This window comes from Triticum aestivum, chromosome 1D (genome assembly GCF_018294505.1).
Source record: "Triticum aestivum cultivar Chinese Spring chromosome 1D, IWGSC CS RefSeq v2.1, whole genome shotgun sequence".
NCBI classification, from domain to species: Eukaryota; Viridiplantae; Streptophyta; class Magnoliopsida; order Poales; family Poaceae; genus Triticum; species Triticum aestivum.
Genome location: NC_057796.1, coordinates 348,685,967 through 348,758,055, shown reverse-complemented (window position 1 = coordinate 348,758,055; position 72,089 = coordinate 348,685,967). Strand labels below are relative to the sequence as shown.

General features: G+C 44.3%; 1 protein-coding gene across 1 annotated transcript; it reads left to right on the top strand.

The window, feature by feature from the left end:
* Positions 1–50,448: 50,448 nt before the first annotated feature.
* Positions 50,449–58,621, top strand: LOC123181986 (LEC14B protein). Its single transcript, XM_044594411.1, has 10 exons — positions 50,449–50,657; positions 51,757–52,198; positions 52,309–52,428; positions 53,803–53,880; positions 54,191–54,367; positions 55,587–55,664; positions 56,637–56,809; positions 56,915–57,070; positions 57,169–57,229; positions 58,027–58,621. The coding sequence occupies exons 2-10, from the start codon at positions 51,830–51,832 to the stop codon at positions 58,189–58,191; spliced, it is 1,377 nt and encodes a 458-aa protein (XP_044450346.1). The 5' UTR covers positions 50,449–50,657; positions 51,757–51,829; the 3' UTR covers positions 58,192–58,621.
* Positions 58,622–72,089: the final 13,468 nt, after the last annotated feature.

The window sequence follows — 72,089 nt, the reverse complement described above, 5'->3', positions numbered from 1 at the left end:
TGGGCGAGGTCTGTGTGACCTTAGCTCAAGGAGAATACGGTGAGGACTGTGTGTCCGGGACTGTGTGTCCTCAGGTTTAATTACCTAGCCGCTCCAACCAGATGTACAACTGAGACAGCAGTTGGAACTGGTCTACCAAATCATTGTCTGCACCGAGCTTACTGGTTCTATTTCCTCAACTCTTTCATTTCCTCTTAACTGTGTTGCTCACTTGTTCATATTTGTTTGAAGACCTTGACTGAAGACTTTCTAAATTTCCTCAGTTCAATTTCTTCAGTCTGTATGTCTTCATCCTGTGTTATCCTATGATTACGCTTTCTGTACTCTGTGCTTGTCTTCATTTCATCATGATGACCATGCTTGTGTTCTGTTATGTTTACTTTTGAGTACTTATTCCGCTGCTAGTAGTTCTTCGCTAAGGAATTTCCTCACCCGCAAATTCCTCAGTGAAGAATTCATAAAAATCGCCTATTCACCCCCCCTCTAGTTGATATAACGCACTTTCAATTGGTATCAGAGCAAGGTACTCCCTTGTTCTGTGTGATTTTGGTTTAACCGCCTGGAGTTTTAGTTATGTCGACCGCAGGTATGATCAAGGTCTCTGCTGGGTGTCCTACCTTCGATGGGATGGACTACCCCTACTGGAAGAATAAGATGCGAATGCATCTTGAGGCAATTGATAACGATCTCTGGTATGTTGTGGAAAATGGTGTTCCCTCAGTCACACCTTCACTGAATGCTGCTGATGTAAAGAGATTCAAGCAACTCGATTCTCAAGCGAAGAATATCATATGTGGCCATCTGAGCAAAGGACAGTATGGAAGAGTGAGTGCTTTGGAAACTGCTAAGCTTATCTGGGATAGGCTGTCCAAAGTAAATGAAGGAGTCTCAACTCAACGTGACTCTCGTGTTGACGTTCTTCGCAATCTCTTCAACCGCTTCAAGAGACTCGACAATGAAAATGTTCAACAAACCTTCGATCGCCTCACTGACATCTCAAATGAGCTTCAAGCACTTGCTGCCACTGACATCACCGACCATGAGGTGGTGAAGAAATTGCTGAGATCGCTTGATTCCTCATTTGATACTCTGGCACTGATGATACAAGAGCGTGCTGACTACAAGTCACTTGATCCTGCTGATATCCTCGAGAGGCTAAATACTCATGAGTTCCATCTTGCTGAAAAGAGATATCTCTATGGTTCGAGCTATGGCAGATCACGTGCACTAAAGGCCAAGGCAGTTTCTGAGTCTGAAGATGAAGATTCTGGTAGCAGCCTTGGTGATCCTGAAGAACTGAGCCATGAGCTAGCACTGCTCGTGAAGAAATTCCAGAAGTTCTCAAGACGTGGTCGCTTTGGAAAACCCTCAAGGAGCAATGATTCCTCATCCAGTGACTACAAGAAGAGGCTTTGCCACAAATGCAAGAAACTTGGTCACTACATTCAAGATTGTCCTCAATGGGAAAAGGAATCAAAGAAGAAGAAATACAAGGATTACAGTTCTGATGATGCGAAGAAGAAGAAGAAATCTTCAAAGTCTTCATCATCAAAATCCTCAAAATCTTCATCCCACAAGAAGAGCAGCTCCAAGAAGGCTCGAGCATTCATTGGCAAGGAAATGGACTCTGAGGCTGAATCTGAGGAACATGAGGAAGAGGAGGCATCTGAGGAGTCCGAGTCTGGTGTGGCGAGCCTAGCCCTTTCTACTGCATTCATCAGCAAGTCTATCTTCAACTCTGAAGAAAATGACCTCACCAACAAGGCTAATGAAGGCAATGATGACTACGCTCCCACCTATTGCTTCATGGCAAAGGGTGCCAAGGTACTCGAATATACCTCCTCTGAATCAAGTGAGAATGAATCTGATGAAAACCTCAAGCCCAGCTACTCTAAACTTGCTAAGATTGCTGTGAAACAACAAAAGGCTTTTGAAAAGGTTCAAAATATGCTAGACAAAAGTGATGATATGTTTGGTGAAGAAATGGATCGCACTAAAACTTTGACTGAAAATCTTCAGAGACTTCAGTCTAGGTTTGACAACCTTCAAGGTCATCATAACACTCTCTTATCTGATCATGAGAAGCTTTCTTATGAATTTCTTCAAAGAAAGCAAGATCTTGAAAAGCTAAGAGTGAGTTATGAAGATCTTCAGAAGGAGCACGATTCATTACTTGCTCAACAAATCAGCGCTGCCCAGGAAGAATTTGTTCCTCCATGTTTGAAATACATTGAACATGAATCTGCTAATTCATCACCTGAATGTTCAAATGCTTCTAATGTTACAAATTCTTCACCTACCTCTGCTATCACTAATTCCTCATCTGAGGACATTGCTAGCATCACTGATAATGCAGGGCTGAAGGAATTGTATATGACAGGCATGTACAAAAGCCTCAAAGGGCATCAGACTCTTTGAGATGTGCTTAAAAAGCAGATCCTCAACAGGAACCCTAGGAAAGAGGGTATTGCCTTTGAGAGGAAACTCAATGCTGACGGTACATATTGGAAACCTGAGCAGTACCCCAAAACCTCATGGGTTGCTGCAAAGGGACCTCCAGTTGATCCATCCAATTTATCTGGCTTTACATGTGAATCTCCTCATTCTTCTGATGAGTCAATTGACTCCAACTATAAACTGTTCAAAAATCAGAATGGTGAAGTATTTGCTAGATATATTGGCACTAACTGCAGGAACGGTTCCCCTATGAAGAAAATCTGGGTTCCCAAAAGGTGCCTTGAAAGTCTTCAAGTGAATGTCCTCATGACACCACCCGTGAATAGGAACCCCAGATCAAATTCTTCATATGGATCCAAGTCCTCATACGGACCAAATTACTCACGTGGATCAAATTCCTCAAAAGGACCAAAGTCCTCATATTATCATTGAGGGAGTCCTAGATTAGGGGGTCCTCGGACAGCCGGACTATATCCTTTGGCCGGACTGTTGGACTATGAAGATACAAGATTGAAGACTTCGTCCTGTGTCCGGATGGGACTCTCCTTGGCATGGAAGGCAAGCTTGGCAATACGGATATGTAGATCTCCTCCCTTGTAACCAACTCTGTGTAACCCTAGCCCCCTCCGGTGTCTATATAAACCGAAGGGTTTAGTCCGTAGGACAAGAACAATCAGACCATAGGCTAGCTTCTAGGGTTTAGCCTCTACGATCTCGTGGTAGATAAACTCTTGTAATACTCATATCATCAAGATCAATCAAGCAGGAAGTAGGGTATTACCTCCATCGAGAGGGCCCGAACCTGGGTAAACATCGTGTCCCCTGCCTCCTGTTACCATCCGCCTTAGACGCACAGTTCGGGACCCCCTACCCGAGATCCACCGGTTTTGACACCGACATTGGTGCTTTCATTGAGAGTTCCACTGTGCCATCACCGTAAGGCTAGATGGCTCCTTCGATCATCGGCAAGGATGCGATCCAGGGTGAGGTTTTCCTCCCCGGACAGATCTTCGTATTCGGCGGCTTCGTACCGCGGGCCAACTCGCTTGGCCATCTGGAGCAGATCAAGAGCTACGCCCCTGGCCATCAGGTCAGGTTTGGAAACTTGAACTATATTGCCGACATCCGCGGAGACTTGATCTTCGACGGATTCGAGCCCATGTCAAGTGCGCCGCACAATCACGATGAGCATGACTTAGCTCTGCCGCCGGACAGTGTTCGGGAGATCACACCTGCATCTACTCCAGCCCTCAATCCGGAACAAATTGCACCGTCCGAGGACAGGTGGATGGACCCCGCCTCGGAGGCCACACACTCAGTGGCGATAGAGCCGAATACTAACTTCACCTCCTACGAGACCTGTGTCGTCGGATCCTCGGATTCATCCCCGGCCACAGGCCCTGAACCGCCTACGTCCATGCTTATCGAATCTGATTGGGCGCCGATCATGGAGTTTACCTCCGCGGATATATTTCAACACTCGCCTTTTGGCGATGTGCTAAATTCGTTAAGGTCTCTCTCCTTGTCGGGAGAACCTTGGCCGAACTATGTCCGGCCAGAATGGGATGCGGACGACGAAGAAATTCTCTCCCCACCCACCACCCACTTAGTAGCCACTATCGACGATTTAACCGACATGCTCGATTTCGACTCCGAAGACATCGACAGTATGGATGACGATGCAGGAGACGAACAGGAACCACCGCCCACAGGGCGCTGGACAGCCACTTCATCACACGATATATATATATATGGTGGATACACCCAAAGAAAACAATGACGAGGAATGGAAGGATGCAGCGAAGGATAGCTCCCTCGAGAAGCAATCAAAACGACGGCGTAGGCGCCGCTCCAAATCCCGCCTCGGCAAAAACAGCGATAACAGCGCAAGAAAAAGTAACACCCCGGTCGACTCCAGAGGAAACGACGACCACATTGACCCAGCGATAGAGCAGGATGAACCAGCGAACGGCAAACATAGTACGGAGTCGCTATCCGATCACGTCGACGCCGAGGATAAAGCTCATCAACCTCTCTCCAGAGAGGAAAACAGTCCGCACGATGATGCACACATTATCTCGGAAAGGCACTTGGAACAAGAGAACCTCCGTAGAAGGCTTATTGCCACCGCGAGGAGTCTGAAGAAGCAGAAGCAAAGGCTTAAGGCCGCGCATAATACGCTCAACAGTAGATGGAACAAAGTGCTCGACACTGAAGAAAAGTATGGTGGTAGTTGCCACACAAAGAGCTATCCAAAGCGCAAGTTGTTGCCTGAATTTGATGATGAGGCCTTAGAGCCCACACAGCCGAAAAATAAAACGGCCGACCCGTCGGATCGACCACCTCGTGGCCGCGATAGGGCAGCTAACGAGGCCGCACATAAGTCAGCACATGATCCACGCGAGGACTTGCATCAAAAGGCCGGCGTGACCAGATCCATCTACGGATCTAGGAAGCGCGCTCCAGCGCATAATCAAAACCGAACACTACAACCGTCAGAACGCCATGACACATCCAAATACAGGTGTGCCGCGCACCCCCTATGTTTCACCGATGAGGTGCTGGATCATGAATTTCCAGAGGGATTCAAACCCGTGAACATAGAGGCGTACGACGGAACGACGGACCCTGGGGTCTGGATTGAGGACTTCATCCTCCACATCCATATGGCTCGCGGAGACGATCTCCATGCCATCAAGTACTTGCCCCTCAAGCTGAAAGGACCAGCTCGGTACTGGCTGAAGAGCCTCCCCGAAAATTCAAGGGATAATTAGATTTATGCCCCTAGTTGTGTCCCACTCGGCTGTTTTACCCCTAATTTCAAAAAGTCACCGCTTATGTGCAAGTCACTTTGCTCCTCTTATGCTTTTGCCCTTTGACCGTTTGACCGTCAGTTTAAAAACTTCATAACTAATTCATACTAAATCAGAAAAATGCAAATAAGATACCAAAATGTTCAGAAAAACATCACCTATATGTCAGTGTCATTTGCATTCATGAAAAAAAGTGTTTGAAAGTGCCCATCCGAGTTTTAGCTCTTATGCTACCACCATCAATAGTAAAATCTAGAAAATTCAAAAAATTCAAAAACAAATTTGGTGGCAAAGAATGACAAATGTTTGAAGTGCTTGCCAAGTTTCATGAGGGAATGAGCTTTGTGGGTGCCTCAGCAAAAAAACAATCAGCACTCCAAAATAGATTATTTTTTTGCCACGACTTCCACGAATGTCGTTCCCTGATGAAACTTGACAAGCACTTAGAACATTTGTCATTCTTTGCCACCATATTTTTTTTGATTTTTTTGATTTTTTTTAGATTTTACTATTCATGGTGGTGTCAAAAGAGCTAAAACTTGGATGTGCACTTTCCAACACTTTTTCATGAATGCAAATGACACTGACATATAGGTGATGTTTTTCTGAACATTTTGGTATCTTATTTGCATTTTTCTGATTTAGTATGAATTACTTATGAAGTTTTCAAACTGATGGTCAAACGGTCAAAGGGCAAAAGCGTAAGAGGAGCAAAGTGACTTGGACAGAACCGGTGACTTTTGGAAATTAGGGGTAAAACAGACGAGTGGGACACAACTAGGGGCATAAATCTAATTATCCCAAGATTCAATTGGAAGTTGGGAGGAGCTTGAGGATGCTTTTAGGGCCAACTTTCAAGGGACCTATGTCCGACCTCCGGATGCAGACGATTTAAGTCATATAATTCAACAGCCCGGAGAGTCAGCCCGAAAGCTTTGGAACAGATTTCTCACTAAGAAGAACCAAACCGTCGACTGCCCGGACGCCGAAGCCTTAGCAGCTTTCAAACACAGCGTCCGAGACGAATGGCTCGCCAGACACCTCGGCCAAGAAAAACCAAGGACAATGGCAGCCCTAACAAGCCTTATGACCCGCTTTTGCGCGGGCGAAGATAGCTGGCTGGCCCGTAGTAGCACCAGCGACCCAGGCACATCTGAAGTCAGGGATGGTAATGGAAAACCACGACGCAGTAAAAGCAAGCGTCGAAATAACAAAGACAGCCCAGACAACATAGCGGTAAACGCCGGATTTAGGGGCTCTCGACCCGGTCAACGGAAAAAAGCCTTTCAAAGGCAACAGAGACGGACCGTCCAGCCTGAACAAGATTCTAGACAAATTATGTCAGATTCACGGCACCTCCGATAAACCTGCAAATCACACCCACAGAGAATGTTGGGTCTTCAAGCAGGCCGGCAAGCTAAATGCCGAACACAAGGGGAGGGAGACACCAAGTGAAGAGGAGGATGAGCCTCGTGAGCAAAACACTGGGGGACAGAAAAAGTTCCCACCAGAGGTCAAAACAGTGAACATGATTCACGTGACGAAGAGGAGGAGCAAACATGCACTCCGAGACGAACGCGCCTTAGAGCCCGTCACCCCCAAGTTCAACCCTTGGTCGACCCGCCCGATCACCTTTGATCGCAGGGATGGCCCGACCAATGTCCGGCACGGAGGATCGGCTGCCTTGGTGCTCGACCCAATAGTCAATGGATACCATCTCACCCGAGTCCTCATGGACGACGGCAGTAGTCTTAATCTGATATATCAGGACACAGTCCGCAAAAGGGGGATAGACCCAATGAGAATTAGCCAAAGCAATACCACCTTTAAAGGAGTAATACCAGGCCCAGAGGCCAGCTGCACGGGCTCTCTCGTACTAGAGGTTGTATTCGGTTCCCCCGACAACTCCCGAAGTGAAAAGTTAACCTTCGACATCGCTCCATTCCGAAGCGGCTCTCAAGCACTACTCGGAAGAACGGCCTTCGCTCGTTTTAATGCAGTACCGCACTATGCTTATCTTAAGCTCAAGATGCCCAGTCCACGCGGCATCATCACAGTTAGCGGAAACACTGAGCGTTCCTTATGCGCGGAAGAACGTGTGGCAGCTTTAGCAGCCGAACACTAAAATGGCCTCTCCAACTAGAATAAATGATCGGTCGTCAAGACCGCGGACACGGCTAGACGAGTCCGGCGCATCACTAGCTGTAACAGCTTAGATAAACCTAAGATTGGTTTGATGGATATGCCCCCATAGGCGGTACCAGGGGCTTCCCGCATGTAAAAAGGACTACAATTCGGCTCGACTTTACTTATCTTGAATTTTAATGGTTTATTAAGAAAAATCAATTTTTCGCACGACAAATTTCATCTAAGCTCTTCTCTTTTAACAGATGATAATCGTGCTACACCCTTCCAGGATACGGCACAACGGAGACACAGGCGCAGACGTGCAGCAGGGACCCGCTCAAAGGTTTCTTTTTACATTAAGACCCTGTGTAAACCTTTCTTACTGTCTCTTGTTGCTTCACACCCTCCGGATACTCAACACAACCGAGAGGGACGCTGCCGTTATTGGCATTTCGCTACGTCAGACTAATGCACGTACCTGGCAATTCAGGGTTCAAGGGCGTTACTCAGCCCAATATATGTTGTAAAGACCGAATACCTTAGGGAGTGTTCGGCGTCGCGAGTTTGGCCTTATATGCATCAGCTCCGAATCATGTCTTTGGTCAAATGTTGGGTTTGCCCGGCTCCCGTGTTTTGCTACCTTACGTTCCGCTCTATCGGCTAAGTGGCACCGGGAGAACTACTGCGATTGTGCCCCGGTTCATCCGGACGAGCACCTCAGTAGAGAAAGCCGAAAACTGACTGTCATGATAAAGCGTGAGACTGGTCAACCACTCGATGACTCATCGGTATCTTCAGGATTCCTCCGCATTAACGAAGGACCGGTTTTCCCGGTCATGTACGTATGCGCACCGTATTCGGATAGCCGCGGAAATACCAGGGGCTATATAGTAGCCCCACTGTCAAACTCCTATGGTTAAGTGAAAGTGTTAAAGCAATATAGTCCGATTGCCTCGTTCGCCGCGCTACCACCTCCTTAATGGACCGAGACGTTGGATCAAGTGTGAAGACGTGCTTTTGCGAACACCCCCGCATTATATTCGTGGGGGCTGAAGCCGACGACTGCAAACTTTCGGGTTATATATATATACATAAACGACCGCACAGAAGGCATAATAATACTTTCAGGCAAAAGTATACACACAGCCTTGTTCTTACAATTGGGATACATGTCACTAGAACATGATACTCTTCGAGCACTGAGCCTCTGTTAAACGAGCGCCTTCTAAGACTTCTTCAAAATAGTGCTCGGCCGATACCCGGCCTACGGCCGAACTCTGGGTTGCAATAGCGGTGGCCTCCATCTCGGCCCAGTATGTCTTGACACGGGCAAGAGCCATCTGCGCACCCTCTATGCACGCCGACCTCTTCACAGCATCGATATGCGGCACAGCACCAAGGAATCGTTGCACTAAGCCAAAATAACTATTCGGCCTTGGTCCTTCCGGCCAAAGATGATCCACAACATACCTCATGGCAAGCCCGGACAACCTATGGAGCTCGGCCCACTCAGCCATTCGCTCATTTAACAGCAGCGGACGCACTGGAACATTGAACTGCGACCAGAACAGCTTTTCCACTTCGTGATCTTTTTGATCTTCGAAAAACTCGGTCGCATCAGCAGCACTCGCTGCCAAATCCAAGTATGCGTCTGCAGAACTCCATAATTGATGCAGAAGGGCATACTTAGGATCTCCGAACTTCGTCCGCAACAAAAAGGGCTTCCCAGCCGCGATATCTCCGGCTTGACGTAGTTCCTCCTTCGCCGCTCTAATTTTAGAGCGGGCTTCCTTGGCTGCTACCGTGGCTTTCTCTAGGTCCGCCGTCTTCGTTTGGCTTTCCTTTTCAAGAAGCTCATAACGGTCGGCGGCATTTTTCAGCTCAATAGCCATCTGGGCTATTTTCTCTTTGCTCTGGCAATGCGCAGCCTGTTCGGCTCTTAGCTCTTCGACCGCCTTTAGGGCGGCCGCATCACTCTTCCTGGCTTGTTCCTTGGCTCGGGCAAGTTCCGCCCGAAGGGTCTCCACGGCGACAGCTCCATCTGCAGTCACAGCATATTACAGATACTAGCATCATGCTCCTCTTAATATGTGTTGATTATTGGAGAATACATACCCTGTGCCTCGTCAAGCCGCTTGTTTACAAGCACGATGTCGGCATCTGCTGCATCAAGTTGCCGCTTCAGTTCGGCAAACTCACCAGTCCGGCTAGCCACCGGACCCTCAGCCGCCTGCACATGAAAGCAACACGGTTATTACCTGGGACGATGATCCTCTATTTGCCGTATTTTTCGACAGCAACCAGAGTCTCAGGGGCTACTATCTGCATAGGGCACACCTAGCATGTGCGGTACCGTCAAAAAATATATATTACTTTGCGTACCTCAAAGCCTCTCAGCAGGCTCATAAAAGCTTCATGCAGCCCGCTTTCGGCGAATGAAATCCTCTCAACCACCGTACCCATTAGCGTACGATGCGCCTCTGAGATAGCCGCTTGCTCCAGAAGATTCATCAGTGCATCTGGTCGCGCACCGGACAGTCCCGGACTCTTTCTGTTGCTCTCCTTAGGAGCCGAATACTCCGGACTTCGGGTGGCCGAAGGGTTACCTCTGGCGTTGGCGGATCAGGAGAAATCCTCCGTGACGACACCTCAGGGTCATCCGCTTCACGAGGCGGGGAGCCACGGGGAGGCGTTTCGCTCTCCATCATCTCCGGAAGAAGATCCCCCGAAGACGAACTCTGTCGAGAAGGGCTACGATCCGAACTACAAGACATACGTCTCGGTTATTGTTCTCAGAAATAAAGCAGGGTATATTTACTATGAAGCACTTTTGTTTACTTACAGCTCGGTGGAGGGCCGGTCCCCTTGCAGGTACTGTGCGGTAAGGATGCCCTCCGGGGTAGGGCCCCCTGACGAAGGTTTCTTCCCTCATTTGGAAACCATTGTTTCCAAGTCTTCGGAGGCGGCCCTCTTCCTTCCTTGGGGATAAGGAATTTTAGATTTTTCTCCCCGGTTATCCTCCTTCGCGGAGGCACTAATTCCCCCGGTTTGGATGAATAATGAGTGAGGATCGCTTTTGGCTTCTTTGTTCCCCCCTCTATCTTCCCCTGATGGCTCTTGATAAGGCGCGAGCTCAAGCATTCTGGCTAGTACTGGATCTGTTGAGCCTTCGGGAAGGGAGGCCGAACACCTGATCATCTTCGCCTTTTTTACCCAGTCCTGGTCAAAGAGCGACTTTTCAGAATGATGTTGTGATAAATAAAGAGACAACATGTTCGGCCGAAGAATTACTTACTTGGGTATCTGGACGATTGCAGCTCAGACCCGCATCCTCGGTGGTGTCCGGACACTTTTGTGATCCGAAGAACAATCCATACATCTCTTCGTGCGTCATGCCGAAGAAGTGCTGAATAGTTCGCGGTCCTTCCGGGTTGAACTCCCACATACGGAGAGGTCGACGTTTGCAGGGCAGGGCTCGACGAACTAGCATGACTTGCATTACCTTGACAAGGCTGACATCTCTCTCGAGGAGATCTCGGATGCGACTCTGCAATGTCGGCACAGCGTTTACTGGCCCCCAGTCCAGCCCCTTGTTGACCCATGACACCAGTTGTGGCGGGGGGCCCGAGCGGAAGGCAGGGGCGGCTACCCACTTAGTACCACGGGGAGCTGTGATGTAAAACCACTCCCGTTGCCATAAGCTGGACACCTCCGGGAAGGAGCCCTTTGGCCATGGAGCATCGGCGCCTTTGCTTATTATGGTACCTCCGCATTCTGCGTGTCGCCCATTAATCATCTTTGGCTTCACATTAAAGGTCTTGAGCCATAAGCCAAAGTGTGGGGTGACGTGGAGGAAGGCCTCACACACGACGATGAACGACAAGGTGTGAAGGATGGAATCCGGGGCCAGATCATGGAAATTGAGCCCGTAATAGAACATGAGCCCTCTAACGAAGGGATCTAGACTAAAGCCTAGCCCTCGGAGGAAGTGGGAGACGAATACGACACTCTCGTTGGGCTCGGGAGTGGGGACGACCTGCCCTCGAGCAGGCAGCCTGTGCAAAATTTTGGCGGTCAAATACCTGGCTTCTCTTAGTTTCTTGATGTCCTCCTCTGTGACGGAGGAGGGCATCGACAAGACGTGCCAATAAAACCGCCTCGCGAAACGTGCAGTGGCAGGCTGGGAGAAACGGTTCGAATAATGACTGGGCCGTGGTGTGATGACACGTTGTGAAAAGTTGTCAGCAGATTAGATTTGTGGAAATATTATTCTCTCTACGGTGGTATGTGGAATTTGTTTTGCAGAGCCGGACACTATCCTTGTGTTCAAAATCTTCTATGGAATATTCGGAGGAGGAACCCGCCTTGTAATGCCGAAGATAATCTGCACGCCGGACTCATCGTCATTGAAGCCTGGTTCAGGGGCTACTGAGGGAGTCCTGGATTAGGGGGTCCTCGGACAGCCGGACTATTGGACTATGAAGATACAAGATTGAAGACTTCGTCCTGTGTCTGGATGGGACTCTCCTTGGCGTGGAAGGCAAGCTTGGCAATACGGATATGTAGATCTCCTCCCTTGTAACCGACTCTGTGTAACCCTAGCCCCCTCCGGTGTCTATATAAACTGGAGGGTTTAGTCCGTAGGACAAGAACAATCAGACCATAGGCTAGCTTCTAGGGTTTAGCCTCTACGATCTCGTGGTAGATCAACTCTTGTAATACTCATATCATCAAGATCAATCAAGCAGGAAGTAGGGTATTACCTCCATCGAGAGGGCCCGAACCTGGGTAAACATCGTGTCCCCTGCCTCCTGTTACCATCCGCCTTAGACGCACAGTTCGGGACCCCCTACCCGAGATCCGCCGATTTTGACACCGACATTCATCATTGTGCTAACAACTCTGTTTCGCAGGGAAGAGCTAAGGGCTATGAATATGTGCATTATTCTTCAAACCATTATGTTCATAAGTCCACGAAGAATTTCTCTGCTTATTCATATGCTTACCCTAACACCTCTTATGTAAAACGAAATGGACTGGCTTCTATGCCACCTTTCTCATATGGAGCTCGCAGAGTGATGAACTCTTTGCCACCCCTTTAGATGTGGGTGGTGAAGAAAAAGAACTAATTTCTTCTGAAGGGTCAGGTCTCCAAACGTGCTAAAACGTCTGAAGAATTTGCTGGAGACCTGAGAATGCCTGAAAGGATGCAGGCTAATCATGAAGAAATGAACTTTCATTTCTCACGTCCTCATACTGTGTTCTATTGCTTGATGAAATTGATCTGATGAATTGATGTCATATTCTTCACTAATGAATTATATGAGTTCGTAAGTTGCACTAATTCATCTGCAGGATGATCAACCCAAAGCCACTGAGTGGGTCCTCGATAGTGGATGTACAAATCACATGACTGGTGACAAGAATCTATTGATGGATGCTCCCTTATCACCATCGCCTCTGAAGCATATCATCTTCGCTGACAAAGGCAAAAGTCAGGTATTGGGTCTAGGTAAGGTTGCGATCTCAATGGATCGACACATGGACAAAGTCATGCTTGTCGAGTCCATAGGATACAACCTCATGTCTGTCTCAATGCTTTGCGATCTTGATATGGTTGTTGTCTTTGGCAAGTATCGTTGTGTTGTGATCATGGAAGCTGACAATTCCAAAGTCTTCGAAGGCTTTAGGAGAGGAGACTTGTATATTGTTGATTTCTCTGCAGGACCACAACCAGCCGTGTGCCTACTTGCAAAAGCTTCAGAAGGCTGGCTATGGCATCGACGACTTGGTCATGCAGGCATGAGGAATTTGCACACGCTTGCGAAGAAGAAGCACATCATTGGCATTGAGAATGTCAAATTCCTGAAGGATCACTTATGCGGAGCCTGTGAAGCTGGGAAGATGACAAAGGCTAAGCATCCAGCGAAGACCATCATGACCACTACTCGACCATTTGAATTGCTTCATATGGATCTCTTCGGTCCTAACCATTATTCTGCAGTTTCAAATGATGCATCTCAATATGGATTTGTTATTGTTGATGATTACTCTCGATACACATGGGTACACATTGTTACTTACAAACATGAAGTGCAGGAAGTCTTCAAACGATTTTCCTCGAGGGCTTCAACCAACTTTGGTGTGAAGATCAAGCACATCAGAAGTGACAATGGAACTGAGTTCAAGAATTCTGGTCTTGATGACTATCTTGATGAACTTGGTATTACTCATGAGTTATCTGCTCCTTATACTCCTCAGCAGAATGGCGTCGTGGAGCGCAAGAACAGGACTCTTGCTGAGATGGCTCACACTATGCTTGATGAATACAAAACGCCTCGTCGTTTCTGGATTGATGCAATTGATACTGCGTGCCACATCATCAACAGAGTATATCTTCACAAATTCTTCAAGAGGACTGCCTCTAAACTCCTCACTGACAAGAAACCCAATGTGAGTTATTTCAAAGTCTTCGGTGCTAAATGCTGGATTAGAGATCCTCATCACAACTCTAAATTTGCACCGAAAGCACATGAAGGTTTCATGCTTGGTTACGGAAAGGACTCGCACACCTACAGAGTCTTCAACAATGTTCTTCACAAGGTTGTTGAAACTGTAGATGTGCGGTTCGATGAAACTAATGGCTCGCAAAGAGAGCACCTACCTTCTGTGATAGATGAACCAGCACCTGAGGAAACTATCAAGTTCAAGGCTACTGAGGATGTCATTCCTACTGAAGAATCTGCTAAAGGATTCATTCCAGAACGTGAAGATCGTCGAGCTAATGCACCTGAAGAAAATGCTGAAGAAAATGGTGCTGAAGAAAATGCTGATCAAATTCCTCGACGACAACCAGCTCATCCTCGCGTTGCAAAAGAAGTGCAAATTGAGAAGATCATTAATGACATTGAAGCACCAGGTCCTCTCACACGCTCAAGAGCTTCACATTTATCTAACTTTTGTGGGCACTTTGCTTTCGTCTCTATCACAGAGCCCACTAAGGTAGATGAAGTATTTCTGGAGCCTGAGTGGATTCAGGCCATGCAAGAAGAATTACATCAGTTCGAGCTCAACAACGTCTGGGAACTGGTCAAATGTCCAGATCCTCGCAAGCACAATATCATTGGCACAAAGTGGATCTACCGCAACAAGCAAGATGAAAATGGCCTTGTGGTGAGGAATAAGGCACGGCTTGTAGCTCAAGGCTACACACAGGTTTTGAAGATCCAAAGCATCCTGACAAAGTCTTCAGACTCAATAAGGCCCTCTATGGCCTCAAGCAGGCCCCTCGGGCGTGGTATGATACTTTGAAGGAATTCCTCATGAAGAAAGGCTTCAAACCCGGTTCACTCGACCCTACTCTTTTCACTAAATCTTATGATGGTGAACTGTTTGTGTGCCAAATATATGTTGATGATATTATCTTTGGCTGTACAGACCAACGTTATAGTGATGAATTTGCCTATATGATGAGTGAAGAATATCAAATGTCTATGATGGGAGAATTGAAATTCTTCTTAGGTCTTCAAATTCGTCAACAGCGCAATGACATATTCATATCTCAGGAGAAATACCTCAAGGATGTACTGAGGAAATTCGGCATGCAAGATTGCAAAGGGGTCAAAATTCCTATGCCCACAAATGGCCATCTATGCACTGAGGAAAATGGTATTAACTTCGATCAAAAGGTATACCGCTCCATGATTGGTTCTTTATTGTATTTATGTGCATCTAGGCCAGATATTATGCTTAGTGTTTGCATGTGTGCCCGATTTCAAGCTACACTGAAGGAATCACACCATAAGGCTGTGAAGCATATTCTTCGATATCTAGATCACACACCAACACTTGGATTATGGTACCCCAAGGGCTCGGCTTTTGATCTCATTGGATATTCTGACTCTGACCATGCTGGTGATCGTGTGGATTGCAAGTCAACATTAGGCACATGCCATTTCCTTGGACGATCTTTGGTCTGTTGGTCCTCGAAGAAACAAAACTGCGTATCACTGTCTACTGCTGAAGCTGAGTACATTGCTGCTGGTTCTTGCTATGCTCAATTGCTGTGGATGAAGCAAACTCTCAAGGACTATGGCGTCAACGTGAAGAATGTGCCTCTCTTCTGCGACAATGAGAGTGCCATCAATATTGCTCACAACCCAGTTCAGCACTCGAAGACAAAGCACATTCAGATTCGTCATCATTTTCTTCGTGATCATCTGTTGAAGGGTGACATTTCTATTGAGCATGTGAAGACTGAAGAACAGCTAGCCGATATCTTCACAAAGCCCTTGGATGAGAAGATATTTAGCAAGTTGCGGTGTGAGCTAAATATCCTAGAATCTTCGAATGTTCTTTGAAAAGGACACTCATCCTAACACTTATGCAAAACTGATGACTTAGATGTGCAACACATGAAGAAACGTTTTTCTTCAATCAATGAAGAATAACACTCTAAGTGTGAAGAAATTAACGAAGAATTTGATTCTCAGAACCCTACGACAATTGTACGCGATGTCTGAAATCATCATTCTTATACGGTGGGTCACGCCACCACCAAAAGTTGAAAATCTTCAATTTGAGTTTTTCCTCGTTTTGAAATTCCTCAGTTGTTCAAATTCTTCAACTTTGCATTGTCTTCACCATTTCCGTCGTTTTTCTTCATTGTCTATATATATATGAGTTTATGTCCTCTACAGCATTCACTTATTGCTATTTCTTCAAGTTGCTTTTTCTACTAAGTGAATGTGATCGGACCCTTCCCCCTCTATGCTAAACTCAACCCAATCTATTCACAAATTCTTCATGTGCGTTCTATTTGACACTCGTTCAAAATCTTCACTGTGTCCTTGTCAGCTGAAGAATTTGCGAACGAAACTTTTAACTTATCCTATCTAAATTTTCGGCTTTGCCGCTCAAACCGTTCCACATCCCACGAAATACTTATGTATTCACCCATGATCTCACACGATCTCCACTTCTCAGTACGTGGGTGACACATGTCAAGCGAATGAGAAGGGTCAGGGGCACGTTCATCCAATTTCTTCGGGCGAACAGTTGTTTCACCGTGGCTATAAATACCCCTCCCCTTCCTCACTTCTCTTTTACTCCGCTCGACCTCACTCCAGCTTGAGCTTCTCAAACCCTAGCGCCTCCGCTACATCATCGTCGCCGGTGAGGAAGAGCTTCACTGCCTCGACCTCGTCGCCGCCCTACTCGCGCCGGCCGCGGATTTCTTCACTCCGCCGTCGCCGTAGCTGTCTTCCTCTGCCGAGTTAGGGTGTGGAAGATCTGCACTGACGAACTTCACATCTCCACTTCCCAGTTCGTCGTGTTCTTCGTCCAGGGTAATTAAAAGTTACTTTTACTGCCCTCTTTGATTCAAATGATTACTACAAAATCTTCAAAGGTGTTTTTCTTCAAATCTTCACACACTAAACACCTCAAATGTCATCTGTTCTTGATTCGTTTCTCTAAGCAACAATTTTTCTTCAAGATTCCTCAATTGTGTGGATCTTTGATCTGTACAACTCTGGAACCTAAGATAAAGAACGCTTAGTGAAATTCTTCAAGACTCATCTGGTCAAATTCCTCAAACTTGTTCTTTTTGAAAAACCTTCTGAGAACGCATATGACCTCTCCAAATTCCTTGCAACTATACTCTATTCACAGGTACTCATGTCCGCTGCTGAATCACTAGGTTCTCATCAACTTAACTCATTTGCAGCGTTCCTCGAAGAAAACTTACATACATCTTCAGAGAATTCCATTGTTCAAATTCCTCAGCTGAAGAAAATGGCTGATGGAAAGAAGCCACAAAAGGGAGGAAAGAGGCCTGAAATCAATACTGCGTTTGAGATCCCCGATGACATATACAAAGACTATTGCACTCCTGATGAGGCCAAGTTTGGTAAAGAGGACAAAAATCAGCGCAAGGTGCGCATACAGAGGATAGAAAGGAGATGGACAAGAGAGTGGAGGGAGTACAGGTATGTAACTCCCAAGTACATGAGGAAATTCGCACTCAATCCTCCATGCCCAAGACCTCCATTGGCACCTGGCCAAGAAGCAGATCCCACTAGCCTCAAGCGCGGTGAGGATTATCCTGAAGAATGGGCCAAGCGCCAGGCCAAGTTGGCTAGACAAGCCAGAGAAGCAGTGAGGAAATTCAACGAAGACTCTGCTGCTGCCACTGCTAAGGCCTCTGCTAGCAAGCCGAAGAAGGCCATGGCAAAGAAGCCTGCGCATAAGCCAAGTGCTTCACCTTCAATGCCCTCAAGGCCAAGTTCCTCAGCAATGCCCTCACGGCCAGAATGTTCAAAGCCCTCATGGCCAACTCCTCATGCTGATCCCGCTCCAAAGTCCTCAGCTCCTCCGCCAAAGTCTTCGGCTGCTCCGGCTAAATCCTCAGCACCTGTGCATCTCGCCACGTGCCAAAGGACAGTAGGCATATCTATTGCCTCAGGAGCCTCTGCAAGTTCCTCAGCTGCTCCAAGTTCCTCAGCTGGCCCTTCTCTGCTGAAGAAAAAGTCTGCTGCTGGACGAGGTCCTCGACCAAGTCCTCACAAGAAGCAGGTTGCTTTCCAAGTGCCCTCTGATGATGATGAGGCTGATGATGAAGAACTTGCTGAAATCATCAGAGACCGACAAGTCAAGGCCGCTAGAGCCAAAGGAAGCAATGTGCCACTACTTCTGGATCCGAAGCTGATCCTAGACTACATTGACCTATGGCACAAGGATCCCAACACCCCTTTGCCTGAGATGAACCTCACACCAGGTCAAAGTCATGTTTTGACTGCCTTCATTGAAGAAGAGAAATGGAAATTTGAGAAGGCAAGGCAGCTGAAGAAAGCTCAGTACAGGAAGGAGCGCTTCCTGAAGAAAAATGTTGTCTCTATGACAACTGAAGATTTAGTGAAGATCCAGGCAGAAATCAAAGGCCTCAGCGATGACTTCAATGCTTACTATGCTGATTGGCAAGGAGCCAAGGTCAGGTTTGTAAAACTGACTGAGAAATTCACTTCAAAGGTTGCAGCTCCATCGCAACCAGAAATTCCTCAAGCTGGAGCATCTACTCAACCAACTGAAGAGCACGCCAGCACCGCTGATGAAAATCAGGCTGCTGAAGAAAATGTGAGTTCCAGGGCTGATGACTGCATTCCAGCCGCTGAAGAAATTGCCAGAGCATCCACTAGTGGTGCGCCTGGAGAAAATGAAGAAGTCAGGGCAACTGCATCAGTTGTGCCTAAATAAATTCAACAAAATTCCTCACAATATGACTGCTACCCACAATGCAATGAAGAAAAACCATTACTACCTTCATGAAACCCTCACCCGTACCTGGGCTATTCTGTCTCACATTTATAGCGAAGAAGATCTGAAGAAAATGGGTCTCAAGGAAGATTTTGACTGGTCTGCTCCTCCACCGAAGAAGTACAAGAAGGTCAAGGTTCCTTCCTTGGTGGCCAACTCCTATTCTTCATCGCGCGACACTGACGAGCATGAAGACTTGGACGACACTACGGCAGGCCCTACATCAACAAGCGACCCCAACAACGCTGGCGCTCCTTCATCAACTTGATATTCTTCAAGGGCGTTAGTCCTCAGTTTCAATCCTTTTGGTCATTCGATGACAAAGGGGGGAAATTTCAGTTAGTCTTCAAGCGGGTCTATCTTATATGGGCGTTTTTTGCTAATTTACAACTCTCGTTCTTCTGAGACTTTATTGGATCGAGTTGTAAACTTAAATCCGATGGTGGTCTGATACTTTTGCTGTGTTATCCTGCATGCTTATTCCTCATTAATGTTACTGCACGCATGCTTAATTACATCAATCACCATATTTCATCATGCATTTCAAATTCTTCATATTATATATCAAATGCGTGTATGAATTACAACATATAGGGGGAGATCTCCATGATTCTACTCTTCAAGTGTGCATTGCTTCAAAAGCAAATTCCTCACTATGCACCATCTTCAGGGGGAGTTCTTCCATATCTTGCAATCAAATTCCTCAATATCAGTATTTACACTTCATATGTTTATCCCCATTGAAAACTTAACCTATATTGTCACCAGTCACCAAAAAGGGGGAGATTGTAAGTGCATCTAGTGCCCCTTAGTGATTTTGGTGTATTGAAGACTTATAGGTTAAGGGACTAATGTGTTTATGAGTGTACACAGGTTTATAAGTCTATGAGGAGTTTGATATTTACAGAGAAAGTCGACCCCTAAAAATGAAGTTCTTCGACTAAAGACTTTGTATTTCTGAAGACTTTCTGAAGACTTTGAAAGTGAAGAAATTGGTGTGACCTTGAAGACTTGGAATTCATTCGAGGAACATGAAGCGTGAAGACTTTTGTTTTTGTAGTTTCATTTTCTCTTTATTGAGTCATAGGAAACACCGTACTGTTAAAGGGGGTCGAGGAAATACTAAGGAAAAAATTCCATGTGATGCTCAACTCAAAATCCTACACCTACCAATCCCTTCGAGTGAAGCCATTGGAAATCTCATACAGTTCAATCAATTTCTTCAGTGACAGAGACGAAGTTCTTCTGGTCTCTGAGGAATTTGTTCTGACTGAGGAGTTAGGAATTCGCCAGTGCGGATTGCCTACACAGTGAGGAACATGATAGCCCCGAGGAATTTGATACTCGAATTTCCGACCGTTGCTGTGCTGTGCGCCAGCTGTCCCAAAATATCTACCCACCTAACAGTCATATCATTGAAGGGCATTTATGTCTTATCATGTCGGGATGCTCCCTAGGCTATAAATAGCCACCCCCTACAACCACTAGCTAGTTGGCTACTCCGAGAGAAACTGACACTTGTCATTTGAGAGCATCCCATCCTCCGAGGACTTTGAGCGAAAATCATCGAGTGAGGAAAACCAAAACCCAACCACCTACAAACCCAAAGTGATTGAGCATCACTGAAGAGATTGATCCTGCGTGGATCCGACGCTTGTTACCTTTGAAGACTGTGCTTCTTCCAGACGGTTAGGCGTCATGGTCTAGAGCATCCAAGAGGAATTGTGGATCGCCGAGTGACCGAGTTTGTGAAGGTTCGGAAGTCACATGAAGACTTACCATGAGTGATTGGGCGAGGTCTGTGTGACCTTAGCTCGGGAGAATACGGTGAGGACTGTGTGTCCGGGACTGTGTGTCCTCAGGTTTAAATACCTAGCCGCTCCAACCAGATGTACAACTGAGACAGCAGTTGGAACCGGTCTACCAAATCATTGTCTTCACCGAGCTTACTGGTTCTATTTCCTCAACTCTTTCATTTCCTCTTAACTGTGTTGTGCACTTGTTCATATTTGTTTGAAGACCTTGACTGAAGACTTTCTAAATTTCCTCAGTTCAATTTCTTCAGTCTGTATGTCTTCATCCTGTGTTATCCTATGATTGCGCTTTCTGTACTCTGTGCTTGTCTTCATTTCATCATGATGACCATGCTTGTGTTCTGTTATGTTTACTTTTGAGTACTTATTCCGCTGCTAGTAGTTCTTCGCTAAGGAATTTCCTCACCCGCAAATTCCTCAGTGAAGAATTCATAAAAATCGCCTATTCACCCCCCTCTAGTCGATATAACGCTGTTTCAATTCTCATGATGGGTGTTTATTCACTTGTCATTGCACAAGAGAGGCTGGTAATTGGGATGCCCGGTCCTATAGTCAAAATAAAGAAAAATATAATAAAACAAACCCCCCAAGAAAGTTGATTGTTTGGAGGGCACCCGTGAATTCAGCTGGCCATAGCTTGTGTTTGTATGGTTGAGGGGGAGTAAACCTTTACCTTTCCGCTTGGGAACCGCCAAAAATGTGTTTAGCATGGAAGATATTGAAAATATTTTTCGTGACATTGACAGGAAAAGCACACCACTCAAAATTGTATTCATCTTTGATTTAAGCTTCGAGCTTTGGCACCTCTGCAAATCTCCGCTTCCCTTTGTGAAGGGCCTATCTATTTAATTTCATGTTATTTACTTTTATTGTTGAGTCATCACCTTCTTATTCAAAGCACCCTTCCTAAGAGCGCTATTGTCATTCCTATGCATTGGGTCTAGTTAATGTTGGGTATACCATGACTGGATCTCTTCTACCTTGAATTACAATATTTAGTCACTGCTTGAACTTCAGGGGTGCTCTACATTTATGTTTTGCGGCCTCTGAAAGGGCTAGCGAGATACCATGTTATCATATTATATTTTAACAAATTGTTGGCATTGGAGATATGTTATTATTCCTAGCTAGCTGATTATGCCATTGATATGAGTAAATATAAATTCTAAGTGTTAACATTTGCATGGTTAGTTCATAATCTTTGCTAAAAACTTGGTTGTTATTTAAGCTTATATACGGATACAAGAACAAAAGAGTTCGTAATTTTTTTCTTTATCACTTTCAGTTTATCAACTGAATTTCTTGAGAACAAGCAATGAGTTATGCTTGGAGGAGTTGATATGCCTCCATTGTATCTACTTTTTCCAAACACATTTGCTCTTGTTTTGGACTCTAATTTGCATTATTTGAATAAAACTAACTCAGACTGATGTTGTTTTCAGCAGAACTACCATGGTGTTATTTTTTATGTAGAAATTAAAATTCTCATAATCGGACGAAACTTTTTGGAGATTTTTTATGGAATATATAAAAAATACATGAGCGAAGATCCACCGGAGGGGGGCCACCTATTGCTCACAAGGCAACAGGGCGCTCCATGTTACCTTGTGGGGCCACATGCGGCCGTCTGACCTAATCTCAACTCTATAAATTCCGTTTTGCCGAGAGAAAAAATGAGAGAAGAAGTTCAATCACATTTTACAATACGGAACCACTGCCACCTCCTGTTCTTCATCTGGAGGGCTGATCTGGAGTCCATTCGGAGCTCCGCAGAGGGGGGGGGGGTTCACCAACCCTTCTTCATAAACAAATTCATGATGCTCACCACCGGGAGTGAGTAATTCCTTCGTAGGATTGCTCGACGGTGATGGAGTTGGATGAGATTTGTCATGTAATCGAGTCAATTTGTTAGGGCTTGATCTCTAGTATCCACTATGTTTTGAGATTGATGTTCCTATGACTTTGCTATGCTTAATGCTTGTCACTAGGGCCCAAGTGCCATGATTTCATATCTGAACCCATTATGTTTTCATGAATATAAGTGTGTTTTGAATCCTATCTTGCAAGTTGTATGCACCTATTATGTGTTATGATCCGCATACCCCAAGGTGACAATAATTGGGATTCTTTTCGGTGATGACCGTAGTATGAGGATTTCATGTATTCACTAAATGGTAATGCTTTGTTCCGGTTATCTATTAAAAGGAGGCCTTAATATCCCTTAGATTTCCTTATGGACCCCGCTGCCACGGGAGGGTAGGACAAAATATGTCATGCAAGTTCTTATTATAAGCACGTATGACTATATACAGAATACATGCCTACATTACATTGATGAATTGGAGCTATTGTGTATCGCTCTAGGTTGCGACTGTTATATGATGAATGTCATCCAACACAATTATGCATCACTGATCCAATGCCTACGCTTTTCTCATATTGATCTTTGCTAAGTTACTACCATTGTTGCTACTGTTCCTGTTCTTCTTACTATTGCTACTGTTACTATTGCTACCAAACTATCATACTACTGTGCTACTAAAAACTTTGTTGTAGATATTTAGTTCTCGGGGTGTGGTTGAATTGGCAACTCAACTGCTAATACTCATAAATATTCTTTGGCTCCTTTGTGTCAAATCAATAAATTTGGGTGAAATACTACCCTCGAAGACTGTCACGATCCCCTATACTTGTGGGTTATCACTGGCCAGTCCACATGGGTGCAAAGGAAGCGCCCCCCCCCCCCGAGATACCTACGATCAACTATCCTGATGGCTGCAAGTCGTTCGATGATGCGCCTACCCCGATGCAGACTCATGAAGACCCTGCCTACTATAATGATTTCATGGAGGGCATGATCAATGAGGGAGGCCAAGTGTACAATGAAGATGGGACCGGAGGCCAAGACGGTTGTGGCGGTACACCAAAGGGCCAAACGACATGGAAGTTCACGGCCACGACAACCAAGGGGATGAAGATGGTGTGGACATCGACGGCCACGACAACCAAGGGGAAGAAGATGGTGTGGACATTGACGGTGAGCCATCGCTCCATGATGAGCTTTCTAACCAAGCAAGTCTACAAAGGCAGAGGGAAAATGTCTGAACAGGATGATAGACACAAGGTGAGTACAAGTTGATTTGCGAAGTGATACGTCTCCAACGTATCTATAATTTTTTATTGTTCCATGCTATTATATTACCATTCTTATATGCTTTATATGGCATTTTATATCATTTTTGTTTTCATCCAGGTTGCTCTCTCTGAGAGTAGGTGGTGTGGGTGGGGTATATATAGCCTTCACCAAAAATCCAACCGTTACACACCTTTATGCACAACTCGGTGGCACCGAAAGAAAATCTCTGAGGCATCGACTAGTGTAAAAGATTCAAATGTTAGACGTTTCGGTGGAACCGGATGAATCCACTCGGTGGGATCGATATGTGATGACCTAAGTAGTTACCTCATCTCAGTAATTCCGATTAGTTTCACTAAGAGGTTCTGAAATGGGATCGATGGATCACAGAGAGTGGGCACACGCACTTCGGTGGGACCGAATGTCATCTTGATGAGACCGAGTTTCTAGGGTTTAGGTAGTGGTTATGTCTGGTGTGTCTCGGTGGGTCCGGATGAGAGTGTTTCGGTGGTACCGAGAATGACTTTAGGGTTTTGGACATATTGGATTGTGATGGTGTGGTTGAGGGTTTTGGGAGCCTTGAGCAAATGACTCATGATCAAAACCTCATCCCCTTTTAATAGCATTGGCTTTCCTGTGGACTCAATGTGATCTTGGATCACTTAACCAAAAATGCAGAGTCTTGAAGCTTTGCCAATGCTTGTCCTTTGTAGCTTGAGGGGTCCACATCTCCATCCATCTTCTTGCCTAGGTTGAATATTTCCTGAAATATACTTAAGGAAAACATTAGTCTAACAACATGTATGTTGACATAAATTATCAAAACCACAAAGGGAGCAAACGTGCTTTCAACTAATGACATGTTTTCTCGCAAGTGGAGAATATAAAGAATTCGTTGTAAGAAGTTACATCGATACATGCTTGTTGTAAGTAGTTACATCGATATAGTCTTCATCAATGCTCCAAGAAATTTTCTGATTTAAATAAGGTTTTGTGTAATACATAAAATGGTGGCATGGTAAGTTGGAATTGTTCCAAACATGTTACTGTGGAGAATTCTATAATGAAGGCTAAGTATGTTGCTGCTTAGGAAGCAACAAAAGAGGGTGTTCGATCATATAGTTCAGTCATGAACTTAGTATGGTTTCAAGATGACTTAGGTCAATGGAACACTATTGGAGATAGTGGCCCCATAGCCCAGTCTAAGGAACCAAGGTTCGACCAGTGATTCAAGTATACAAAGCCAAGTCCACAAAAATTATGAATTTTGTGAAAACGTGAAAACGCGAGGATATGCAAATACTCACACGGGCCTGAAGTTGTCAGATCCGTTGGACGAAGAGTATACCACAAGCGAAGCATATTTTACACCGGTATGCCATAGGTGTAAAGTGCATTAGCATTGCTAGATTGCTGACTCTAGTGCAAGTGCGAGTCTACAGGAAATATGTCATGGAGGCAATAATAATTTTATTATTTATTTGCATGTTCATAATTATGTTTATGTTTTGTGCTATAATTGCAATGGTCCTTGAGTCTGTATATCCAAGAGGCTCAAAGGAAAACCCATGTGCATGTGTGGAATAATAAACGATAATATAGATTCCTAGTAATGCCTCTAAGACTAGCTCAAGTGTTGCATGAGAATGCTAGCAACTTTGAGGACACAATGTTAGAATAACACTTGTGTTGAACATACCCAATTATTGTTATGCTATGAGATCCATTCATCACAAGTTAAAAATTTATAACATAGAGAAAGTTAAGCATTTGCATAATTCCTTAGACCATGAGAGTATTGAGTTCCTTCATACTTGTTTCGTTAACTTTGGGGTTTGTTAAATGTCATCTATAACAGGGTGGCTATTACGACGGCTTACGGGTTCGTGAAAAAGTATGACAAGGGACTAGATAGCTCAAGATTAGGATTTGTTGCTCCAACAATGGAGAAATATTCTTAGGTCCCTCTCGGTATTACGGTATCCATCATCGTCTGGCCAGACCCAATGTGATTTGATCACAGGGATGCTGAAACACAGGAATGAGAAAAGAGATCAAAATCGGTAACGAGAAAACTGCATAGTGAACAAGTTGTTGATTCAAGGGGATGCTAATAAACCTCACCTAGCGTTTATGTAACATATCACGAAGCAACAAGACTAACACACGGTAACTGAAGGTTCACTCGAATATCCATTCGTGTGGGCATAGGGGTCAATATGGATGTCCACAGTTTCGTTATATATTATTGACCGGAAAGAGTTCTGGTAATGTCTATGTTTCACCGAACCTACAGGGTCACACACTTTAGGGTCATCTATATGCTGAGTACTAGGAAAGGAGTGTGAGAGAATCACTCGAAAAGTTTCGGAGACACTGAAAATGTTTCAGAGAGAAAACCTAAATTGTTTCGGAGTAAACCATCAAGCCAGAAAAGTTTCAGAACGCGTCCGAATTTTTTTGGAGGGTGCTAGAAATGTACTGGGACCTTTGGGAAATTTTCCAGAGAGAATGCACGTGAAAACACCATGTTCCCGCAAGGGGGACAAGATCCCCCTTCTATGGGGAGCTGTTTTTTGGCGGGTCCCTTGGGGAGGGGCAGCCCACAATTGGTGGAAGCTTGTTGGGGGCCCTCCATGGCGGGGGACAGCCCCCAAAAATGGTGGATACATGTTGGGAGGGGGGCATTAGGGGCAGGCCCCTACATGGGGTTCCATGGACAAGGGGAGGGGGCTTGGGGCCAAGCTCCCCCTTTGTGGGGCAATGTTGGTGAGAGGGTCCCCTTTTTGGGCAGCTGTAACACCCCGGATGTAACTTTCCATATTTGTAACTCCAACTCTTGCCATTTCCGGCTATGTGTTATGTTATTCCCTTCGTGGTCGGGTTTTGTCTTTCGTTTTGCATTTTTTTTCATGGCATGCATCTCATATCATGTCATCATGTGCATTGCATTTGCATACGTGTTCGTCTCATGCATCCGAGCATTTTCCCCGTTGTCCGTTTTGCAATCCGGCACTCCCATCTCCTCCGGTGCACCCCTCTTGTTTTCTTTTCATGAGCGGGTGTTGAACGTTCTCAGAATGGACCGAGTCTTGTCAAGTGGCCTTGGTATACCACCGGTAGACCACCGGTCAAGTTTCGTTCCATTTGGAGGTCGTTTGGTACTCCAACGGTTAACCGGGCAACCGCAAAGTCCGTTTGTGTGTTGCAGCAAACCCCCCCTCCAAACAGCCCAAAACCCCTCTACGTCACTTCCATGCTCTATGTCGTTCGATCATGATCGCGTGGGCGAAAACCGCACTTCATTTGGAGTCTCCTAGCTCCCTCTACCTATAAATATGTGTCTCCCCCGTCCAAATCACACATGAAACCCTAGAAAACTCCTCCCGTCGCCGCCGGACGGATCCCGCCGCCGCCCCGCGCGAATCGTAGCGCACCACGTGGCCCCCGGCCACCGCGTGCGCCGCCGGCCCGCCTGGCCCGCAGCAGGCCCCCCGAGCCCGAGGCTCCCCCGCCGCCGCGCGCCTCCTTCTTCCTCCGACCGCGCCGCCTCGCGCCGCCGCCTCGCCGCCACCGCAGGTCGCCGCCGGACCTCGCCGGCGCCGCCTCCGCCCGCGGTCCCACCCGCCGGACCCGGGCGCCGTCGTCCCCGACCGCCGCCGCTAGGTCGCCGTCGGCCCCGTGCGCCCCCACGCCGGATCAGGCCGCCTCCCTCCTCTCCGGACCGAACCCAGGCGACCTTCCCCGTCCCTCCGACGAACAGCTCCGGCCGTCCTCGTTTTCCACGCCCCGGATCTGGATCTGAGAGATAAACGGTTGACCTCGTTTTTCCTCCAAGTCTTTTCTGTCACATTATCTTGCTCTGTTCATCGCATCATAACTCTCTGCATATAGCTCCGTTTCACGCGTGTAATATATCTAAATGTTCGTCTCAAGATGTTCTTCATTTTTTTCCATTGCACCATGTTCATTTGAGTCCATATTGATGTCCAAATCTCTGGTGCAAGAGTGCTAGTTGCTGTTATCTGCTGTTACTTATCAGAACTTGAGGATTTGTTATTTTTGTTGCATTTAATCTGTGCATCTTATGAGTATGAGCTCTACAGGTATTTTGATGTATGCCATGCCATATTTACAGAGGTGTGTGCCATGTATTTTTGTGATCTCTGTGGTGACTAGGACAAGCATGCAAACTAGGCTCCGTAATGTTTCTGATTTCAGGGACTTGGTGATTTTACCAAGTCTGTGACTGCTATTATTTTGTTGCTATGTATCCATGTTGGCTACAGAGAGATCCATGCTTATTTTGGTAATGTTCATTAAGGATGTTTTGTAGATATTGTTGTCATTGATCCATTCCTGCCCTTGTTTGCAATTATGGAGTGCCATAGCATGACTCAATCTTGCTCTACTTTTGCTATAAAATATTTCTGGCAGATTGTTTACATGTTATTCAATTTTGCCAAGCTTGTTGTAGTTGATCCATACATGCTATGTACTTTCTCTTGCCATTCATAGCTTCATAAACATGCCATCTTTCTGTAGGTATGCTTGTTTTGTCATGGATTGCTTTGTGATGAGTGCATCAAGCTCACAAAGATGCCCTCATAATGTCTGTTTCTGCCATGCTCTGTTTTCTGCTAAGTCTGAAACCTGTTAACGAAACTTGCTATGTTTACATGGTTGCCATCATATCTTCTGGTCCTTTTTGGCTTATGGTCATTAAGGGACTTTTGTCATATGCATTTAGTAGAATACTTCCATGCCTTGTTTTGCCATGTTAAGTTTCTGTAGTATGTTGATTTCGTGCTCTGAACATTGCTACCTGATGCTGTTTCAGGCATGTCCAGTAATTTCATCAAGTCTGTGAACCTGATATCTTTTGTACTTTTGCCATGCTTGTTTGAACCTGTTATGTTGTGATCTAGCCGTAGCTCATTGTTCATCTTTTGTCAAGCATCTCCTGTAGATTTCTGTCATATGCTTTGTTGCTACGTTGGAGTGCTGTAGCATTGTTACTTGTTGCATTCTAAGTGCTATCATGCTGTTAATCGCAGATTCGTGTCATTCTTGTTTTGCTTGCCATTTGCAAACCGTGCATCCGTTTCCGGTGATCTTTATATCGATTTCGACCGAAATCATCTCACCTTTCCAGCGGCATGCTTAGTTTGCCAAGTTACTGCCTTGTTCATCATTTCCCTTCCGGAGCACGCATATGCATAGCATATCATATCTTGTATATCATTCATGTATTGCATCATGTTGCTTGTGCTTTCCCCGTGATTGATTGTGGTTCCATTTCTTGTGTTCTTGTGTTGGGTAGAGCCGGGAGACGAGTTCGTGAACGAGGAACCTGTTGAGTACGCTTACGAGGATCAAGCTTTCGACAACTCTGGGAACCTTGCAGGCAAGATGACCATACCCTCGAAATCACTTCTATCTTTGCTTTGCTAGTTGTTCGTTCTATTGCCATGTTGCGCTACCTACCACTTGCTATATCATGCCTTCCATATTGCCATGTCAAGCCTCTAACCATCCTTTCCTAGCAAACCGTTGTTTGGCTAAGTTACCGCTTTGCTCAGCCCTTCTTATAGCGTTGCTAGTTGCAGGTGAAGTTGAAGTTTGTTCCATGTTGGAACATGGATATGTTGGGATATCACAATATCTCTTATTTAATTAATGCATATATATATTTGGTAAAGGGTGGAAGGCTCGGCCTTTTGCCTGGTGTTTTGTTCCACTCTTGCCGCCCTAGTTTCTGTCATACCGGTATTATGTTCCTTGAGTTTGCGTTCCTTACGCGGTTGGGTGATTTATGGGACCCCCTTGACAGTTCGCCTTGAATAAAACTCCTCCAGCAAGGCCCAACCTTGGTTTTACCATTTGCCACCTAAGCCTTTTCCCCCGGGTTTTCGCGAGCCCGAGGGTCATCTTTATTTAAACCCCCGGGCCAGTGTTCCTCTGAGTGCTGGTCCAAACTAGAGCCCTTTGCAGCGCCACCTTGGGGAAACTCGAGGATTGGTTTTAGTTGTACGGACTGCTCATCCGGTGTGCCCTGAGAACGAGATATGTGCAGCTCCTATCGGGATTTGTCGGCACATTCAGGCGGCTTTGCTGGTCTTGTTTTACCATTGTTGAAATGTCTTGTAAACCGGGATTCCGAGACTGATCGGGTCTTTCCGGGAGAAGGTTTATCCTTCGTTGACCGTGAGAGCTTATGATGGGCTAAGTTGGGACACCCCTGCAGGGTATTATCTTTCGAAAGCTGTGCCCGCGGTTATGAGGCAGATGGGAATTTGTTAATGTCCGGTTGTAGAGAACTTGTCACTTGACTTAATTAAAATACATCAACCGTGTGTGTAGCCGTGATGGTCTCTTCTCGGCGGAGTCCGGGAAGTGAACACGGTTTGAGTTATGAATGACGTAAGTAGGAGTTCAGGATCACTTCTTGGTCATTACTAGATGACGACCGTTCCGTTGCTTCTCTTCTCGCTCTCTTTTGCGTATGTTAGCCACCATATGTGCTTATTGCCTGCTGCAGCTCCACCTCATTACACTATCCTTTCCTATAAGCTTAAATAGTCTTGATCTCGCGGGTGTGAGATTGCTGAGTCCTCGTGACTCACAGATTCTACCAAAACAGTTGCAGGTGCCGACGATGCCAGTGCAGATGATGCAATCGACCTCAAGTGGGAGTTCGACGAGGAACGTGGTCGTTACTATGTGTCTTTTCCTGATGATCAGTAGTGGAGCCCAGTTGGGTCGATCGGGGATCTAGCATTTGGGGTTATCTTATTTTCATTTGGATTTTGACCGTAGTCGGTCTATGTGTGGATTTTGGATGATGTATGAATTATATTTATGTATTGTGTGAAGTGGCGATTGTAAGCCAACTCTCGTTATCCCATTCTTGTTCATTACATGGGATTGTGTGAAGATGACCCTTCTTGCGACAAAACCACTATGCGGTTATGCCTCTAAGTCGTGCCTCGACACGTGGGAGATATAGCCGCATCGTGGGCGTTACAGCAGCCATCCTCATGCCTTCCCCACACCTTCCTCCACTATAAATAGAGGGGTGGAGGTGCTCTCCAACCCATCTCAAGTTCTGACACAAATGGCATGCAATGATCTCTCTCTCTCTTTCTCTTTCTCTTTCTCTCTCTCTCCACGAAATAGTTTCGTAGCGGCGAAAGGTTGTCTAGTATCCAGTAGCGATTAGTTCTAGAAGGCCAAGCGCCGCTGGATAGGTGACACCGTATATATGCAATCCGGTTGAGAGATCGTACGTTCGATCTTCTGTTCGAGGGATTGTCTGAGGTTCTGTCCAAGGGACTGTTCGAGGGAGAAAATTCATGTAGTTGGGAGGTTGTAAATCCTTCCTGCGGGAATCTGCCCCAACGATCTTCACCAACTCTTCATCCGTCGCGCTATGAGTTGGTAACGATTAGATCAAACCTTATATGCATCTTCATAGTGGTCCTAGACTGGTGCGTAGGCGGAATTTTTTTTGTTTTTATTGCATTCCCTTACAGGTGTTGCCCCACCGTGAGGGCCTGAACCTGGGTAACCCACTTCCTGTACTTTCGGCCTCGTTTGCCACCTTATAGAGGGTACTATGGTTTCCGAACCGCCAAGGATGAATGTATGTACTTGTTTCTTAGTGTTTACGTTTGTATTGTGTTTCTAAAAAAGAATGGCTAAACTCTCAATAAGCTTGGGCCTCTGTAGTTTCATGTACATTTTGTTGTTGTTAAGGAATCCTTGTATAGCTAAATAAAAGGTCAATCATATGAACGTCCCACATAGACTTGAGGCTTCGGTGAAGACTCCTATAGACGGGTCCACCCTTCTCTTTGTTCGTTTTCTCTTTTTAGATTTTGGGTTTTCTTCTGCCTTTAAAAAAATCATTTATGAGTTTTGCAATATTTGGTGAAATTTATTCCAATATATGATGAACTTTTCTGGCAAATACACAATGAACTTTTCTAGTATATGGTGAACATTTTTGAATACACGCTGAACTTTTTTTATAAATACATTGAACATTTTTAATATACAATTTTTTTATTTTACGACGAACAGGTTTTAATACACACTGAATAATTTTTAATACAAGGTCAATTTATTTAACATACAGTGAAGTTTTGTACGCCCTCCATCCAAATATATAGTGCCTAATGCGTTTTTCAAGGTTACTTTTCACACTGGGAAGCAATAATTTATGGCTTGCACGTTACATGAAGCATACCATCAAAATTTTATGCGAAAAAAGTTTCTAATGATATAATTTTTATATCATATATATCATATTGTTTTTAATATTATCAATGGTCAAAGCGAACATCAAAGACGAATTCAGCCATATATATTTGGACGAAGGGAGTATAAAACACATACTCGATAGTTTTCTTAAGATATATTTTTCTATTTTAATAAGATTTTAAAATATGTAGCTCCTAAAAACAACAGTGTTCTTTTAAAAAATGACGAAAATAATAATTAAAAACAGCTCATCGGCAAAGTGGGCCCACCCATTAGTGTTAGCTTCAACGAAACCAAGACGGACATGAACTAGGAGGTCTCGAAAAAAAGATTTGTCCCCCATGGCTAACCCTATTTAGCGCGTAGGTCACTGGTAAATCCGCAAACAATTTCTTAAATAGTGAACATTTTCCGATTTCACAAACATTTGTTGGAATTGAGATTTTTTTTAAACCCATGAACATTTTCAATCAATGATAATTGCTTGAAATTTTGGAATTATTTTCTGAAATTCATGAAAAAAGAAATTGTTGAAGAACATTTTTTTAATCGATGAACTTTCTTTGTAATTCAGGAATTGTTTTCTACTTTTTTTAAAAAATTCAAGAACATTTTAAGAATATGCAAACATTTTTTAAAATCATGAAATTTCTTAATTTCCTGAACATTGTTTTTAACATCCTGATTTCTTGAAAGTTTTTTTCACAATACATTTTTCTTGAAATTTGATTTTCTTCCAATCTCGAATTGTTTTAAAGAAGAAGGAAAAAACGAAATGAAAAAAACTGGGGGCATCCCGCCCGGGTGCTCCTATTTGGCAAAATGTGCGCAAGGGAACAGGCCAGCCCATGTGGGGCGCGAGGTGCCCCCCTTTTTTGAGATTTCGAAAAAAAATTGACTTTCAAAAAAACATTCACGGATTCAAAAAATATCTATCGAATTCACAAAAAGTTCCTGAATTCAAAAAATGTGTGCGATTTCTAAAGAATGAACATTTTTCGATTTTTTTGAACGTTTTCTATTTTGTGCAGAATTTTTTATGAGCATTCTTTTAATAATGATGAACATTTTAACAAAAAACGTATTCAAGCACTTTTTTTATGAAAAATGGATGAAAAAAATTTGAATTCATTGAAAATAAATGAATTCTATAAATAAATTTTAAATTTTTATCACATTTTCTAAATCCGATGGAAAAAATTCAATTCAATGAACATTTTTTGATTTGTTGTACATTTGTTTGCATTGATGAACATTTTTTGAATTCAATGAATAAACCAATGTTTGCAAATTATAAAAGAAATTTGCAGGAAAAAGGTGAAAAAGTAAAGAAGAAAAAAGAGAAAAGGAAAAGAGCAAAGAAAAAATAAAAAAGGAAAACTAAATAAAAATACAATAACTGGGTCGGCCCATATGAACGCCCAACGCGCAAGGGGGTTGCGCACCAGCTCGCTCGCGGGCGACTTGTGCGCCGTATAGGATCCTGATACGTCCATTTTGCATCATGCTTTTATATCGATATTTATTGCATTATGGGTTGTTATTATATATTATGTCACAATACTTATGCTTATTCTCTCTTATTTTACAAGGTTTACACGAAGAGGAAGAATGCCGGCAGCTGGAATTCTGGGTTGGAAAAGGAGCAAATATTAGAGACCTATTCTGCACAACTCCAAAAGTCCTGAAACTCCACGGAAGTCTTTTTTGAAAATAATAAAAAATACTGAGCGAAGAAAATACCAGAGGGGGCCCACACCCTGGACACGAGGGTGGGGGCGCGCCCTACCCCCCTAGGCGCCCCCTGCCTCGTGGGCCCCCTGGCAGGCCTCCGTGTCCATCTTCTGCTATATGAAGTCTTTTACCCTGAAAAAATCATAAGCAAGCTTTCGGGACGAGACTCCGCCGCCACGAGGCGGAACCTTGACGGAACCAATCTAGGGCTCCGGCGGAGCTGTTCTGCCAGGGAAACTTCCCTCCGGGAGGGGGAAATCATCACCATCGTCATCACCAACGATCCTCTCATCGGGAGGGGGTCAATCTCCATCAACATCTTCACCAGCACCATCTCCTCTCAAACCCTAGTTCATCTCTTGTATCCAATCTTTGTCTCATAGCCTGAGATTGGTACCTGTAGGTTGCTAGTAGTGTTGATTACTCCTTATAGTTGATGCTAGTTGGTTTATTTGGTGGAAGATCATATGTTCAGATCCATTATGCATATTAATACCCCTCTGATTATGAAGATGAATATGCTTTGTGAGTAGTTACGTTTGTTCCTGAGGACATGGGAGAAGTCTTGCTGTAAGTAGTCATGTGAATTTGGTATTCGTTCGATATTTTGATGAGATGTATGTTGTCTCTCCTCTAGTGGTGTCATGTGAACGTCGACTACATGACACTTCATGTTTGGGCCTAGAGGAAGGCATTGGGAAGTAATAAGTAGATGATGGTGAAAGATCGTGGATGTCGCCTAGAGGGGGGGTGAATAGGCGCTTTAAAATAATTACGGTTTAGGCTTGAACAAATGCGGAATAAACCTAGCGGTTAATTTGACAAGCACAAAACCTACAACAACTAGGCTCACCTATGTGCACCAACAACTTATGCTAAGCAAGATAAACAACTAAGTGATAGCAAGATATACGACAAGAAACAATATGGCTATCACAAAGTAAAGTGCATAAGTAAAGGGTTCGGGTAAGAGATAACCGAGACACGCGGAGACGACGATGTATCCCGAAGTTCACACCCTTGCGGATGCTAATCTCCGTTTGGAGCGGTGTGGAGGCACAATGCTCCCCAAGAAGCCACTAGGGCCACCGTAATCTCCTCACGCCCTCGCACAATGCAAGATGTCGTGATTCCACTAAGGGACCCTTGAGGGCGGTCACCGAACCCGTACAAATGGCAACCCTTGGGGGCGGTCACCGAACCCGTACACTTTGGCAACCCTTGGGGGCGGTCACCGGAACCCGTCAAATTGCTCGGGGCGATCTCCACAACCTAATTGGAGACCCCGATGCTTGCCCGGAGCTTTACACCACAATGATTGAGCTCCGAACACCACCAACCGTCTAGGGCGCCCAAGCACCCAAGAGGAACAAGCTCAAGGGCCCCAAGCACCCAAGAGTAATAAGCTTCTCAACTTGTAACTTCCACGTATCACCGTGGAGAACTCAAACCGATGCACCAAATGCAATGGCAAGGGCACACGGAGTGCCCAAGTCCTTCTCTCTCAAATCCCACCGAAGCAACTAATGCTAGGGAGGAAAATGAGAGGAAGAACAAGAAGGAGAACACCAAGAACTCCAAGATCTAGATCCAATGGGTTCCCCTCACATAGAGGAGAAAGTGATTGGTGGAAATGTGGATCTAGATCTCCTCTCTCTTTTCCCTCAAAAACTAGCAACAATCCATGGAAGGATTGAGAGTTAGCAAGCTCGAAGAAGGTCAACAATGGGGGAAGAACACGAGCTAAAGAGATTAGGTTCATTGGGGAAGAAGACCTCCTTATATAGTGGGGGGAACAATCCAACCGTTACCCCCACTTCAGCCCCGCAGAGAGCGGTACTACCGCTTGCCCCTATAAGCGGTACTACCGCTCCCCCTCGCGGTACTGCCGCGGGGCCCAGAGCGGTACTACCGTGGTGGCAGGGCGGTACTACCGCATACGAGCGGTACTACGGCCCCCACTACCGCGGCTAGTACCGTAAAACCCGACACGAAAAAGACCCCTCGAATCGAGGTGGTACTAGTACGAGACCGTAGCGGTACTACAGCTGGGGCCACCAGCGGTACTACCGCTTTGGAGCGGTACTACCGCTCTAGAGAGGTACTACCGCTTGTAGCACCCAAGCGGTACTACCGCTCCGGCCCGCGGTACTACCGCTAGGAAACCAAAACTGCCATAACTTCTGCATACAGCAGGGGAGGTATGCCAACAAATAGAGGAGTGAAACCTCCAACCGAGAAGAACCGGCATAACCTCCAACATCGAAAACATCATAGAAGATGCGAGTGAACTCCGTTTTCGATGAACTCGAGCTTGTCATCAAGATGACCATAAGCTCCAAAACTCACAAAGAGAAGAACCAAACAAGAACCAACAAAGATGATGCAAGGATGCAATGGTTTGAGCTCTCTATGAACGATACGATCAAGCTACTCATCGAGAGCCCCCCTTGATAGTACGGCAATCGATCCTATAACCCGGTCTCCCAACTACCATCATGAGACCGGTAAAATAGAAAACCTATCAAGAGCAAACCTTTGCCTTGCACATGGTCCACTTGAGCTAGATGATGACGATCTTGACTCCCTCAAGTTGGACCACCTTTCTTGGTTGTGTTGGCTCGATGAAGACTAGTTGATTGCTCCCCCATACTCCACTATGGGTGAGCCACTCTTCCGCACATCTTCACAAGTCCATTGTCACCACAATGGACGGCAAGCTTCAAGCATTTGATCTCTTCATGATGCTTCACTTGAACTTGCACACCGCAACATCTTCACAAGTCCATTGTCGCCACAATGGAAGGCAAGCTTCAAGCATTTGATCTCTTCATGATGCTTCACTTGAACTTGCACACCGCAACCTAACCCCACAAAGAACTCTCACGAAGATCATGGGTTAGTACACAAAGAGTAATTGACAAAGCTTACCACACCATGGGATCGCTTGATCCCTCTCGGTACATCTTGTGCGCTTTGTGTGTTGATCAACTTGATTCACTCTTGACTTAGTCTTGATCAACCTTGACTCTTTCCAACTCTCTTCATTTGGATGATGTCTTGAAGGTAAACATGAATGATCACACAATCTTCTTCTTCAAGACATGCTTGCAATAAGCTCTACTCTCACATGACCAATCTTTGGATAATTCCTTAATAACACCTTGGTCACCACATAAACTCCTTGAAACCAACACATGGACTTCAAGAAATGCCTATGGACAAATCCTTCAAATATAACTCAAGGCAACCATTAGTCCATAGAGATTGTCATCAATTACCAAAACCAAACATGGGGGCACCGCATGTCCTTTCAGATGGGTTGCTAGAGTGACAGAAGCTTAAACCCTAGTTTATGTGTTGTTTCATAAGAGGCTGATTTGGATCCATATGTTTCATGCTATGGTTAGGTTTACCTTAATACTTGTTTTGTAGTTGCGAATGCTTGCAATAGGAGTTAATCATAAGTGGGATGCTTGTCCAAATAAGGGCAGCAACCAAGCACCGGTCCACCCACATATCAAATTATCAAAGTACCAAACGCGAATCATATGAACGTGATGAAAACTAGCTTGACGATAATTCCCATGAGTCCTCGGGAGCGCTTTTCTCTATATAAGAGTTTATCCAGGCTTGTCCTTTGCTATAAAAAGGATTGGGCCATCTTGCTGCACTTTATTTACACTTGCTACTTGTTACTTGTTACAATTTATCTTATCACAAAACTATCTGTTACCTATAATTTCAGTGCTTGCAGAGAATACCTTACTGAAAACCGCTTGTCATTTCCTTCTGCTCCTCGTTGGGTTCGACACTCTTACTTATCGAAAGGACTACGATAGATCCCCTATACTTGTGGGTCATAAAGACTCTTTTTTGGCGCCATTGCCGGGGAGTGAAGCACCTTTGGTAGGTGGAATTTGGTAAGGAAAAATTTATATAGTGTGCTGGAATTTACTGTCACCTGTCACTATGGAAAGTAATCCTTTGAGGGGCTTGTTCGGGGTATCTTCACCCCCGACCAGTTGAGCAAATAGTTGCTCCTCAACCTACTGAACCTACTGAAAATGTTTACTTTGAGATTCCTTCGGGTATGATAGAGAAACTGCTAGCTAATCCTTTTACAGGAGATGGAACATTGCATCCCGATTTTCCACTTCTATGTGGATGAAGTTTGTGGATTATTTAAGCTTGCAGGTATGCCCGGTGATGTTATCAAGAAGAAGGTCTTCCCTTTATCTTTGAAGGGAGATGCATTGACATGGTATAGGCTATGTGATGATATGGGATCATGGACTACAAGCGATTGAGATTGGAATTTCATCAGAAGTTTTATCCTATGCATCTTGTTCATCGTGATCGTAATTATATATATAATTTTTGGCCTCGCGAAGGAGAAAGCATCGCTCAAGCTTGGGGGAGGCTTAAGTCAATGTTATATTCATGCCCCAATCATGAGCTCTCAAGAGAAATGATTATTCAAAAAATTTATGCTCGGCTTTCTCACAATAATCGCTCCATGCTCGATACTTCTTGTACTAGCTCTTTTATGATGAAGACTATTGAATTCAAATGGGATTTATTGGAAAGAATTAAACGTAACTCTGAAGATTGGGACCTCGAGGAAGGTAAGGAGTCAGGTATAACACCTAAGTTTGATTGTGTTAAATCTTTTATGGATACCGATGCTTTCCGTGAATTTAGCACTAAATATGGACTTGACTCGGAGATAGTAGCTTCTTTCTGTGAATCCTTTTCTACTGATGTTGATCTCCCTAAGGAGAAGTGGTTTAAATATAATCCTCCCGTTGAAGTAAAAGTAGTTGCACCTATTAAAGTTGAAGAAAAGACTATCACTTATAATGATCCTGTTGTTCCTACTGCTTATGTTGAGAAACCACCTTTCCCTGTTGGATTAAAGGATCATGCTAAAGCTTCAACTGTAGTCAACAAAAGTAATATTAGGACACACAAACCTCCTGAGAAAGTTAAAGTTGAACCTAATATTGCTATGGTTAAAGATCTCTTGGCTGACAATATTGATGGGCGTGTTATTTACTTCTGTGATGAGACTACTAGAATTGCTAAACCTGGTGTTAAAGATAAACATAGACCTGTGGTAGGCATGCCTGTTATTTCTGTTAAAATAGGAGATCATTGTTATCATGGCCTATGTGATATGGGGCTAGTGCTAGTGCAATACCTATTTCTTTATATCAAGAAATTATGCATGATATTGCACCCGCTGAGTTAGAAGAAATTGATGTCACCATTAAGCTCGCTAATAGAGATACTATTTCACCAATTGGGATTGTTAGAGATGTTGAAGTCTTGTGTGGGAAGGTTAAATATCCTGCTGATTTTCTTGTTCTTGGTTCCCCACAAGATAGCTTTTGTCCCATTATATTTGGTAGACCCTTCTTGAATACTATCAGTGCTAGGATAGACCGCGAAAAGGATGTTGTTACTATTGGTTTGGATGATATGTCTCATGAGTTTAATTTCTCTAAATTTCGTAGACAACCTCGTGATGAGGAATTGCCTAGTAAAGATGAAATTATTGGTCTTGCTTCTATTGCCATATCCCCTAATGATCCTTTAGAACAATATTTGCTAGACCATGAAAATGATATGTTTATGAATGAAAGAAAGGAAATAGATGAAGTATTCTTTAAATAGGGACCTATTCTGAAACACAAATTGCCTGTTGAAATCCTAGGGGATCCTCCACCACCCAAGGGTGATCCCGTGTTTGAGCTTAAACCTTTACCTGATACTCTTAAATATGCTTATCTTGATGAAAAGAAGATATATCCTGTTATTATTAGTGCTAACCTTTCAGAGAAGGAGGAAGAGAAATTATTGAAAACTCTAAAGAAGCACCGTGCTGCTATTGGATATACTCTTGATGATCTTAAGGGCATTAGTCCCACTCTATGTCAACACAAAATAAATTTGGAGAAAGATGCCAAACCAGTTATTGATCACCAACGACGGCTAAATCCGAAGATGAAGGAAGTGGTAAGAAAGGAAATACTAAAGCTCCTTGAGGCGGGTATAATTTATCCCGTTGCTGATAGTCAGTGGGTAAGTCCTATCCATTGTGTCCCTAAGAAGGGAGGCATTACTGTCGTTGCTAATGATAAAGATGAATTAATCCCGCAAAGAATTATTACAGGTTATAGAATGGTAATTGATTTCCGCAAATTAAATAAGGCTACTAAAAAAGACCATTACCCCTTACCTTTTATTGATCAAATGCTAGAAAGATTATCCAAACATACACATTTTTGCTTTCTAGATGGTTACTCTGGTTTCTCTCAAATACCTGTGTCAGCTGATGATCAAGCAAAGACCACTTTTACTTGCCCTTTCGGTACTTTTGCTTATAGACGTATGCCTTTTGGTTTATGTAATGCACCCTCTACCTTTCAAAGATGCATGATGGCTATATTCTCTGACTTTTGTGAAAAGATTTGTGAGGTCTTCATGGATGATTTCTCCGTTTATGGATCCTCCTTTGATGAGTGCTTGAGCAACCTTGATCGAGTTTTGCAGAGATGTGAAGAAACTAATCTTGTCTTGAACTGGGAGAAGTGACACTTTATGGTTAATGAAGGCATTGTCTTGGGGCATAAAATTTCTGAAAGAGGTATTGAAGTTGATAAAGCTAAAGTTGATGCTATTGAAAAGATGTCGTGTCCTAAGGACATCAAAGGTATAAGAAGTTTCCTTGGTCATGCCGGTTTTTATAGGAGGTTCATTAAGGACTTCTCAAAAATTTCTCGGCCTCTAACTAATCTCTTACAAAAAGATATACCTTTTGCCTTTGATGATGATTGTGTAGAAGCATTTGAAATACTTAAGAAAGCTTTGATTTCTGCACCTATCGTTCAGCCACCTGATTGGAATTTACCTTTCGAAATCATGTGTGATGCTAGTGATTATGATGTAGGTGTTGTTCTAGGGCAAAGAGTTGATAAGAAATTAAATGTTATTCAATATGCTAGTAAAACTCTAGACAGTGCCCAGAGAAATTATGCTACTACTGAAAAGGAATTCTTAGCAGTTGTATTTGCTTGTGATAAGTTCAGACCTTATATTGTTGATTCTAAAGTAACTATTCACACTGATCATGCTGCTATTAAATATCCTATGGAAAATAAAGATGCTAAGCCTAGACTTATTAGATGGGTTCTCTTGCTACAAGAATTTGATTTGCATATTATTGATAGAAAGGGAGCTGAGAACCCTGTTGCAGACAATTTGTCTAGGTTAGAAAATTTTCTTGATGACCCACTACCTATTGATGATAGCTTTCCTGATGAACAACTGAATGTCATAAATGCTTCTCGTACTGCTCCATGGTATGTTGATTATGCTAATTACATTGTTGCTAAATTTATACCACCTAGTTTCACATACCAGCAAAAGAAAAAGTTTTTCTATGATTTAAGACATTACTTCTGGGATGGCCCACATCTTTATAAAGAAGGAGTAGATGGTGTTATTAGACGTTGTGTACCTGAGCATGACCAGGAACAGATCCTACGCAAGTGTCACTCCGAGGCTTATGGAGGACACCACGCTGGAGATAGAACTGCACATAAGGTATTGCAATCTGGTTTTTATTGGCCTACTCTCTTCAAAGATGCACGTAAGTTTGTCTTATCTTGTGATGAATGTCAAAGAATTGGTAATATTGGTAGACGTTAAGAAATGCTTATGAATTATTCACTTGTTATTGAACCATTTGATGTTTGGGGCTTTGATTATATGGGACCGTTTCCTTCCTCTAATGGGTATACACATATCTTAGTTGCTGTTGATTACGTTACTAAGTGGGTAGAAGCTATTCCAACTAGTAGTGCTGATCATAACACCTCTATTAAGATGCTTAAAGAAGTTATTTTTCCGAGGTTTGGAGTCCCTAGATATTTAATGACTGATGGTGGTTCACATTTTATTCATGGTGCCTTTCGTAAAATGCTTGCTAAGTATGATGTTAATCATAGAATCGCATTCCCTTATCACCCACAGTCTAGTGGTCAAGTAGAACTTAGTAATAGAGAGCTCAAATTAATTTTGCAAAAGACTATTAATAGGTCTAGAAAGAATTGGTCCAAGAAACTTGATGATGCATTATGGGCCTATAGAACTGCATATAAAAATCCTATGGGTATGTCTCCGTATAAAATGGTTTATGGAAAAGCATGTCACTTACCTCTCGAACTAGAACATAAGGCATATTGGGCTATTAAAGAGCTCAATTATGATTTTAAACTTACCGGTGAGAAGAGGTTATTTGACATTAGCTCACTTGATGAATGGAGAACCCAAGCCTATGAGAATGCCAAGTTGTTTAAAGAAAAAGTTAAAAGATGGCATGACAAAAGGATACAAAAACGTGAGTTTAATGTAGGTGATTATGTGTTGCTATACAACTCTCGTTTAAGATTTTTTGCAGGGAAAATCCTCTCTACATGGGAAGGTCCTTACGTTATCGAGGAGGTCTATCGTTCCGGTGCCATAAAAATCAACAACTTCGAAGGCACAAATCCGAAGGTGGTGAACGGTCAAAGAATTAAACATTATATCTTAGGTAATCCTGTAAATGTTGAAACTAATATTATTGAAACCGTAACCCCGGAGGAATACATAAGGGACACTTTCTAGAACGTTTCAGACTCCGAAAAGGAATAGGTACGTGATACGGTAAGTAAACCGACTCCAAAACAGTTCTAATGGCAATTTTTCTCCGTTTTGGAATATTTAGAAAAATAAGAAGCGGTCCGGGAAGGACACGAGGCTTCCACGAGGGTGGGAGGCGCGCCCTACCCCCCTGGGCGCGCCCCCTTGCCTCATGGGCACCTCGTGTGCTCTTCGGACTCCGTTTTCTTGCACGATACGTATTTTGGTCGGTAAAAATTATTATATAATCTCCCGAAGGTTTTGACCTTCGTATCACGCAAATATCCTCTGTTTTTGTTTCGAGCTGCTTCTGTAGCAGATTTGGAGCAAGATGTCATCTCAGGACTCCGACGGAGAGAGCTATGTCTCACATCTCATTGCTGACCCAAAGAGCTATGGGGATCTATCTCCTTGTGGTCGAACTACGGATGAGGAGGAGGATGCTCATCTAATGAGGATCAACGATTCAAGTTCGGAGGAGGAGGATGTCCCTCTACTTCAATCTGGGGATATGCACGTGAAGTTCAAGAAGTCTAGTCTCCCTAAGAGGGCTAAACTATCTAACAATCGATCTGTTCCTTCTCGTTTTCGGCAGAAAAGCAAAGGAGATTTATGTGACAAGATCTTGAAGCTGGAGTCGGAGGTCGATGATTTAAAGGAGGAAATTGCTCTTCTCAATTATAATATGAAGAAGATGAAGGCACAGTTATCCCCATCACCACCTCCGAAGAAAGAAACATAATCATATGGGTATGGGCACTCCCCTTGGCAACTGCCAAGCTTGGGGGAGGTGCCCCGGTATCGTATCATCATCACACTCCTATCTTTATCGTTTTTCTTAGTTTGATCCTTTTGGTATTATCTTGATCCAGTAATAAAGTTTTAGTATGATTTAGTTTTGAGTTTGCTCTATGATCCTTCTATGTAATCGAGTCCGTGAGCTATATATAATAAAGATTAGTGTTGAGTCAAGGGCTTGATTATCTTGCTATGATCTTGAGTGAATAAAAGAAAAAGAAAGAAATAAAGAGATCATACTTATCTTATGGAGAGTAATGACTTCACATAGAGAGAGTATGATGATTAAAAGTTGTTGAGAGTTGACAAACATAGTTTTGGTCATCGTTGCAATTAATAGGAAGTAATAAAGAAAGAGAGGTTTCACATATAAATATACTATCTTGGACATCTTTTATGATTGTGAGCACTCATTAAAATATGACATGCTAAAGAGTTGATGTTGGACAAGGAAGACAACGTAATGGGTTATGTTTTCTTACATCTGAAATAAAGTATATTGTCATGGATCATCCAACATGTTGAGCTTGCCTTTCTCCCTCATGCTAGCCAAATTCGTTGCACCAAGTAGAGATACTACTTGTGCTTCCAAATACCCTTGAAACCAGTTTTGCCATGAGAGTCCACCATATCTACCTATGGATTGAGTAAGATCCTTCAAGTAAGTTGTCATCGGTGCAAGCAATAAAAATTACTCTCTAAATATGTATGACTTATTAGTGTGGGAGAAAATAAGCTTTATACGATCTTGTGATGTGGAAGAAATAAAAGCGACGGACTGCATAATAAAGGTCCATATCACAAGTGGCAATATAAAGTGACGTTCTTTCGCATTAAGATTTTGTGCATCCAACCCTGAAAGCGCATGACAACCTCTGCTTCCCTCTGCGAAGGGCCTATCTTTTACTTTTATCTTCTATCCTTATGCAAGAGTCATGGTGATCTTCACCTTTCCTTTTTACATTTTATCCTTTGGCAAGCACATTGTGTTGGAAAGATCCTGATATATATCCAATTGGATGTAAGTTGGCATGAACTATTATTGTTGACATTACCCTTGAGGTAAAAGGTTGGGAGGCAAAAACTATAAGCCCCTATCTTTCTCTGTGTCCGATTAAAACTCCGTAACCACAAGTATTGCGTGAGTGTTAGCAATTGTGAAAGACTAAATGATAGTTGAGTATGTGGACTTGCTGAAAAGCTCTTATGTTGACTCTTTCTGATGTTATGATAAATTGCAATTGCCTCAATGACTGAGATTATAGTTTGTTAGTTCTCAATGAAGTTTCTGATTCATACTTGACATTGTGGATAGATTGTTACTTTAGCATAAGAAATCATATGACAAAATATATATGTGTTGTTGTTATAAGAATGATCATGATGCCCTCATGTCCGTATTTTATTATCGACACCTCTATCTCTAAACATGTGGACATATTTACCGTTATCGGCTTCCGCTTGAGGACAAGCGAGGTCTAAGCTTGGGGGAGTTGATACGTCCATTTTGCATCATTCTTTATATCGATATTTATTGCATTGTGGGCTGTTATTACACATTATGTCACAATACTTATGTTTATTCTCTCTTATTTTACAAGGTTTACATGAAGAGGGAGAATGCCGACAGTTGGAATTCTGTGCTGGAAAATGAGCAAATATTAGAGACCTATTCTGCACAACTCCAAAACTCCTGAAACTCCACGGAAGTCATTTTTGAAAATAATAAAAAATACTGAGCGAAGAAAATACCAGAGGGGGCCCACACCCTGGCCACGAGGGTGGGGGCGCGCCCTACCCCCTGGGCGCGCCCACCTGCCTCGTGGGCCCCCTGGCAGGCCTCCGTGTCCATCTTCTGCTATATGAAGTCTTTTACCCTGAAAAAAATCATAAGCAAGCTTTCGGGACGAGACTTCGCCGCCACGAGGCAGAACCTTGGCGGAACCAATCTAGGGCTCCGGCGGAGCTGTTCTGCCGGGGAAACTTCCCTCCGGGAGGGGGAAATCATCGCCATCGTCATCACCAACGATCCTCTCATCGGGAGGGGGTCAATCTCCATCAACATCTTCACCAGCACCATCTCCTCTCAAACCCTAGTTCATCTCTTGTATCCAATCTTTGTCTCATAGCCTGAGATTGGTACCTGTAGGTTGCTAGTAGTGTTGATTACTCCTTGTAGTTGATGCTAGTTGGTTTATTTGGTGGAAGATCATATGTTCAGATCCATTATGCATATTAATACCCCTCTGATTATGAACATGAATATGCTTTGTGAGTAGTTACGTTTGTTCCTGAGGACATGGGAGAAGTCTTGCTATAAGTAGTCATGTGAATTTGGTATTCGTTCGATATTTTGATGAGATGTATGTTGTCTCTCCTCTAGTGGTGTCATGTGAACGTCGACTACATGACACTTCACCATTGTTTTGGCCTAGAGGAAGGCATTGGAAGTAATAAGTAGATGATGGGTTGCTAGAGTGACAGAAGCTTAAACCCTAGTTTATGCGTTGCTTCGTAAGGGGCTGATTTGGATCCATATGTTTCATGCTATGGTTAGGTTTACCTTAATACTTCTTTTATAGTTGCGGATGCTTGCAATAGAATTTAATCATAAGTGGGATGCTTGTCCAAGTAAGGGAAGCACCCAAGCACCGGTCCACCCACATATCAAATTATCAAAGTACCGAACGCGAATCATATGAACGTGATGAAAACTAGCTTGACGATATTCCCATGTGTCCTCGGGAGCGCTTTTCTCTATATAAGAGTCTGTCCAGGCTTGTCCTTTGCTATAAAAAGGATTGGGCCATCTTGCTGCACTTCATTTACACTTGTTACTTGTTACAATTTATCTTATCACAAAACTATCTGTTACCTATAATTTCAGTGTTTGCAGAGAATACCTTACTGAAAACCGCTTGTCATTTTCTTCTGCTCCTCGTTGGGTTCGACACTCTTACTTATCGAAAGGACCATGATAGATCCCCTATACTTGTGGGTCATCAGATCCCCCTGCCCGCCGCGCCCCGTGCATGGACGGCCCAAAAGGGGTTGCGTGTTTCTCTGTTTTTTTAACGCGGCGTGCACTACCCCTAGCTCTCGGACACCATCACGCGGAAAGAAAGGTCTCAGACCCCTTGTATCAAACTGGGGGTGCTCCTATTTGGCGCCTTCAGCGCCACACAAGCTAACTGACGTGCACTACAACGCATAGCGGGCGGGCAACAAACACGCGGCGCACCATGTTATATAGCGCGAACCCCCCCCCCCCCCCCCCCCCCCCAAAAAGTGTTGTGTGCAGATTCGAACTGAAAGAATGCGAACTCCAGGATACTAATATGGGGAGTCAACATCTTAGAAGAAATGATAGCCTTGGGAGGCCCCATTAGGACTCGAAACCAGGCGGGCAAGGGCATATACATGCTCCTCTAGCCACTCAAGCTATGCTCTGTTCTCGGGCAGATTCGAACTCGCGTCGCTACATCCCCAGATTTGCTTAGCTGACCACTAGAGCTTGTGAACTCTATTGATTAATAGCGACGCGAACAGTTTTAGAACCAATGTAGCCGCATCGCTTAGCTTTTTGAGTTATTTGAATATAATTTGGAAAAGGTTGATTTTGTTATGAAAAAAAGTTTATTAAATTTTGAAAGAAATTCACACTTTGGAAGAAGTTCATCGAATTTGAAAAATGTTCACTGATTTTGAAAAAAATTGTCCACATGGGAAGAAAGTTCATCAAATTTGAAACAAAATCATTGAATTTGAAAAAAAGTTCACCAATTTTTTAAAAAGTTTATCGATTTTCAATAAAAGTTCCTTGAATTTGAAAAATAAGTACTTCGCTTTAGAAAAAAGTTCATCGAATTTGGAAAAAAGTTCGTTGAATTTGAGAAAAGTTCACCGATTTTGAAAAAAGTTCGTCAATTGTGAAAAAAAGTTCATCAATTTTGAAAAAAAGTTCATTGATTTGAAAAAGTTTGTGCATAAAAAGAAAAGGGAGAAAAATATGAAAATAAAGAAATAAAAACAAAGACCGGTCTAGAAAAAAAAAAGCACAATGAATAATAAAAAACCCCGCATGCCAAAAATATGAAAGACGAAAAGGAAATGTATTGTCACAAAATGTGGTCTGTCCCGGTTGGCTAGCCTGAAGCGGCTCAGTGTTGGGCTGGCCCATCTAAGTCTTTATTTCTTCTATTTTTCCAAAACGCACTAAAAATGCTCTTGAGTTCGCGACTCGAACCGATGACCGCCGGCTTTCAAGTAGGACACAATAACCAACCCGCCACCGATCCTCACATAAATACTAACATCCTTTCCTTCTTTTCTTCTTTCTAGTTTTCCTTTTTATTTTTTCTCAAAATGCATGAACTATTTTCCAATTTGATGAACTTTTTTTTCAAAGTTGATGAACTTTTTCCAAATTAGATGAACTTTTTTCAAATACGATGAACTTTTATCAAATTCGATGAACTTTTTTTCAAATTAGATGAACTTTTTTCAAAATTGATGAACTTTTTCAAAATTGATGAACTTTTTTCAGTTTAGATGATTTTTTTGAAAAAATCGATGAACTTTTTTAAAAATGGGTGAACTTTTTGCAAAACCAATGAATATTTTTTGAATTTTGATGAACTTTTTTCAAATTCGTGAACTTTCTTCAAAATTGTTGGACTTTTTTTAAATTTACGAATTTTCTTGAAATTTGGTGATTTTTTTTGATTTTATGCATTTTTTACTAATCTTTTTTCTCAAAAAGTCAACCGAATGGTTCAACCATGAACAGTCAATCATAACACAAACCGGAAACTAGCAAAGAAGTATCGCGACCAGCGGTCGAATAAAACAGACGAGAAAATAGTTAGCGACCAAGAGGGCTTCAAAGTTACAACCCACTATGGAACTGGGTAGGCGCCAGATCTCCTAACTCGCACTGACGACGCCGATTAGGGGGAGAAAATAACGAAGGAGTGTTCCTTTGGGTGCCCCCCAAGGGTCACTTGGGGTGGGCTGAGAGCGTGCCACTTGGCGCGCTCTTAGCCGCCGCCATGTGTCGCGCTCTGCCGCTCCTTTCGAAAATTGTTTTTTATTTTTTGCATGTGTTTTTGCTTTTTAGATGGTTTTTCCTAGGTTTTTTTGGCTTTTCGGTTTTTCACCGGTCTTTGTTAACTTTTGGACAGAAGAATACTTTAAAAATTGTTTTTTGCATGAAAAACGTGTTTTTCTTTTGCTTTCGCGAGAGGCACGGACGTGCCTCCCGAGAAACGAAAAAACATTTTTCCTTCCACGAGATGCACGCCTGTGCCTCTCAAAAACGATTCCCTTCCGCGAGAGGAAACAGAAAAAAATGAGGCACATCCGTGCATCTTGGAAACGGAAAAAAGTGTTTCTTTTTCGCTAGAGGCACGAGTTTACTGCTTCTGGAGGCACAGATTTGCTTTCGCTAGAGGCACAGTCGTGTCTCTTTTGGAAAGAAAAACAAGTGCTCCTGGTTCGGTTTTTTTGTCCTATTTTTTGCGCAAAAAAATCGTCAAAATCTATCAACATGAGATCTAGTTTTGAGGATCTCGACGCGAGGAATCCAACGGTAAAATGAATCGAGGTTTAGACGGACGGATTAAGAGCTAAAACGTTTTGAATAAACAGACTTATATGAGATAAAAAAGGAAAATTTCCGGGTTGCGACAGGTGGCGCACCTGGGAAGGTAAGAGTGACCTTTGCAAAGAGTGCTCCTTAATTAGCGGTTTCGCTAATTAGGAGCTCTCAGAGCTATATAGGAAACGACTTCTTTTTTTAGGCAAAATAGGAAATGCCTCAAACTAGACGTGGAGCCGGCAATTCCTATTTGGCGCTGCAGGTGCCCGTTACAGTGCAATTTGCAAACGGGCGCCTGCAGCAGTCCAAGCTGGGCCGACCGATTCTCTTTTTTTTTCCTTTCTATTTTTGAAAGGACCTGGGAAGGTAAGAGTGATCTTTGCAAAGAGTGCTCCTTAATTAGACGTGGAGCACAGTGCAATTTGCAAACGGGCGCCTGCAGCAGTCCAAGCTGGGCCGACCGATTCTCTTTTTTTTTCCTTTCTATTTTCGAAAGGACCTGGGAAGGTAAGAGTGATCTTTGCAAGGAGTGCTCCTTAATTAGACGTGGAGCACAGTGCAATTTGCAAACGGGCGCCTGCAGCAGTCCAAGCTGGGCCGACCCATTCTCTTTTTTTTTTCCTTTCTATTTTCGAAAGGTCAAAAAAGAGTGTAGGGAGGGGGTTCAAACTCGCATCGGTTCGTTGCTAGCGATCGGCTCTAGCCACCACGCCATCTGCCCGCGAGTGTAAATGCAGTTCGTTTTTGTCTTTTATTTTCATTCTTCAGTTTGGTTTATTCTTATTCTTTTTCTCTCACCTTTTTTGTTTTCTTTATTGTGTGGTTTTTTAATTCGTGAAATTCTTTTTAAATTCATGATTTTTTTTTCAAATTTGGTGAACTTTATTAAATTCAGTGAACTTTTTTCAAATTCTATGAATTTTTTTAAAATTTGATTTTTTTGAAATTTGATGAACTTTTTTTCAAATTTGATGAATTTTTTTCAAATTCGATGAACTTTTTTCAAATTCAATGAACATTATTAAATTTAGTGAACTTTCAAATTCGATGGACTTTTTTTGAAATTCGATGAACTTTCTTCAAATTTGATGATTGTTTTTTCAAATTTGATGAACTTTTTTTTTCAAATTCAATGAACATTTTGTAAATCTGATGAACTTTTTTTTCAAATTTGATGAATTTTTTTTCAAATTCGATGAACTTTTTTCGAACTCACTTACTTTTTCCAGTTTTGTGAACTTTTCTTTTCAATTCATGGTCTATATGAATGCCTTTTCAATTTATGTTTTCTTTATTCAAAGAATTTATAGGGGGTATATAATACTAGTATATGTTTAATGTTTGTACTGTATAAAATATTAAAGAGTTATGATTTCCAAAAATAAGCATCACACGGAGCTTGGTCCAGTGGTTGACCCATGTGGTCGTTTACTTGGGCGTTATACGAGTTTGACTCCCGATTCTCCCGAATAAATCTGGTACACTAATTTTTCCCTTCGCTTTTTGCTTCTCAGCAGCTTGCTGGGCCGGCCCAGTTGGTGTCCGCGCGGGCGCCAGCGGCGCGAACCGGCGCCTACAGCGCCAACTAGGAGCTCCCCACGGGCCAGCAACGCAGCCCGAGTCGTACGGTCACCGACCGGCCCGTTCCTGAAAGCTGAAATGGGTCGGCGGTTGGCAAGCGGTGGTTGTCAGCCAAAAAAAAAGGTCAGCTAGTGGGACCCACTCCAAGAAAACGGGTGGCAAAAAATCTGCTCGCTGCCAAGCACGACGGAGGAGGAGAAGAGCAGGCCCCAACTCCAAAGCGGCGCCCAGTGAGCAACGACCGCGAGCTAGCTCGATTCCTCTCCGGTTCGATTCGATTCTGCAGAATCCTCCTCCCGGCCAAACCAGTCCCTCTACGTCTCTGCACGGTTAGCCCCGTCCATCGAGTTCCTCTGTCGTTTCTGTCCGGGTGATTGGGCTTAGGAATTACTAGGAGATATGGTTGCGCTGCGGGAGAAGCGCGCGACGAGGATCGGTAGTAGGTTAGCAGCCACCGCTCCTGCTATGCTAAGCCGCCGCCAGTGTTTGTCCGATGTTGCCGGCTTAGAGCATCATCTCCAATAGCTGCTGCCTGTTGATGTGCTTGTTGTGGCGTCATGTGCTTCTCCTGAATCTGTTGTACGCTTAGCTGAAGAAACGTGCAGTTTTTGTTTTAGTATTTTGGTCTGACGGCTTCAACGCTTTTTTTTAGCTCAAGTTCTTAACTGATGAGCTTATGTTGAAGTGTGCTGATTTTGCACTGTTGAAATTGGTAGGAGTAGCTCAAAGCTGCCTGAAACAAGGGACATACTATGGATGCAAGATTCATTGTTTGTTCTTGCTCACTATGTAATCATAGCTTTGACCAAGCAGAGAACATGTACGTGCAGAATAAGTTATGTGATAAGACTCACGGTATCACGCTCAGTTGCTTTGGCTACAACTTCTAGCTCTGAATACCTCCTTCATAGGGCATTGCTAAACTGATCCTTCCAAGCTGCGTAATGCTAAGCTGAGCTGTTGGTAAACTTAGTTAGATCTGTTTGACAATTAAGTACCTCCTTTCTTAAAAAGGGAACAATTAAACTATTTTTTTGCATGAAAAAAGAGCTTTATTTATGTAGGAATAGTTGTTCAATCGCTTGCCATCAACTAATCACAGTATTTGGAGGCTCCTGCAACCACAGGTCGGTTCAGAGTTCCACTCTCGACATATAAGCGAAACGATCTGCAGTCCTATTCTGTAAACGTCCAATGTGCATACATAAAAGCTCTCTTTCCTTCATCACCTCCTTTATCTCATTCACCAGATGGCCTATTCTTTGGGTTGGGTTGTTATTTTCAATTACTCGTAGTACATTCCATAATCATGGGTAAACATATCTTGCTCTTGTCAAACATATATAACTCTTATGCAGCATATGCTTTTACCTACTTGCTCATTCACATCTTTCTTTTTTCTCTTTTTGGAACTTCTTCGGTCTCCAGAAGCAAGCTTTGGAGTCTACATATCGATGAGCATTTGGAAGGAGAATTGACATACATATAGCAGTTGAAAAGGATGGGTTATGGCATGAGTAGGCTACAGGGATCCAGTGAGCCTGAAGGGCAGAATAGTGATGGATCTAGTTCAGTTGAAGTGAAAAATGATTTCTCAAAATTACATAATGATATTTTCCATATGACTCGACTAAGATCAGGACCTAGTGAAAGCATCCGCAAGTCCATGGATAGAGTCTCAGTAACAAGGTTGTTACGTGGAAGGGAAGTTAATTCTTCAGGAAATGGAAAGTTCTCTCCAGTTGATCGTGCATTCGTTCTTGGTCATTATCTTCCAGTGGATGGTCCTGAAACGGTGGATACGATGGATTCACGAGCTTATGTTTCACAGTTTTCTGCCGATGGTTCTCTTTTTGTTGCTGGTTTTCAGGTATGCTATGCTCTAATGCAATAGTAAAAGTTTTACTAGGCTCTAGTAAGCACAGGTACAATTTCCTGAAATTTTCGGTTTCCTAATCGTCCTTTTGTTTTCATTATCAGGGAAGCCACATAAGAATATATGATGTCGATAAAGGTTGGGAAATACACAAGGACATTCATGCTAGAAGTTTGAGATGGACAATTAGTGATGCAGCGTTATCACCTGATCAAAGGTTCCTCGTAAGTTAACTAAAACTTAACTAGTAAGATCTTTGTCTTCTCTTTCGGTTCATCTTAATTTCCCCTGAACTCTGTATGCATGGGCTCAGTTTTGGAAATGTGTAGTTCTCTGGTACAACTTTTATCGATTCATGCAGTCAATCTCTTCCATTATTCTTATTGAGAGGAAATGCATGCATGACATGCAATTGCCTTGAACCGAAGAGGATGAACTGAACTTTATAAGGTATCTGATTTGGGCTCGGGCGGGCCCGCGGTGGGGTGCGCCTGCGGCGCGGCCTCCAGGAGGCGGGGGTGCGGCGGCGAGCGGCTGGGAGCTGGCGGCGCGGTTGCCGAATTGCCGCAGCGTGGCCGGCGGGGCTTTGCGGGCCCGTTCGGGCCCGGCCGGGCCAGGGGTGGCCTGGTGTGCCCTGCTGCCGCGTCCGGACGGCGACCGCGACGGTGCCGGGGGCCTGGGCCTCCCGCACGTCGGCGGGGGAGGTGGTTCTGCTCCCGTCGTTTGGCGTTTCTCTTCGGGTCTCTTGGCCTCGTGGTGGTGTTCGCAGTGAGGCGGCGTGGGTGGTGGCGCAGCCGAGATGGCGCAAGGGGGTGGGCGGAGGTTTGGCTGGTCGGCTTTGGTCCGGTCGGGCGGCGGGGTTTGGAGTGTGGGAGAAATCCTTGCCGGTCTTCGGCTCCGATGCGGTGACACCTGCGGGTGCCACCATTCCTTCCTGGAGGGTGTAGTTGTTCGCCATCCCCCAACTCCCTCCGCGTGCCGGGGGAAACCCTAGGACCCGTCCGGGCAGCAGCGCCGTCGGCGTCGCATTCCCTCTTGGGGGTGCTGCTTGGTACGCGGCGGATCGGAGCCTCGGGCTATGGTCGTTTGTTTCCGGTGGGCGCAGCGGTGGCGGGTCATCCGCGCTTTGTCGAGCTATCGCCGTTGGCATCTGTTTCTTCTTCCTTTTCTTTTGGGCTTGATGTGCTGCTCGCCCCAGCGATCTGTACTTCCGGTGTTGATTGCCTTGGAATACAAAGCGGGGGAAACCCTTTTTCGGTAAGGTATCTGATTTGGGGAACAAGGCTAGTGGGGGTGTGCTTTTAGTACTTACTATACTAGTAGTGGAAACATTGTGAGGGTTGGAAAACAGCACTTGATGTTTCATCTGAGCTATTGTCAATACATTGATAAGATAACTCCGGTAGCTTTAGTTTGAATCTGATCTTTCTGGTTACCAGTGCTAAATTCGAACATATTGGAAAAACAGATAGTTAGTTCTTTCTATCTGTATATTATTATTGTGTAGCCTAACTTCGTCGGTTACCTGTTCCTTTTATCTTCCCTTTTTGCATGCAAAGTTGGATTTGTGAACTTTCTTATGACGTATCAATCTGCAGGTCTACTCTAGTCTGGCACCCATTATCCATATTGTCAATGTTGGCACTGCTTCAAAAGAATCATATGCTAATGTCACTGTGAGTTCTCATCAAGATTTGCCCTTCTGCAGGAAAAATGGCATTTTTTTCTCTGTTGAGATAGTGCCACCCTTATCCTATTTTATGGTTATAATTTTTTGATATCTTCAGTACTATGGAAATATACTGCTTTATGACTTCAGGCATTTTAAGTTTATACTTTGTGATTCAACAGGTCCACAGCTGATTTAATATTTACTTAATCGTCCTGTAGCACATCCACATGCATTGGATTGTTCTCTGCACAAAGATGCTTGATATGCACTTCAAATACTTTTCTGTTAAACTATTAGCTTACATCTTTTTGCAGGACATCCATGATGGATTAGATTTTTCAGAGCATGAAGATGTTAGATATTCATTTGGACTCTTTTCTGTTAAATTTTCCACTGATGGGCGGGAGCTTGTTGCTGGCAGTAATGATGATTCAATATATGTCTACGACCTTCAGGCAAACAAAGTGACATTGCGTTTGCCTGCCCATACAGTATGATATTATTTTTTCTCTCGGGTTGTATCTTCTTAAATATTTGCCTGATCACATTTCTTGGGTTTCTTATCTCACTGGAAGCGATTAATAGTCCAATGATCTTAAGTTGGTTGTGCTATCTTACCAGCCAAGTAACTTCATCCATACTTGTCCAGATATGATCTATCTCTCTGTTCTTTTTTATTTCCCACGAAGTGGGCATGGGTGACAACTGAGGTAGTTATACCCTGATAATTGATCTAAACTCTAAAGAAAAATTTATGCTGAATCTGAAGATGGATAATGGTATTAGTAAAAAATATTTGGTGGGCAGAAGGTGTGGAAACTCTCATTTGGTTGATTTCTTAGGTGTAAATGGCACTCCTTGTCGGGGCTGCAAAATTTGCCAGGCATCGGCGGACATTACTTTAATCTCTGACCTTTTTATATGGGTCCGCCATGGTTTGCCCAAATTTCGACAAGACATGTCGCTGCACCTAACCAAGCATACTATGTACCTTTGATGTGTCTCTGACGATATTTTGTTACCATTTTTTTATTAAAGAGGTTTTACCTACCAACTTTAAAGAACGTACAACTAAACCATTGGCATTGCTCTTTTAAATGCAACACCCGTGTGCTCACAAATTTTGTTCTAGAAACTATGCTGTGATGCTGATGCCAAACTGACTTGGCTAAGTCAACTGATTGATTTTTTTTTACTATGATTCATGTATAAAAAGCTAGGAAGTTCTGTGCTCCAGTCGGGAATTTATCCATATTGGATTTTTAATAATGACTTGATAAATTTATTTATTTATTTTTGCAATCCAGTGGCAACAGTATATATTTTGGAAGTATCATGTTGGGTTATCAGGAGCAGATGAAAATTTGCAGCCTTAACATCTTGCTCTACTGTTTGTTGGGCAAAGTCATACTCTGTTTTGCTCTTTGTTCTGAAAAACAAACTCTCCTAATACTTATTCGAAAAATAAACTAGGCATGTATAGGATATTTTAGCTAGCCTGGAAACTTAATATTACCTCTGTTTCTAAAGACAAGACGTTTTGGCAGTTTAGATTGAACAGTTTGAGATGCATATAGATTGTCATAGCAGCAATGCAATTGAATCCTTGCTTATTTCCTTTATGGATTGTTTGCATCTCAGAAATCTTTGTGTAATAAATATTTGATATGTTAGTTGATAGTATAATTGATTTTCTTTTTTACATTTCAGTCTGATGTCAACACAGTAGCATTTGCTGATGAATCTGGTAACCTACTTTATTCTGGAAGCGATGATAACTTGTGCAAGGTAGCTTACTGTTATAAATTATTTTTACGTGATTTCTTTTTCCTGGCAACATTATGTAATTTCTTCTGTATTAACGTATTTGACTGAATTGCTATTCTCATATTTCCTGATCGTATCTGAACATATAAAGTGTGAAGGCTTTTTATATTGCACCCTCCATATTGCTGAATGACTGAACGTGCTTGGATATTTTTGTTTCCAGTAGAGTAGCAGATCACTTGTCATGATTTCTAAAAAAATAAAGAAATAAAAGATTACATGCCATGAAGCTAATGATGTGCCAGCTAATATTCCTTAGCATTTTTTTCATGGCCTTTTTTATACCTGGAAATATGCTTTGGCTAGTGCATAAATAAAATGAGATGGTTCGACAGAACATGTTGGACGCAAGATGTTGGACGTCATTATCCTAACTTATATTTTTTGTTACTCTACTCCAGTATCATTACCTACCTACAAACCATTTTTCACAGTACCGCTGTCCTGATTCTTAATTCTCAACTAAAGAAGTAATCAAATTGAATTCTTGCTAGTTCTGATGTTGCAATAGCATTAGTTAAGCATTCAATTTTTCTTATCTTTCTGGGAATTTTGTTTATATTTCTTAGGGGATTGCCGGTATCGCACCGATACAATCCTGTTATTGAGCTGCCAAACGTGTAGTTTAAAAAATGGTTGCACCATTCTTTTTGTTACCTTGAGTACCGGAGAAGCAGGTACCTAGTAAATCATCAATTAGAGATTACTACATGCCTTTTACCCTAGGCATCATATATGTTTATATTTTATTAGTGGACAACAGGACAAGCACCTATAATTCATTTGTCAAGAATTCCTATGTGGTTTTGCATTAGGTGACAACCTTTGTGTTAGCTAAGTTTGAGGTTTCCTCTGGAACACGAATAAAAATTATTCTTAACTTTTTTCATTTTAGAAACTTTGTGGTATGTGATCCTGGTAGCCTGTCTTCAGGTCTGGGACAGACGTTGTTTGTCCACAGGGGAAGCGGCTGGGGTTTTGACTGGACATCTGCATGGCATTACTCATATTGACAGCCGTGGAGATGGTAGATGTTTCATATCAAATGGAAAAGATCAAGCTATTAAGATGTGGGACATCCGGAAAATGACATCCAATGCTGATGGGTATGTCTTAAGCAACAGGCAGTCTGCTTAATCCACTTTTTTGTTGCTCGGATTTGGACATATTGGCTTACTGCAGAGCTATACTAATCTTATTGTTTGATACAGTTCCGAAAACAGAGTCCCTGCCTGGGACTACAGATATTCAAGATATCCACAACAGTACAAGCAACAAAAGCATCCACATGACCAGTCAGTAGCTACATACCGGGGCCATTCAGTTCTCCGTACATTAATTCGCTGCTATTTTTCTCCCACATATAGGTACATACTGTGACTGCTCAGGAACTTGGCATCATTTTTTTTTCAGATTATATGTAGTGGATATGTGCTGATAGGCTAATACCCTCTGCTTCGTACAGCACAGGACAGAAGTACATATATACAGGATCTTATGATGCTAGTGTCTGCATCTATGATGTGGTATGTCTCTATTCAACATGCCAGCCCATTCAAGTTCTTTTGTTCTTGTTGTACTACTACCACTATCTGCATCCTTTTACTTGCCATTTTGCACATCAACACGATCTCCTGTATATACTTTCTTCTCTAAATATATGTTACAATTTCTGTAAACATAATGACGTGAAAGTACTCTTGTTGAGAAATTTAGGATGATTTCATGTGACAATTCTGGACGCTTTTATGTCCATTTTCTTAATCAAAATTTTAGAAGGTTGATTGCACACATTCTGCAGCTGTAAAAAGTGATGGAGAAGATACTTGAAGTACAATTTCTTGGACGCATTTCCTTTTACTTGTTCTCTTTCCTGTTCGAACAGAGTTCCACTTTTTCATGTTTTTTTATTGTTCTACAACCAGAGTACCATATGACAACATTACTACGTGAGTGTGTGTATGGATCTCTACATAGGCACATGGTGTAGACATGCCTCTTGAATTAGAAATGTGACACTTCACACCTAGGTAGTCCCTCCGTATCAAAATATAAGACATTTGTTGACACTATTGTAGTGTCAAAAAACGTCTTAAATTTTGATACAGAGGGAGTAGCTTTTAGCCACTCTTTGATAACATAGATCTTTCAGTGAGGTGCCTTCGCCGTGCGACCATACATGAATAGTCACAACCAAATGCAGACCAAACAATCCACTTTTGCTCCTTTCAGTTATGAGAAATTGTACTGCTAATTCGTTTTACTTTTCATGATTTGCAAAGGCTCTTCCAACATATTTTATTATCCTTGTTCCCATGTTCAGGTAAGTGGGTCGCAGGTTGCCAAACTGCAAGGACATCATCATTTGGCAGTTCGAGACTGCAGCTGGCATCCGTCCGATCCAATGCTTGTCAGTTCATCATGGGACGGCCAGATCGCCAGATGGTCCAGGACTCGCTCCAAGCAGGATACTTGTGAATCCGATTAAATCGAGTCTGCAGATACTTCGGGTATCCTGTAATCTTCCGATATCATGTGCAATCTTGGGTCACAAAGGATACTCGGCACGGTTTGACAAAACGATAGAAAATGAAAAGGAACTCTAGCTACGATGTACATATAAAATGGAAGCCAAGCCAAGTGCATATGTAGTAGTATTTCATTACACCTTCGGAGAAGGTAACGGAACAGCCTATCCTTAGATGGTTCATACGTGTATACGTCCTTTGTTTATGTGATTACTGGGTTATTTTTGCTCTTCCGGTGAGCAGTTGCAGTTCATCCTTTCAGAAGCAGAACTGTTTGTACTTCGTGAGAGAAATTTGTTGCAGCAAAAGCACTGTATATTTGTACCTATACTATCTCTACTTTGCAAGAAATTTCTCGCGGCCAGAGGTAGTCGTGGTTTCATATTTTCCTTATCTTTCAGTATGTTAAGTTGTCTATTGCAGAGCACTAGGACGCTTGAACAAAGCAATCCGGAAGGAAAAACTTTATCGGTGAAATTGTATACGCGCAACATGTTCTGTGTATTTGCGACTATGTTGTTTCTGTACTCTCGTTTGACACTTGTGCTTCATCCTTTGAACAGCAGATTGAAGCAGAAAATTGATGCATAAAAAGTTTGGCAGGTGTTTCCCGCCTTACTGCATGTGACTATAGTTCTGTGGATGCTTATAATAAGTTACTGTATATTCAGGCGTTCATGATGAGCAACTTGCTATATTATGAATGTAGGTATATAGTCGACGTGAATTTATCTTATGGGCTTATGTGACTATAGTTGAATGCGTAAGAGGATATCAACTGGGTTGCACATTTTAGAAGAATTGATATATCATGTGCAATCTAAACTAACGGGCTCTGTTGCTGCAGGATTTCCGATGATATGATAGCTACAAACACAAGACTGAAGTGTCATACGTTCTGAATCCTATGGGATCATAGTTTCATCATCAAAATCAGTTAACCAGGTGATGTTTTCTCCAATGTATAATCATATAAAGCAGATGACATGTAAACTCGTAATGGATAAGAGCCTCTTTGATCCGCAGAACTAAAATATAAAAGTATATGTGGACGTTTGACTTTCATGATTGACCTCTTTTTATTCAATAGAGTTGTACGCCTTTTCTCCTTTGCTCGTTCTGTTTGGACTAAAGCTCAGTCCATTTAATTCAGATACATGCATGCATAGTGCCACGGAAATAAAATACTCTCTCTGTAAATTAATATAATACATTTTAGAACATTAGATAGTTTACAGAGGGAGTAGTAATTTCTGTTGTTGGCCTAACAATTAGTATCCAGTTTTTTTTAGAAAAGGAGGTTAAACCTCCGCCTTTGCATCAATCGATGCATGCAGCCATCTTTATTAATTATTCCACAAAGGTCTGATGAGAACATACATTAATTCACCCGAAGCCACCACTCACACCTATAAACTCGATAATATGGAGTGCTCTCACTCCCCATATCTAAAACCGGTGTCGTCGCCGATCCATCCGCATAACATATCGGGACCAACAGCCGGTGCAGCCTACCTAAAGCGCACAACACATGCACACGTTTTAGAAGCCGTCATCATCATCGGACCACTGACCCATCTTCGGGAGAGATATTCGCATCATCCTTACCAGTCCGGACATCCGTCGACGCCACCATGGCGCCCAACGGTGCCACCGCCCTGCGCTCATCCGCCCAGACGCGAAGACTCTGGAAGATCTGTCGTGCGTGGCACCTGCCAACCAGGCATGACTCAGCGTAGCACCTGTCGGCCAGGTATGACTTGACAGCTCCACCGAAGCTCCGTGCAAGACGAAGCCGCTCCACCTCCTGCCTCTGCCTTCCAGCGCTACTCCATAAATGATGCTCCCAAGAGAGAAACGGCACCGTAGTACCGCCATCGTCCGATCTGGAAGACCGGATACTAGGGTTTCCCCCGAAGCAGCACGAGTGGGTCGACAACAGTTACACGACGATGCCTTCATCAAGGTAACGGCGCAAAAACGCCGCCATCGCCCGCCAACGGCTCGGTTTTCACCGGCAACTGTCTCCCCAACTCGTAGCCGTGACTAAATGACGAATCTCGAGATCCGACCACCCAGCCGCAGGCCAACCACCTCTGACGGAAGAGATGACCACCACCGTCGACTGCACCGGTCAGAACAGATCTGACCGGAGGTGCCGCCGCTGCAACCACCAGGCCCTCCACGCCGCCGATGTCGATTCAAAGGCAGATGGCGCGCAGCATCGCCGCCGCCCGAACAGGGCTGGCCGCCGCGCCCGTAGCCCGCGCCGCCTCCGCCACCGCCGCGCCACAGCCATCGTCGTTGCAGATCGAATCAGGCGCGCCTCCACACGATCCGAGGCCCCGCACAACCCCAGATCCGTGGGAGAGAGGCGATGTCCTCCGCCACCACCATCGGCCCCCGGGCTTAGACCGACAGCGTCCCTCGGCGGCGGCAGAGGAAGGGGAGGAGAGAGAGTGCACCCCCAACGGCTGGGTAGGGCGCCTGTTAAACGTGATATATTCTGCACGTGTATACCTGCGTACGAGGAGAGGAGACCCTGGCTAACTGTATGAGGAGTAGTTAGACGAGATACTCATGTAATCTTTATCTTCTTTTATCTCTTGTATTTCTTCTCCTCCAAGATGTATCTCCACAACAACTTGTACGCATATCCGGGCTTGCAACCCATCTATATAACATGGAACACGTCGGCCAGGATAGGCAAGACGTTTACCGCAAGTCGCACATGGTATCAGAGCCTTCTTCTTCCACCAGAAACCCTAGCTAATCCATCTCGATCACGTGCGCACAACCATGTCTTCCACCTCCGCCTCCTTCCAGTCGATGCTCGGCGATGGAGCCCCAGAGAAGCTCACCCGTACCAACTATGTGCTGTGGCGGACACAGATCATGCCGCAGCTGCGGGGCGCCGGCGTCTTCCATTACGTCGACGGCACGGCAACCGAGCCGGCCAAAGTCCTCACCACCAAGGACGCCGCCGGCAAGGAGACCACTGGGCCGAATCCCCTTCATCCGCTTTGGGTGAAGGAGGATCAGTAGGTCCTTGGATATCTACTCCAACACCTGTCCAAGGAAGTGCTCGGCACGGTGACCACGATCACCACAGCGCGCGAACTCTGGATGGCGCTGGCAAGCATGTTCTCGTCGCAGTCACTCAGCCGCGTCAACAACATCAGCACAGCGCTGATCAATGCGCAGAAGGGCAATCAATCGGTGGCCACCTTCTTCGCCGCCATGAGGGGTCTCGCCGATGAACTTGCCGCGGCGGGAAAACCCATCCAGGAAGACGAGCTCATCTCCTACATCATCCACGGGCTGGACCAAGAGTATCAGCCCCTCGTCTCCGTACTAGATGCCCGTGTCACCCCGGTAACCCTCGATGAACTTTTTGCCATGCTCAGTAACTTTGATCAACGCATGGCGCAGTATCATGGCTCCGGCGGTGGCTTCAAATCGTCGGCCAACTCTGCATCTAGAGGCCGCGGTGGTGGCTCTCGCTCGCGCTCATCTTCCCGCGGCAAGGGGAGGTTTGGCGCCGGCGGTGGTGGCTACTCCACAACTCACGCGGCGGCGGACGCTCTGGTAACTCCAAAGGGCGTCATGGTGGTGGCAGTGGTGGTTCCAACAAGTCCCGTCCAGACTTGCCTCGCTGCCAAATCTGTGGCAAGCCTGGCCATACGGCAAAGGACTATTGGTACCGCTACGAAGAAGATGACGGTGACTCCTTGCAAGATGAAGAGAAAGTTGATGCGGCGGCCGATGGTTCCTATGGAGTAGACACAAACTGGTACGTTGACAGCGGTGCCACCAACCACATCACCAACGAACTCGAGAAGGTCACCATGAAGGAGAAATATCGTGGCAAAGATCAAATTCATACGGCCAGTGGTGAAGGTATGGGCATACGTCACATTGGCCACTCAATTTTTAATACCCCTAGTCGTAAAATTCATCTCAAGAGAATCGTGCATGTTCCTAGTGCTCATAAGGATCTTATCTCCGTTCATAGAATTGCTATTGACAATCATGTTTTTCTCGAGTTTCATCCTTTCTTCTTTTTGATCAAGGATCAGGCCACGAAGAAAGTTCTCTATCGAGGTAGATGTGTTCAAGGGCTCTACCCGTTGATTCCGGAGTTTAGAAGATTCAATAAACAAGCTTGTGGTGCTATCAAGCTGTCCTCCACACGATGGCATGATCGTTTAGGACATGCCTCTTTTTCTTTGGTTGAAAAATTACTTAGGAAAAATAAGCTCCCGTTTGTTGGTGAGCGCAATATTGAAACTATTTGTGATTCATGTCAGTGTGCTAAAAGTCATCAATTACCGTATCCCATCTCTACTAGTGTCTCCACCAAACCTTTGCAATTGATCTTTTCTGATGTGTGGGGGCCTGCCCCCTCCTCTGTTGGTAGACACACATACTATGTAAGTTTTATCGATGACTATAGCAAATTTTCATGGATCTATCTTCTCAAAAAAAGATCCGATGTGTTTCAAGTTTTTCACAACTTTCAAGCTCTCGTTGAAAGAAAGTTCAACAGCAAGATCATTGCTGTCCAATCAGATTGGGGAGGGGAATACGAGAAACTCAATTCCTTCTTCCAAAACATAGGCATATCTCACCATGTATCATGCCCACACGCTCACCAACAAAACGGGTCAGCTGAACGCAAGCATAGGCACATTGTCGAGGTTGGTTTGGCCCTCCTAGCAGGAGCCTCCATGCCTCTTAAGTTTTGGGATGAGGCCTTTCTTACAGCCGTCCACATCATTAACATGCTACCTAGCCGTGTCATCAACAATGAAACACCTATGGAACGTCTCCTACATACAAAACCCAACTACACCTCTCTTCGTGTCTTTGGCTGTGCGTGTTGGCCAAATCTTCGGCCTTACAATAACCGCAAGCTCATGTTTCGGTCAAAACGGTGCGCTTTTCTTGGATATAGCGCCCAACACAAAGGCGTCAAGTGCCTTGACATCTCTACTGGTAGGGTATACATCTCACGTGATGTTGTTTTTGATGAGACAAAATTCCCCTTTGCGGATCTTCATCCTAACGCCGGTGCACTACTCCGCAAGGAAATCTTGCTTCTACCCTCTCATCTTTCCGGCTATGATCAAGGAGGTATTACAAATTGTGATGATCATATCTTGACTAACCCTACTAATTGTTGGGAATCGTAGCATAATTTAAAATTTTCCTACGTTCACCAAGATGCATCTATGGAGTATACTAGCAACGAGGGGAAAGGAGTGAATCTACATACCCTTGTAGATCGCGAGCGGAAGCGTTCCAATGAACGTGGATGACGGAGTCGTACTCGCCGTGATCCAAATCACCGATGACCGAGTGCCGAACGGACGGCACCTCCGCGTTCAACACACGTACGGTGCAGCGACGTCTCCTCCTTCTTGATCCAGCAAGGGGGAAGGAGAGGTTGATGGAGATCCAACAGCACGACGGCGTGGTGGTGGATGTAGCGGGTCTCCGGCAGGGCTTCGCCGAGCTTCTGCGAGAGAGAGAGAGAGAGAGAGAGAGGTGTTGCAGGGGAGGAGGGAGGCGCCGAAGGCTATAGCTTCTTGCCCTCCCTCCCCCCCCTTTATATAGGCCCCCCTGGGGGGGGCGCCGGCCCTGGAGATGAGATCCAAAGGGGGGGCCGGCGGCCAAGTGGGGGGGAAGGGGTGCCTTGCCCCCCAAGGCAAGGGGGAAGCTCCCCCCTAGGGTTCCCAACCCTAGGCGCATGGGGGGAGGCCCAAGGGGGGCGCCCCAGCCCACTAAGGGCTGGTTCCCTTCCACTTTCAGCCCACGGGGCCCTCCGGGATAGGTGGCCCCACCCGGTGGACCCCCGGGACCCTTCCCGTGGTCCCGGTACAATACCGGTAACCCCCGAAACTTTCCCGGTGGCCGAAACTTGACTTCCTATATATAATTCTTCACCTCCGGACCATTCCGGAACCTCTCGTGACGTCCGGGATCTCATCCGGGACTCCGAACAACTTTCGGGTTTCCGCATACATATATCTCTACAACCCTAGCGTCACCGGACCTTAAGTGTGTAGACCCTACGGGTTCGGGAGACATGCAGACATGACCGAGACGCCTCTCCGGTCAATAACCAATAGCGGGATCTGGATACCCATGTTGGCTCCCACATGCTCCACGATGATCTCATCGGATGAACCACGGTGTCGAGGATTCAATCAATCCGTATGCAATTCCCTTTGTCAATCGGTATGTTACTTGCCCGAGATTCGATCGTCGGTATCCCAATACCTTGTTCAATCTCGTTACCGGCAAGTCTCTTTACTCGTACCGCAATGCATGATCCCGTGACTAACGCCTTAGTCACATTGAACTCATTATGATGATGCATTACCGAGTGGGCCCAGAGATACCTCTCCGTCACACGGAGTGACAAATCCCAGTCTCGATCCGAGCCAACCCAACAGACACTTTCGGAGATACCCGTAATGCACCTTTATAGTCACCCAGTTACGTTGTGACGTTTGGCACATCCAAAGCACTCCTACGGTATCCGGGAGTTGCACGATCTCATGGTCTAAGGAAAAGATACTTGACATTGGAAAAGCTCTAGCAAACGAAACTACACGATCTTTTATGCTATGCTTAAGATTGGGTCTTGTCCATCACATCATTCTCCTAATGATGTGATCCCGTTATCAATGACATCCAATGTCCATAGTCAGGAAACCATGACTATCTGTTGATCAACGAGCTAGTCAACTAGAGGCTTACTAGGGACAGGTTGTGGTCTATGTATTCACACACGTATTACGATTTCCGGACAATACAATTATAGCATGAATAATAGACAATTACCATGAACAAAGAAATATAATAATAACCATTTATTATTGCCTCTAGGGCATATTTCCAACAGTCTCCCACTTGCACTAGAGTCAATAATCTAGTTACATTGTGATGAATCGAACACCCATTGCGTCCTGGTGTTGATCATGTTTTGCCCTAGAGAGAGGTTTAGTCAACGGATCTGCTACATTCAGGTCCGTGTGTACTTTACAAATATCTATGTCTCCATTTTGAACACTTTCACGAATGGAGTTGAAGCGACGCTTGATATGCCTGGTCTTCCTGTGAAACCTGGGCTCCTTCGCAAGGGCAATAGCTCCAGTGTTGTCACAGAAGAGAGTCATTGGGCCCGACGCATTGGGAATCACCCCTAGGTCGGTAATGAACTCCTTCATCCAGACTGCTTCCTGTGCTGCCTCCGAGGCTGCCATGTACTCCGCTTCACATGTAGATCCCGCCACGACGCTTTGCTTGCAACTGCACCAGCTTACTACTCCTCCATTCAAAATATACACGTTTCCGGTCTGTGACTTCGAGTCATCCAGATCTGTGTCGAAGCTAGCGTCGACGTAACCCTTTACGACGAGCTCTTCGTCACCTCCATAAACGAGAAACATATCCTTAGTCCTCTTCAGGTACTTCAGGATATTCTTGACCGCTGTCCAGTGTTCCTTGCCGGGATTACTTTGGTACCTTCCTACCAAACTTACGGCAAGGTTTACATCAGGTCTGGTACACAGCATGGCATACATAATAGACCCTATGGCCGAGGCATAGGGGATGACACTCATCTCTTCTATATCTTCTGCCGTGGTCGGGCATTGAGCCGTGCTCAATTGCACACCTTGCAATACAGGCAAGAACCCCTTCTTGGACTGATCCATACTGAACTTCTTCAATATCTTGTCAAGGTATGTACTCTGTGAAAGACCAATGAGGCATCTTGATCTATCTCTATAGATCTTGATGCCTAATATATAAGCAGCTTCTCCAAGGTCCTTCATTGAAAAACACTTATTCAAATAGGCCTTTATACTTTCCAAGAATTCTATATCATTTCCCATCAACAGTATGTCATCCACATATAATATGAGAAATGCTACAGAGCTCCCACTCACTTTCTTGTAAACACAGGCTTCTCCATAAGTCTGTGTGAACCCAAATGCTTTGATCATCTCATCAAAGCGAATGTTCCAACTCCGAGATGCTTGCACCAGCCCATAGATTGAGCGTTGGAGCTTGCATACTTTGTTAGCATTCTTAGGATCGACAAAACCTTCCGGCTGCATCATATACAACTCTTCCTTAAGGAAGCCATTAAGGAATGCCGTTTTGACGTCCATATGCCATATCTCATAATCATAGTATGCGGCAATTGCTAACATGATTCGGACGGACTTCAGCTTCGCTACGGGTGAGAAAGTCTCATCGTAGTCAACCCCTTGAACTTGTCGATAACCCTTAGCGACAAGTCGAGCTTTGTAGATGGTCACATTACCATCCGCGTCCGTCTTCTTCTTAAAGATCCATTTGTTTTCTATGGCTCGCCGCTCATCGGGCAAGTCAGTCAAAGTCCATACTTTGTTTTCATACATGGATTCTATCTCGGATTTCATGGCTTCTAGCCATTTGTCGGAATCCGGGCCCGCCATCGCTTCTTCATAGTTCGAAGGTTCACCGTTGTCTAACAACATGATTTCCAGGACAGGGTTGCCGTACCACTCTGGTGCGGAACGTGTCCTTGTGGACCTACGAAGTTCAGAAACTTGATCCGAAGCTTCATGATCATCATCATTAACTTCCTCCCCAGTCGGTGTAGGCACCACAGGAACATTTTCCCGCGCTGCGCTACTTTCCGGTTCGGAAGGGGTGACTATCACCTCATCAAGTTCCACTTTCCTCCCACTCAATTCTTTCGAGAGAAACTCCTTCTCCAGAAAGGACCCGTTCTTGGCAACGAAGATCTTGCCTTCGGATCTGAGGTAGAAGGTATACCCAATAGTTTCCTTAGGGTATCCTATGAAGACGCATTTTTCCGATTTGGGTTCGAGCTTTTCAGGTTGTAGTTTCTTGACATAAGCATCGCATCCCCAAACTTTTAGAAACGACAGCTTAGGTTTCTTCCCAAACCATAATTCATACGGTGTCGTCTCAACGGATTTCGACGGAGCCCTATTTAAAGTGAATGCGGCAGTCTCTAAAGCATAACCCCAAAATGAGAGCGGTAAATCGGTAAGAGACATCATAGATCGCACCATATCCAATAGAGTGCGATTACGACGTTCGGACACACCATTTCTCTGAGGTGTTCCAGGCGGCGTGAGTTGTGAAACTATTCCACATTTCCTTAAGTGTGTACCAAACTCGTGACTTAAATATTCTCCACCACGATCTGATCGTAAGAATTTTATTTTCCTGTCACGTTGATTCTCAACTTCACTCTGAAATTCCTTGAACTTTTCAAAGGTTTCAGACTTGTGTTTCATTAGGTAGACATACCCATATCTACTTAAATCATCAGTGAGAGTGAGAACATAACGATATCCTCCGCGAGCCTCAACACTCATTGGACCACACACATCGGTATGTATGATTTCCAATAGGTTGGTTGCTCGCTCCATTGTTCCGGAGAACGGAGTCTTGGTCATCTTACCCATGAGGCATGGTTCGCACGTGTCAAATGATTCATAATCAAGAGACTCCAAAAGTCCATCTGCATGGAGCTTCTTCATGCGCTTGACACCGATGTGACCAAGGCGGCAGTGCCACAAGTATGTGGGACTATCGTTATCAACTTTACATCTTTTGGTATTCACACTATGAACATGTGTAACATCACGTTCGAGATTCATCAAAAATAAACCATTGACCAGCGGGGCATGACCATAAAACATATCTCTCAAATAAATAGAACAACCATTATTCTCGGATTTAAATGAGTAGCCATCTCGAATTAAACGAGATCCAGATACAATGTTCATGCTCAAAGCTGGCACTAAATAACAATTATTGAGGTTTAAAACTAATCCCGTGGGTAGATGCAGAGGTAGCGTGCCGACGGCGATCACATCAACCTTGGAACCATTCCCGACACGCATCGTCACCTCGTCCTTTGCCAGTCTCCGTTTATTCCGTAGTTCCTGCTTTGAGTTACAAATATGAGCAGCCGCACCGGTATCAAATACCCAGGAGCTACTACGAGTACTGGTAAGGTACACATCAATTACTTGTATATCACATATACCTTGGGTGTTGCCGGCCTTCTTCTTGTCCGCTAAGTATTTGGGGCAGTTCCGCTTCCAGTGACCACTTCCCTTGCAATAAAAGCACTCAGTCTCGGGCTTGGGTCCATTCCTTGACTTCTTCCCAGTAACTGGTTTACCGGGCGCGGCAACTCCCTTGCCGTCCTTCTTGAAGTTCTTCTTACCCTTGCCCTTCTTGAACTTAGTGGTTTTATTCACCATCAACACTTGATGTTCTTTTCTGATCTCCCCTTCCGCTGATTTCAGCATTGAATATACCTCGGGAATGGTCTTTTCCATCCCCTGCATATTGTAGTTCATCACAAAGCTCTTGTAGCTTGGTGGAAGCGACTGGAGGATTCTGTCAATGACCGCGTCATCCGGGAGATTAACTCCCAGCTGAGACAAGCGGTTGTGCAACCCAGACATTCTGAGTATGTGCTCACTAACAGAACTGTTCTCCTCCATTTTACAGCTGAAGAACTTGTCGGAGACTTCATATCTCTCAACCCGGGCATGAGCTTGAAAAACTAGTTTCAGCTCCTCGAACATCTCATATGCTCCATGTTTCTCAAAACGCTTTTGGAGACCCGGTTCTAAGCTGTAAAGCATGCCGCACTGAACGAGGGAGTAATCATCAGCACGCAGCTGCCAAGCGTTCATAACGTCTTGGTTCTCTGGGATTGGTGCTTCACCTAGCGGTGCTTCTAAGACATAATCTTTCTTGGCTACTATGAGGATGAGCCTCAGGTTCCGGACCCAGTCCGTATAGTTGCTGCCATCATCTTTCAGCTTGGTTTTCTCTAGGAACGCGTTGAAATTGAGGACAACGTTGGCCATTTGATCTACAATACATAGTGTAAAGATTTTAGACTAAGTTCATGATAATTAAGTTCATCTAATCAAATTATTTAACGAACTCCCACTCAGATAGACATCCCTCTAGTCATCTAAGTGCAACATGATCCGACTTTAACTAGGCCGTGTCCGATCATCACGTGAGACGGACTAGTCAAGATCGGTGAACATCTCCATGTTGATCGTATCTTCTATACGACTCATGCTCGACCTTTCGGTCCTCCGTGTTCCGAGGCCATGTCTGTACATGCTAGGCTCGTCAAGTCAACCTAAGTGTATTGCGTGTGTTCCGAGGCCATGTCTGTACATGCTAGGCTCGTCAACACCCGTTGTATTCGAACGTTAGAATCTATCACACCCGATCATCACGTGGTGCTTCGAAACAACGAACCTTCGCAACGGTGCACAGTTAGGGTGAACACTTTCTTGAAATTATTATAAGGGATCATCTTACTTACTACCGTCGTTCTAAGCAAATAAGATGCAAAAACATGATAAACATCACATGCAATCAAATAGTGACATGATATGGCCAATATCATTATGCTCCTTTGATCTCCATCTTCGGGGCACCATGATCATCTTCGTCACCGGCATGACACCATGATCTCCATCATTGTGTCTTCATGAAGTCGTCACGCCAACGATTACTTCTACTTCTATGGCTAATGCGTTTAGCAACAAAGTAAAATAATTTACATGGCGTTATTCAATGACACGCAGGTCATGCAAAATAATAAAGACAACTCCTATGGCTCCTGCCGGTTGTCATACTCATCGACATGCAAGTCGTGATTCCTATTACAAGAATATGATCAATCTCATACATCACATATATCATTCATCACATCTTCTGGCCATATCACATCACATAGCACTTGCTGCAAAAACAAGTTAGACGTCCTCTAATTGTTGTTGCAAGTTTTTTACGTGGTTTGTAGGTTTCTAGCAAGAACGTTTCTTACCTACGTATGACCACAACGTGATTTGCCAATTTCTATTTACCCTTCATAAGGACCCTTTTCATCGAATCCGTTCCGACTAAAGTAGGAGAGACAGACACCCGCTAGCCACCTTATGCATCTAGTGCATGTCAGTCGGTGGAACCTGTCTCACGTAAGCGTACGTGTAAGGTCGGTCCGGGCCACTTCATCCTACAATGCCGCCGAAACAAGAAACGACTAGTAGCGGCAAGAAGAATTGGCAAACTCAACGCCCACAACTGCTTTGTGTTCTACTCGTGCATAGTAACTACGCATAGGCCTGGCTCATGATGCCACTGTTGGGAATCGTAGCATAATTTAAAATTTTCCTACGTTCACCAAGATGCATCTATGGAGTATACTAGCAACGAGGGGAAAGGAGTGCATCTACATACCCTTGTAGATCGCGAGCGGAAGCGTTCCAATGAACGTGGATGACGGAGTCGTACTCGCCGTGATCCAAATCACCGATGACCGAGTGCCGAACGGACAGCACCTCCTCATTCAACACACGTACGGTGTAGCGACGTCTCCTCCTTCTTGATCCAGAAAGGGGGAAGGAGAGGTTGATGGAGATCCAACAGCACGACGGCGTGGTGGTGGATGTAGCGGGTCTCCGGCAGGGCTTCGCCGAGCTTCTGCGAGAGAGAGAGAGAGAGAGAGAGAGAGTTGTTGCAGGGGAGGAGGGAGGCGCCCAAGGTTGTAGCTTCTTGCCCTCCCTCCCCCCATTTATATAGGCCCCCTGGGGGGGCGCCGGCCCTGGAGATGAGATCCAAAGGGGGGGCGGCGGCCAAGTGGGGGGGAAGGGGTGCCTTGCCCCCCAAGGCAAGGGGGAAGCTCCCCCCTAGGGTTCCCAACCCTAGGCGCATGGGGGGAGGCCCAAGGGGGGCGCCCCAGCCCACTAAGGGCTGGTTCCCTTCCACTCTCAGCCCACGGGGCCCTCCGGGATAGGTGGCCCCACCCGGTGGACCCCCGGGACCCTTCCCGTGGTCCCGGTACAATACCGGTAACCCCCGAAACTTTCCCGGTGGCCGAAACTTGACTTCCTATATATAATTCTTCACCTCCGGACCATTCCGGAACCTCTCGTGACGTCCGGGATCTCATCCGGGACTCCGAACAACTTTCGGGTTTCCGCATACATATATCTCTACAACCCTAGCGTCACCGGACCTTAAGTGTGTAGACCCTACGGGTTCGGGAGACATGCAGACATGACCGAGACGCCTCTCCGGTCAATAACCAACAGCGGGATCTGGATACCCATGTTGGCTCCCACATGCTCCACGATGATCTCATCGGATGAACCACGGTGTCGAGGATTCAATCAGTCCGTATGCAATTCCCTTTGTCAATCGGTATGTTACTTGCCCGAGATTCGATTGTCAGTATCCCAATACCTTGTTCAATCTCGTTACCGGCAAGTCTCTTTACTCGTACCGCAATGCATGATCCCGTGACTAACGCCTTAGTCACATTGAGCTCATTATGATGATGCATTACCGAGTGGGCCTAGAGATACCTCTCCGTCACACGGAGTGACAAATCCCAGTCTCGATCCGAGCCAACCCAACAGACACTTTCGGAGATACCCGTAATGCACCTTTATAGTCACCCAGTTACGTTGTGACGTTTGGCACACCCAAAGCACTCCTACGGTATCCGGGAGTTGCACGATCTCATGGTCTAAGGAAAAGATACTTGACATTGGAAAAGCTCTAGCAAACGAAACTACACGATCTTTTATGCTATGCTTAAGATTGGGTCTTGTCCATCACATCATTCTCCTAATGATGTGATCCCGTTATCAATGACATCCAATGTCCATAGTCAGGAAACCATGACTATCTGTTGATCAACGAGCTAGTCAACTAGAGGCTTACTAGGGACAGGTTGTGGTCTATGTATTCACACATGTATTACGATTTCCGG

Excerpts from the sequence above, each read along its gene's own strand:
- LOC123181986 (XM_044594411.1), top strand. The coding sequence starts at position 51,830 with ATGGGTTATGGCATGAGTAGGCTACAGGGATCCAGTGAGCCTGAAGGG. Across the intron at positions 52,199-52,308 it reads TTTTTGTTGCTGGTTTTCAG|GGAAGCCACATAAGAATATA; the intron begins GTATGCTATGCT and ends TTTCATTATCAG. Across the intron at positions 54,368-55,586 it reads TGCGTTTGCCTGCCCATACA|TCTGATGTCAACACAGTAGC; the intron begins GTATGATATTAT and ends TTTACATTTCAG.